We start from the raw sequence: 72,089 nt of genomic DNA on the forward strand, positions 1-72,089 counted from the left end.
TGGGTTTTGACTCTCTCTTTCTGTCATTAATGTCATGTTTAAGATTGGGTTTTTCAACGGTTGTCTTTATTGTGCCAGTTATGTGACCGTTAGGGGCATTGAATGTTCGGTTTTCCTGCAAATCCGCCTTTGATTGATGTGCATTGATCACCTCATTAATTGTCATGGAGACACTAGGTTTGGGATTGTCACCAGAGTTGCGGGGAGGTTTCTTGATGGAGCTGCTGGTGGTTGAGTTTTTGGGACCGATGGTGTGTCTCCAAAATGCTGGTCTGTCTTCTTTAAAGAACCTTTGCTTCGCAGCCAACGTTCACAGTCTCTGTCATCGTGGGAAACCAATCCACACCAGTAGCAGAAGTTAGGGAGGCGCTCATATTTCAGAATTGCACACCCAATGACTGACCCTTCGGACCATACTTTGCGTACCCTGTTCAAAGGTTTAGTAATATCAATTCTGACTCAAACTCGTAAATAATTTCCCTTACCTCCTTCGCTCTCTGTATCAGTCATGAGTAGTGGTGTGCCCAACGGGTTTCCTATTACTTCCCGAGTTTCTTGGTTTAGACAGTGGACTGGTAAATCATGGATTTGGATCCAAAATGAGGTAAACTGAAAGGAGAGCGATGATATAGGCAAATTTGCTATCACTTTTTCAAATACAACGAGGTGTTTGTCACAGGTCCACGGCTCATGTTCGAGTACTCTGTCCAGATCACATTCATCTTCAAAGTTAAAAAACAGGATGTTATCTCCCATGTCTTTAATCTAGAAATCCTTCACCGATCTCCAGAGAGGCCGGAAGGTGTGAGCTACTGATTCCACATTAACGAGTCTCTTTGTCAAGAATTTTGCAGCAAGAGTGAAGGTGTCGGGTTTCGCTTTCGTTGGGCATGCTATTCCAGTTTCTTCTTCGTCTAGTAGAGAGAGTTTTTTCCATAGACCCTCAAGGGACTCCATAGTGGTATAGTTGAAAAGTATGAGGATTGTGTTTAGGATGGTGTTTTAGAATGCCCTACCAGTCACAGAGAACTAGAGGGGACGGGAAACCTGTACTGGGACAGGGACAGGAAAGCTCCACTAGGTTGCAGGAATAGAGAGACTCGTCCTAGAACCTCAGAGAGCGACTCCGAACTTAATTGATACAACTAAAAGCTTGCAACTCACATAGGCTTTACACATATCTTTAAGAAAACTCTATATATTCCACTTTTTTGGATGCGTAAAATTATAGACTACTACACCATAATGATAGTGGTTAATTAATTAATTATATATATATATATATATATATTATTTTAGTGATCTCAGTTGTAACGCTTCTTACCATTATCATATATTTACGAACTGATGATTTGCATAACAAAGACGATAAATGAGAGGTGGCATTGTTCATTAGATTTTCAAAAGTAATAGTGTATGAAAATTATATATATATATTAAATAAGTTTAAATGAAATGTCAAAAAATGGATTTTTAAATTTTCTAACTTTATTTCTTATGTAATTTCTACTAGAACATCTCTTTTTTTAGTTATGATTAATATGGTTTCCATAGTTAGAGTTTGATTAGTTTTAAATTTAAATTTAGTACTATGATTGTATTTATTTGTTGATTGTTGATTTAATTTTTTAAGTGAATTTAATGGTTTATATTACTACATTGTAAAGTTTTTAATGTTCTCCACACGGTAATTTCTATTTTATTTTTTACTTCTCCTTACAACCTATTTGTTTTCCAATCAACGATTACTAATTGACGTTTTTTTTGTTTTATCTACTCGTTATTATTTTGTATTGGTTTTTTTCTATACCATCTTTCTCTCTCTATCTCTCTCTCTCTCCATTGACAACCTATCGTTTTCCAAAATTCGATGATGATTCTATGACATTAAATATGCATTATTAGTTTTTTTTTTAAATTTTAATTTAGTATTTCTAACTTGATTTGTTTTGTATTTCATTCTTCCTTTGATGCATTGGGTGTGAGAATGAGTGTTTCCCTAGCATTACTCCACTTAATGTGAACAATTTTATTTATTTAATTTAGGCAAAATATTATATTTTAAATTTTTTAAAATAAAAAGGAGTGGAAATATAAATAAAATGATACGAGAAAAAAAAAACAATAAACACTAACTTATCCACATAATTTCTATGTAATATAATAATAGTACATTCTTATATACTATTTTTAATTATTTATAATGCAACATGATGATATTTAACAATCAAAGTTATAAAAAAAAAAACCATAAAACACAAAACTAAATCACATCAACCAAAATAGAGTTCTAAAGAATACAAAACTTTATCAAGCTAAAATAGAGATGCAAGAAAAATAAAAATAAAAATCCACCAAAAAATTGAGGGAGAAAGAGTGGGAAATAACCACTTTTTTGTGAGAGAAAATTATGTAAAGAATGGAAGAGTGAATGACAAATTTATACTAAGATGATGATAATAAAAAGAAACAAAATAAAGGAAGATAAAAGGAAAGAGAAAGAGTGATATCAAGGTAGAATGTTTTGAGAAATGAAAAGGTAAAGAGAAGGAGAAAGGTTGGAGAGAGTGTAAATGTTAAAAAAATGAGTACAATTTGATGAGCACTATTTTCTTTTATTTGAATTTAAGTAAAATATTACATTTTTTATTTTTTAAAACAAAAAGAGAGAGAAAATATAAATAATTTAATGATAAGGAGGATGTGGTTGAATTTCAATATTGAGTAAAATAGAAAAGAAGAAAAAAAAAATTAAAAGATATAACAATAAGCATTAAATTATCCAAATTATGCTATGTAGTGGAATACTAATTTATTTTTATCTACTATCTTTAATTTTTTATAATGTAATTGGATAAAATTTAACAATCAAAGAGCAAAATAATAATAATAATAACTTAAAACACAAAACTAAATCGTATCAACCTAAATTAGAGTTCTTAAAAACACAAAAATTTATCAACCTAAAGCGGAGATGCAATAAAAAATAGGCAAAATGTACTTTTAGTCTCCACATTTGTCTTTTTTTCCATTTTGGTCCCTACATTTTCATTTTACCACTTTTAGTCCCTAAACCAATTAACGTGTGAGATTTAAGTACTTACCATTACCCAACTAACTGAAAAAACTGACGTGGTTGACGGCACATTAAAATAATAATTAAAAAATATATTTTGATATTAAAAAAATGCCATATCAGCATCTAAATTTAAAAAAAAAAAATTTATTAATTTTAACTAAATGAAAAAAATTTTAAAAAAAATCACATGAATTGAGATCTAAGAGTGCCTTGAACAAGAATAACAATAACACAAACTCAGAAATTTAAAAAAAAAAAAAAAAAAAACAACAACAACAACAACAAACAACCATTCAAGACCGAATTCTCCAGCAAATCACTAATCCACATAATTTTCACAAATCAAACCCATAAGCCCAGTAAACAAACCAATCTCCAACAAACCCATAAACCTATATTTTCTTAGGAAACAAACACAAAATAAACCCAACAAATTTAGCTTTCTTCCTCACCACCGCCAAGAATATCCCTCAAAGACCTGTACATAATCCCTAGCTGCTTCGAGCAGCTGAACATGGTGTGACTCTTGCCCGAACCCATTAGACCGTACATCATAATGGTGCATTTTTCTCCTAACTTCACGCTGTGGATTCTTGACTCCATGAACGTCTTGTAGAAGAGATCAAGGTCTTGGTCTTCGGAAAGAGAAACCCTATCTAGGCTAAAGTCTCGGTAGCCAAAATCGGCTCGAACCCGAATGGAATGGTTGTTTGAATTAACATTCAAAACCGAAGTGGGTTTTTGTTTTCGATCTGGGTAGTCTCGAATCCGAGTGATTACTTCGACCGGGTGTTCTTATGGGTGTGGGGTTTCTTTAGCTGGTGTGTTTGGATTCGAAGATGAGTTTGGTTTGTTTGCATTGTTGTAATGCCAACAAATCTTGGATTGTGGTGTTTTGATCTGTGTCAGGTGGTCTTGATTTACTTTTGAAGATGGCGTGGGAGCCATTAGAGTGAGAACCAAGAAGAAATTTCAAGATTGAGTTTAAAGAAGACTCCAAGAGCGACAAATGATATTGTTTGTGTGTTAGATCTGGATTTGTGTTCTTGTTCAAGACACACTTAGATCTTAATTCATGTGATTTTTTGTTTTTAATTTTTTTCATTTAGTTAAAATTAATAAATTAATTTTTTTAATTTAGATGCTGATGTGGCATTTTTTAATGCCAAAATAGAATTTTTAATTATTATTTTAATGTGCCATCAGCCACGTCAGCTTTTTCTGTTAATTGGGTGATGGTAAAGACTTAAATGTTACGCATTAATTGGTTTAGGGACTAAAAGTGGTAAAATGAAAATATAGGGACCAAAATGGAAAAAAGACAAAATGTTGGGACTAAAAGTGTATTTAAGCCTAAAAAATAAAAATCCACCAAAACATTGAGAGAGAGAGAGAGAGAGAGAGAGAGAGAGAGAGAGAGAGAAAACCATTTTGTGAGAGAAAACTATGCAAAGAATGGAAAAGAGTGACAAATTTATAGTAAGAGGGAAGGGATAAGAAGAGACATATAAAGGAATATGAAGAGAAAGATAAATAGTAATATTAAAGTAGAGGGTAGTAGGGAGATGAAAATGTAAAAGAAAAAGAAAAGTTGAAGAAAGTGTAAATATTTAAAAAATTATAGGAAAATTGGAAATAAAAAAGAAATATATATAGATCTTAAAATCGACAAAGATGAATATGTAAAGTCAATAATCTATTTATATATATATATATATATATATATATATATTTTAAAAAAAAAAGGAATAAATGATAAATAATAATTATGTGACGAATGACGTGGCGATGAGGTGGCACAACAAGAGCTCAGCAGCAATAAATGTCACGCTTTAGCTTTTAGTAATATATAGATAGATTGTGGTTCATTTTTCAATTTTATAAATTTTTCTTCAAATTTTATAAATTAAAAAAATTTAATTAATGATTGAAAAATATTTTTCAAAATTTTTTAATAAAAATTAACGGAAAGACCTTAATTGAATAAATCTGAAACTTAGAGAACTGAAATGAATGAAAACAAAGTTAGAGTACTGAAATGAAATCTAAAGAAAACTAGAGGGTCAGTTTTTCATTTTAATATAAAAGGTATTTGCCTCTCTTTTTTGCCCCTAACAAAAATGGTAGGGGCGTTCAGTCCGAGGAAGGATTTTTCTGTGATCATTACACCAATTGCCATTTATGTTTTTGAGTAAAGCATTAGGCAGAAGAGCCATTAGTAAAAGAAGAGAATCAATTGCTTTAATTGATGTCCTATTCTTAATCCTTTCATGGTTATTGAACAAAAAATCTCATCACTCAATTAAAATCAATCCAAATCTCTTTGGCCAAAACATTAATATAAACAACCAATTTCTTCACGGACTCACCACCACGCATTCTAGGTGAGATAGTAATTCTACAAGAAGCGACCTAATAGTAATTCTACAAGAAGCAAAGGTCATAATGGCTTGTTTGGATCACCATGATTTTGAGCGATATCACTCAGTTTTCATCAATGAGTTTTCAAAACGCGTGGGTCCTACCAAAAAAATCTTGTTTGGCTTGAGTTTTGGGTGATGTTTCCATCACTCAAAACTCAAAAATTTGAGTGATGGAAACTGAAAACAGAATTTTGGTGTTTTCAGTTTCTGAAATATGAGTTATGGTGGCAAAATGTGAATTATGTGACCAAACAAGAACTTTGGAGTTTTTGAGATAAAGTGAGGTTTGGGTTATGAGTTATGGGTTTTGAGTTTAAGTTATGAGTATTGGGTTATGAAAACTGAGTCATGGCCAAACTATACGAACTTAGTCTCTAGGAGAGAGTTTTGTACGTGTGTGTATATATACAAATACACACACATGTAGGGTTATGTTAAAGGGCATTGTTAACAACTAGTTTTATGTCATTTTTTAGCCAGCCTTATAGGTTGTGAGACCAATTTTATTTCTTTTTCTTCAATTTTTTATTAAGTGAGATCCGCATTAGTCCAACCTTAACAAGCACATATATATATATATATATATATATATATACACACACACACACACACACACTTAGGTTTTAAAAAAAAAAGCGTAAATGCACTTTTAGTCCCTACATTTTGGCCCGATTTCTATTTTAGTCCTTACATTTTATTTTTACCACTTTTAGTCCTTAAACCAATTAACGCGTGACATTTATGTCCTTACCGTCACCCAACTAACAGAAAATGCTAACGTGACTGATGGTACAGTAAAATAATAATTAAAAAATCTATTTTGGCATTAAAAAATTGCCACGTTAGAATTTAAATTAAAAAAAATTATTAATTTTAATTAAATGAAAAATTAAAAAAAAAACCCGGGAAGAACACGAAGAAGAAAAGAAGAACTCCAGCCCAGAATGAAAGAACTCAAGAACACAAATCACAACCACAAAGAACTCCAACCCGTGACTACCCTCAAATCACAACCACAAATCCACCGGAATCTGCCACAAAACCATCGACTATCCACCACCAATCCAAAACAATAAACCCATCCACTACCCACACAAACCCATCGGAGCAAACTTCCCCACCCAAATCTGATTAAAAAAAAAAGCTCAGCTAGTCCGGCGCCAATCCTCTTCGATCTGAGAACAAAACTTATCACCAAATTCCAGTCTGTGAACAAATCCCACCACCAAACTCCAATTTGTGCCATCACCGAAACCCACCACCAAACTCTAATCTCATCACTGAAACCTACCACCAAACTTCAATCCAGCCACCAAAACTCCACCACAGACGCCGATCACCACAAACCCACACCCTCCACCACGCCGATCCACAAACTCAGACCTCCACCACACCGATCCCCACAAACCCACACCCTCCACTTCACCACGGCAAGTCGGCAACACCATATGCATAGAAACCCACAAAAAAAATGCCAAAGAGAGAGACCCATTAATTTGAGAGAGGAGCTTGAGGCATACGGGTTTGGGTTTGGGTTTGAGCAAAATCAAAAGATAAAGAGAGTTTGACGCGATTTGGGGAAGAAAAACAAAAAGAAAGAAGAAAACAAAAAAGAAAAAGAAAAAGAAACGGAGAAACTGAGAGATGATCTGAGGAAGAAAAACAAAAAGAAAGAAGAAAACAAAAAAGAAAAAGAAACGGAGAAACTGAGAGACTTATTTGGGGAAGAAAAAGAAAAAGAAAGAAGAAAACAAAAAAGAAAAAGAAACTAAGTACAAACAAAATCACACACAAAACCTACTAGCACCGTTGAGACAGGAGAGTTTCAGAGAGTTGTGATCTGGGATTTTGGTGTTTTGATCGGGTGAGCTTGATTTTTTGTTTTTAATTTTTTTTATTTAATTAAAATTAATAATTTTTTTTAATTTAAATTCTGACGTGGTAATTTTTTAATGCCAAAATAGATTTTTTAATTATTATTTTACTGTGCCGTCAGCTACGTCAGCATTTTCTGTTAGTTGGGTGACAGTAAGGACTTAAATGTCATGCGTTAATTGGTTTAGGGACTAAAAGTAGTAAAAATAAAATGTAGGAACTAAAATAAAAATCGAATCAAAATATAGAGACTAAAAGTGCATTTACGGAGAAAAAGAAAAGAAAAGAAAAGAAATCCATGTACTTTTACTGACTTTGATTTTGGGAAGAGGCTTGTTTCTCTTCTCCCTGAGACCCCTTTTCTGTCGTATATGTTGGACGCTACTGAAGTGTAAAAGAGCGTCAGATTAATACACAATTCATTTCGTTTCACTCTCCAGTTCGCAACTTGGCATGGTAAAACAGTAACATGGATTGGGTACTCTAGAAAAACTACATTTTTACTCCATTTTTTAATTGAACAACAAGCAAGTCCAACAAATGAGACAAACATGACAAATGGACTTCAATATGAAAAATTGTAAACCACAAAAAAATCTTGATGACTCTGAAACCTCCCAAACCAGCTTCTTGATTTTAAGGCCTACTTTTTATATTTTATATATATATATATATATATATATATATATTTTAAGATCTACTTTACCTCTTTTTGGAAAAAAAAAAAAAAAAAGGTCTACTTTACTTGCTTTAAGTTGCTTAGGACTTTGTTTATTATTATTGGTTAATAGTAACTTGTCTCACATTGTGATACTATTGGACATGTCACATTAATGTATAAAGATGCTATGATTGATTTATCCTTGTGGTTCGACGTCTTCTCAGATTAAACTTAAAAGTATCCCAAAATCGTTAAATCTGCAACTATTGAAGTCCTGATGCAAGTGTATTCCAAGCTTCTTAAGGTAAAGTGCTTTTTTTTTTCTTTTTTCCTCCTTTGAGCTAAACTACAGTTATTTTGAGTTCATTCTCATGATCATACTCTACGGTTTCAATATCTTTGCAGAATTGATGTAGCATCAGCAAGAACTTAAAATAATAGATTTTTAGCTTTATCTTCTTTCCTAGCAAGAATAGGAAAATAACTGAAGTATAAATATTGGTTTTTTCCTTCGCATTCTTACTCAAATTTTACTTACTTTTGCATGATCAAACCCGTACATATTGTTCTATGTCACTGCTTATGTAAACCATTTTTTTTTCTTTTTTTTGTGGGAGAAATGCTTATGTAAACTTGTACTAAATCCTTCTACATGTGAACCATCAAACCCTTGATCCTTTCTGGATGATGTATCATCATGAACCTTAACTTCCTCAATGGAGCTCCCAATGGCCTAAAACAGCAATATATAATAAGGCCTAAAACAGCAACATATAATACGCTAGTTACATGTTCAAAATTTCAGTTTGATTTATGTAATATATTTCTTGCTTGATTAAAAGTCAGAGTGAACAAAGTAAGAGGATTCAATGCACCGGTTTAGTCTTTTCAGAGGGAAATTGGAAGGTCCTTGGTGCATAAATAATGGTGTAGGAGCAGCAGCAATTGGAGTTGTTTTGATTACTGCTTCATTACTTGTTGGTCCATCATGGGGTTGTCACATTCCAGCAATCTACAACTTTGGCGATTCAAACTCAGATACAGGCAGTGTCTCAGCAGCATTTAGTCGGCTACCCCCTCCCTATGGTGAGACTTTCTTTGGTAAACCTTCCGGTCGGTATTCTGATGGGCGTCTAATCATTGACTTTATAGGTAAGCATGCTCCTCTCGGCTAGTCATTTATCATCTAATCTAATCTAGCTAGTGGATATGGTAGTTATTTTTTTGGTCTATGGAATGTGATGGAATGACGAAAAAGAATATATGTAACATATCCTAAGTAGTCTGTTGATCCGTAATAAACCCAAAATTTTGGTATCAAGGCTTGATTTTTGTTGTTTTTGTCTATGGAATGTGATAGTTTGGGTGTTGCTATGATAGGATTATTTCTTGCTGGACTCGTAACCATGTCTTTGGGGGTGATCATAACTCGGGTGATGATTGTCTGTGCAAATTTTTGTACTGATATAATGTCATAACATAAAGAGTGTAATGTAAAACTTATTTGATGTTCTACATACAACCCCACGTCGATGACTTTGTTTGGTTAGGATCTTGTAACCTAGTGTCATGTGGGGAGAGCCTAGGTTTGAATCTGCAGTTTCATTGTCTTCTTAATGTGGCAAAAGGAAAAAGATGACTTTGTTTTCCATTTTCTACAGCTGAGAAGTTGGGGCTTCCCTTCTTGAGTGCATATCTTGATTCTATAAAACCAAACTTTAGACATGGAGCAAATTTTGGTGCAAGTGGGTCTACAATCCAGCCTGCTGATGCTAAGTTATTTGGGGCAGGTTTTAACCCCTTATCTCTCAATATACAGCTTTTGCAGTTTGAACAATTTAAAGACCGTACCAAGGAGGCATTCAACCAAGGTTAGAAAGATCTACTGCTGATTTCTCTAGGCAAAGCAATTTTTTTTTAACAATTTCTGCTGTCATTTACTGAGAAATGCTTTTGACCTTTTACTTTCTAGTAATGCCTGTATATGCTTTCAGATAAAAGTTCTTGGATTAAAAATAACCTCCCAAGGCCAGAGGAATTCTCAAAGGCCCTTTACACATTGGACAGTGGACAAAATGATCTTGGTTTTGGACTTGTACAAACTACAGAGGCGCAAGTGCGAGCATCCATCCCCAATATAATTGATATGTTTGCTGTGGCAGTAAAGGTAACTTAAATGTATTTGTTAGAATAACAGTAATTTATTAACTTTATAAATTCACTATTTTTAGCCACTTAAGTTTTCGGAGCAAATGGTAATTTCTCAAGACACCAACAAGTGGTCTGAGTTTGAACCTGTTTCTACTCTACCTACCATAAAATGTTCAAAATTTCAGGTGTTATGTCTCACTCTCACTTATTGAAGGGAAGTTTGGGTCCATACATGAGGAAAAGTTTTAAAATAATGGTTATGTGCTTAAATTCACCTTTTCCACTAGCTTAAACTTTTGGAACATGGTAATTTATCAGTATTCTATTTTCAGTGCTTTCTAATGAAGACCAATGTCATTTTAGGAATAAAAGAAGTAGCTTCTTGGAGCTTAACATGGCATAATCCTTGCAAGTCCCTAGAGCCATACTGTGGAAAATTGAGAATTAAACTTAAAACAGTTCAAACTTTGTTTTGACCTAAGCAATTATTATCATTATTATTATTATTATTTTCCAATTAAATTTGAGCCCATAAGAGAGAGCCTTTTCTAAATTTCTTACAAAAGTACGAGTTCTGTGCAATGACCCAAAAAAACAAGGGTTGGAAATAACTTTTAAGAATGACAACAATTCTGTTACTTATCTCTCTGTAGACAGTTTTTCACCCTGAATGCTCTAGGTAAAAGGGAAATGGTAAACTCTATTCTAAAGGATGTGCTTAGGGAAATCACATGAGATGCTCCATACATCACTGGTTTTAATCTTTTTCATTGGGGAAAAAAACATTAGTTAACCTTGAATATTAGACGAAGCTGTATGCATACTTTTTCCAGATTCTAATTATATAAAATTGGCTTTATATCAAATTGGTAAAACTTCTCAACATAAAATCCTATTCACAGAATAAAAGGCAAAAGGTGAGGTAGACATTTTCTATATCAGAATTTTCAAGCGTATAATTAAAGTCCAGTACTTGTTTATTTGATGTATTTTTTTTTTTTGGTCTATGAAACTATTTTAGAAACTCTACCAAGAAGGAGCAAGAACATTTTGGATACATAATACCGGTCCCATTGGCTGCTTGCCTTTTCATGCTGTATGGAATCGTCCAAAACATTTTGAGTCTGATCAAAACGGCTGCATAAAGTCTTACAATCAGTTGGCTCAAGAGTTCAACAAGCAGCTTAAGGACAAAGTCTTCCAACTGAGGACCCAACTCCACCATGCTGTGCTCATCTATGTTGATATCTACACAGCTAAGTACGCTCTAATCAGTGAGGCAGAGAAACAAGGTAATCATTTGAGTTATAATCATTCTTTTTATTTTATGAAGAGGAATCCATGACCCTAAGACCTTGGTAAACCTCAGATGTCCGACCTCACCCACAAGAATCGTGCATCAATTGAGTTCTGAACTTAAAAACCTCATGGTTCTTGAGCATGTGTTCCACAATTTGAGCTACTAGATGGGTATTTTGAGTTTATAAGTTCCTTCAATAGTTATATCACAAATGGCCTTACAATTCCTAATTACACTGATGTACAACTCATTTGTCTTCCATGCAATAGCAAGCTGTTTGATTCTTCTTCTATGGGGTACTAGCTAGAAAGAAGAAACATTGCTACTCGTTTGGTGTGCCTATACCGAACACCATCCTCACTCAGAATTTCTGTATTAATTGCAGGTTTTGTTAGTCCTCTTAGGTATTGTTGTGGGCATTTAGGTGTTGCTGAATGTTGGCAAACATCAATAGTGAATGGAACTGAGGTTTTTGCGGCTTCTTGCAGTGATCCTTCAAAACACATAAGCTGGGATGGCGCACATTATACTGAAGCTGCAAACAAATGGGTAGCTAACCACATTGTGAACGGCTCACTCTCAGATCCCCCAATTTCCCTTACAAAATCATGTCACAGTGCTGATCTCCCTAGCTGAAGTATGTCACATCCCATGAGGAAAAATCCATGCGGCAAAATATTAAAAAAAGAACCTCAGGAACAACACTTAAGTACTGTACCTAAACCCTATATATATATATAATTCTAATTAGACTAGCTTGTAACTCTATGCATATGCATAAATATACTTAAGATATACAATAAGATGCATAGTATAATTCTAAATACTATTGATAATCATTTTTATATTTTGTTAATTCTTTAAAAAACGAAGTTCTAGCATGTGTTAGAGCTCAAAGATGGTGTCATTTCTTTTTTCTTGGTGGGAATCAAGGGTTGCTGATAGTAGAACTGCAACCTCTCAAATGTTTTTAGAGTCAAGACTCAGTCAACAAAGAACGAGAATGCATGTAAGAGAGCCAGGCTGATTACTGAGAGTAATTTTGTGCCACTTTTGATTAACAGCATGAACAAATGATTTATACCGAAATGAGAAGGTTAACATGGATAAATGGAAATATAATATTCAAATGAGTAAGTTTGCTTGAAGAGGGGTGTAAGATGAGGAAAAGTTGCTTGAGATGAATTAATTATGTTCAAAGGAGAGTGATTAATGCACCAATAAGAATATTTATGGGGGTGTGGGGATGGCCCCCAAATCATTTTAAATTTATTTATTTATGATAGTAATATAAATATATTTACAAGCATAGTTATTAAACCCGGATTGAACGTTGACCCGGTTTATGAATTGGGTCACTGGTTAAACTAATAAGTCATCGGTCGAACCGCAAGGTCAAATAAAAAATTTAAAAAATTATATATATATATATATATATATAAATTAAGTTTGAGAAATCATAACTTGAATATGTAAATTAAAAAATAAGGCATATGCCTAAATTAAACTCGCCATTATAATTCAAAATCATTCATAAGCGATAGCATTAGAAATTCTATAAAATTTACAAGGAAAATAAACAAATATCATAAGATTGCAACAAAGTCTTTGCTAATGAAAATCTTGTTACATGTCTAAAAATTATGTATATTAAATAAATAAAAAAGAAAATCTCAAACTTTAATGCGTACTTCTCTCAATCTCTCACTGGTTGGTCCAATTACTCCAATCCCATGAATTATGACTTGGGCTTAAACTTGAAGCTCTATTTTCATTGAAAACTCCAACATTAGCCTTATTATAAGATTCTTTGTTTCCATTAGGCTTCTCACTCCTAGCTTCATATTGGTAACTAAGATCTCCATCATCATTTATCTTCAACCAACTCTTCTAAGTTCAAGTTATCTACATACGTTTAAACTCTTGTATAAGGCCACAAATGAAATAAAAAGAAAATACATCTGTTCAGGCTTCAAAGCATAAAAAAATTTATGCACAGTAGCAACCCGTAGCAGTAAGTTTTGAGAATTGTGAAAATTGAAAAGTGATGGTACACATACAAACTACAAAGTGTGAATCATCAAGGCGCAGGGAAAAATGCTCTTTTTGGATTTTTTAGGTTTTCTTTTGTTTAAATTATCATATTATTACACATTTAAATAATAAAAGAGTCAATAAAGTTGATTTATTAATGTAATTTTACACAATTCACAAACCTGTAGGGTTAATAAAACCTAACTGGGTCACACGAGTTGCTTAAAACTTGCCGGGTTGCACCAGTTTTGACCGGGTCACACACTTTCCGATCCAATTGATCACTTGGCCTGGTCAATGCATTGGGTCACCAATTTGACCAGCTAGGCCGGATTGGGTTTAATAACACTGTTTACAAGTTATTTTTATGAAAAATAACACTTAATCCCCCTCAAAAGTTTTTCGATATTTATATCCTTGTTCGTATAAGCATAATATACTAACAAATTAAGGCAATCCTCTCAAAATATTGTCAAGTGATGATATATATATATATATATATATATATATATATATATATATATATATATATTTGGTATAAAGTATTTTTGTATAAAATGTAATAACGTCTCTCCAAATTTTATCCCTTTCTTATTTTGTCATTTAGTAATTGTTTTGATAAAATCTCTACAAATCAGGATTGATTTAATCAAAGTATTTTTCCAATATGTTGTCAATAAATTATTAAAAAAGTGTTTTATATAAGAGCATTCACATCCGAAAATTGCATCCCATCCTATTTTACCATCCCAAAAAGCTACTTTATCAATTATATCATACCAATTTACAATACACCCAACATCCCAAAACTCTATTTTTCCCATTTTATTTAAATATTATTTTTTATTACTTTTTTATTTTAATACTATTTCTCCTTTTCTCTTCCTTTTCCTCTCTTTCTCCTTCAACCTCCAGCACTGACCACAACAAAGAAAACCAAAACAGTTCAACAAATAGTCACCCCCATAGCCACCATGCCACCACCAACACGCAGTCACCCCCATATCCCAGCACCAACCACTGGAACATCAAACCAAAACCAAAACCAAAACCAAAACCAAATTTAAAAAAAAAAAAACCATTAAAGCATTAGTTCAAACCAAGCCAAAACCCCACCATTGGAGCCACCATCAAACCAAGCCAAAAAAAAAAAAATCACCATGATCTCCGATCTCCATTGATCCATGCCGATCCTAAATCCAAAACCCAACTCCGATCTAAACCCACCGGCCACAACCGATCCAAACCCACGCCGATCCCAAACCCAAAATCCAAAATCCACCAATCTTCATGATCCAAACCCATCAGCCATAACTGATCCAACCCACGCCACCACCTAACCCATGATACACCGATCCACCTATCCAAACCCATCACCAGACCCACAGAACCCAGAAACAACAACCACAGCACCACAACAAAATCTGCCAAACACTGATCACAAACCATAAGAACCCGGATCGCAACCCACGACATCTACTTCTTACCGGCATGGAGGCCCAACCACCAACACAAAGTGAGAGAGTGAGAGACGACGGAGCAGGTCACAAAGAGAGAGGGAGATGAAATTCTGAGATGAGGAAAAAGAGTTGAGAAAGAAAGTGATTCTGACACAAAGGAGAGAGAAAGAATAAAAGGGATTAAAAAAACCAATACAATAGTCTACAGTACTGTCTTAAAAGTAAGACGGTACTGTAGCAATATTGGAAAATTTTTTGCAATTCTAAGCGTTTACAAGTCCAGGTGTTGGGGGGTTTTTGGGGCTTTAATGCTAAATCTGGCATACATTTGGCATTTGGCATTTTGCAATCCGGATGTGAATGCTCTAATATTTACATGGCTTATAAATGATTGAGCACATGATAATCCCAAAGGATTGGCCTAATGGTTCCTAAGGCCTCATGAGATCTATAAACTCTTAGGTTCGAAATCTCTAATCAACTTCTTGAGACCTCCCTAAAGGATTCTTCCTTGTAATTACATAGTGTGTGGAACAAGAGACTACACACAATGATAATAATCCAAGAATAATGACAAAAGTGATATTTTTAAAACAATCTATATCACATGACTTTGATTAAAACAATATTAAAATGCATGAGATTTTATTAGAAAATAGTAAAAATTTGAAGAATGGATGTAGTTTATTATAACCATTTAAATATTATACAAAGAGATTATTTTCTAAAAATAAGAATATACATTGTAATGTAAGGTTGAAATGGATAAGTAACTGCACATCAAACAAGCTTTGGAAGACCTGCAACTTCCAAGTATAAAGTTACTCAAAGCTTAGAGACCCTCTTATATTATTATTAGCCTACACTACTCCCTTTCAAACCTCTTAAGCATTAATTACAGAAGCTGAAGTCACATTCCATGGTATGTGCAACAAGGATTGATTTTCCTACGAGGATAATGGTTGCTACATACTTGCTATTGTACACTCACCACACACATGGCCACATGGATTAAAATTGTATTTTGAAAACACAATTTTAAAAGGACTGTATACAAAATGTGTAATAGAGAGTGTATAACAAGATTTTCCCTCTCTACAATATACAATTGAACAAAAAGCCACCCATTTATTTTAAGGGGCAGTTTAGGTCTAGTGTCCAGTGACATTAGGTCCATCGAAATGGTGACACGTGTCCATTTTTAAATACGTGTCACCATCTGACCGGGTCACATCTAGACCCTTTATTTTATTGGCAAGGACCACGGTTATCGAGGACTCTATTAACAAGATGATGTTATATATTTTATATTCCCTGCGTTGGTCCACTCAACACGTGGTGTAAGAAGTAAAAACATATATAATTATATACTGAACACTAGAGCAGAATTTAATTTCATATATTTTCTTCGTAGGTAATGTTTGGATACGGATGATTCAGCTGGTGTTTGCGTTTTCCTTCTTTTTTTTTTTTCTTTTTTTTTAATTCTTTTTTAAATTTTTTTCCTTTTGCACGCGTTTCAGCTTTAGGGGACAAAGTTACTGTTTACATACTGTTCACGCACTTTTTAGCCATTTTTTATTAAAAATGGGTCTCACGGTACTATTCACATATTTAAAAATTATTTTGTTACAGTGCTTTCAATTTTCAACTGTATCCAAACGAAGCCGTAGTGGATTTATTCTTTTCGCTAGCAGTTTGAATAAAAAGGAATTAACTCACAAGGTATCCAAAAAAATGGGATCAGACATGCACATGCTATTGTATTTTCAAAGTTGAATATTTTATTAAGGTTGTAAATAGACCGAGTTGCCTGTTTATGAATAGTTCAGGTTCAATTCATATAAAAACTTGTTTATGTTGACTTAAATAATAAATAAGTCAAACTCAAGCCCATATTAAGCTAGACTATTAAACAATTCAAACTCAAATATAATATTACGTCCATGAACAAACTTGAGTATAAAACTTGATAAATAAATAAATATGTATAGAGTTATATACAATTAAAATTCGATTAAGTTTTATAAATAAGCTTGAAAGAGACCAAAATATTATTTGTAATTTATTACTAATATAAATAATCCATTTTGTAGTAAAATTCATATATAATTTTTAATAAGACAAGGCTAGTAAGACTAATTTGTATAAGTTCTTATATAAAATCATATTTAACAAACACAAATAATATAATTTTAAATATAATCTAGTTATTAATTACTAGCATATATTATTATAGGGTAAAATATTCCGAACATAATGTCTATTCACTATAAAAGGGGAATATAGAAACTAATCTAGTAGCATGTGAATAAACTCAAATTCATTTGACAAGAAAATAAACCAAATTTGAACATGCAATCTAGCTCAAAATTGACGAGTTCAACTCATTTTGTAATAAAATTAATTGAACCATTCATGAACACGTGCACAAGTCGAGTATTAAAAGTGTGTGTGCGGCGCACATTAGTGGCAACCATTGGGTTGTTGAATATCAACCTGATATCATACAAGTTTACACAAAAAATATTTATTATACAGGGACAGCCAATATAGATCATTGATCAATTCATCTCCAAAAATAAGTTTCTAATAGTAGAAACTTCTAACCCACCCTCCTGAATTTGAGCCAACCATAACCTGATCAACTTTGATGCTGAAGTACTTCCGATCTTCATCTCTCACCGCCGAAGGTTTGCACGAAGTGAAAGCACCCACGGCATTTTATGGTAGTAGAACTTTGGCATCGCAAAACTCGCCTCATGTCGAGGGTCTAGAAATTGGAGGATACCGCTGTACAAACATTTTCTTCCTCAATAATCAAATCTTTGCCTATCTCTTGCCAGATGGTTCATCAATATCCATGAATTCACCAGTTACCCTGCAGATGTGAATGAATGATACATCTTTTAACAATTTTTTCACTAACATGCCCAAATTTAGATTATTATGACTATGAGAGGGAGAGAATTGTAGAGCTCAATATAACAAGAAAACATTAGATGAGTGAATTGAAGAATGTGGCAACTATGATTATGCATGACAACTTGCACCAGTTTGTATCTCTTGCTCTATTCTTTTTTCTGAGTCAAAATGACAAGAAAATTTGCTGAATGATTTCCTAAACATTATTGATGGACTCCTCTTAGAGAGCGGATACCAGTTGCTTCCTTTTTTTTTTGCCACCTTTTCTGAGAAAGAATTGAACAATCTTTGACCATCTTCAAAGAGCAAGTTCAGCTAATTTACAATTGAAGATATTTTTTCTACCCAAAATATTTCACTGAGCAGCTATTTCTTGCAAGTACTCTCTTCTCTAATCCTTGCTCTTTCAAATAAAAACACAAATATCTTGTTACATAGGAAAATAGTTAATCCCAAGGTCAAGCAGAAGTTACTGGTGATAATTTATAAAAGTAAATTGTGACAACATATTCCCTAATTTGCCATAAGAATTTAGTAGCCAGTAAAAGTCAATTCATTAGATCCACAAGACTCTAACAGTGAAGCTTAAAAGCATACCTATTGTACAACAAGAAGGCATCGCCTATGGTTCCAGCAACCTTATTCCGAACCTTCCGAACACAAACCTGCAATTACAACTTAAGTTTACAAATATATTCCCTTGTATAATAACAGTGGCGAAGACAAAAAGAATACTCACTTGTACTTGATCGACTGGCCCAGCTGCTGGATCCCGATTACGATGAATAACAATCCCATTGTCACATTTGTTTATAAAGTGCGCACTTCCACTTATATCATACATATTAGGAGGACCGCCAACCCAATGGTGCAACTGTAAAATAAGGGAAGAATTTAGAAAGTAAGAGACTCTGGAACAAACCAGAGGTTATGGTACCCAACCTGTCTAGGATGTGCCACAAACCAAACATGACAAGAGTGATGTTGAGCAAAACGTTTGACTTTGGTAAGCATCTGACTCACATACTCCGTCTCAGTCCTGTCACATATGAAACGATTATGCGCTGGTAATGAACTGTAAATTATGACACGCAACATAATGCAAATGTTCAGAGCAGAATAGCAAGTGAGAAGAGATTTCACTATAAAACTGAAGTTCACTAGAAAAACTTTTGAAGGACACTGTTTTGGTTTCTTATCCAAAACACTGCTTAGTGGTTAAGAACAAAAAAAAGAAGTAAACAACACAACTGCTATCAAGAACAGCAACAAGGCCAGAAAGAGGAGACCTACGATTCTGAAAAAGTTAAAAAACATTCGGCTAGTTACAGGAATGATGAGAACCTGGGATAAAACTGGACGACCAAGCATAAGGGGAGGCGATTTCATTGAGTAAGAGGGGCACAATGAGACCTGTAAGCAATTTCAGGTATTTCTATAGGACCATGATCACTAGTTTCTTCCCATGACAAGCTACAAATCTTAGTTGTCATGTTTCCATACAATAAGTGTAGTCCAAAGAAATAAAGGCTTCAGCTCCACCTGAATTCTGGAGGATGAAAGCCACAAATTGATTTGGAGTAGGGCTCAAATGAGATGAACTGATGATCTGAGTAAAGAACTCTCAGGCTCAGCTCATGGAAAATAGGGACTTGAAGATTGTCAGGTACCTATTTTGGAGGAGGGCTCAAAAAAGATGATTTGTTCAAGCTTTGCATGATTGCAGCTTGGATGGCTCATGACCTGCACCTGCTCAGGTTGATAATGGAGATTGAATGGTTAACTCTTTACAACATGAGTCAGATAACTTAAAGCTGAGGTTCAAAGTCACACCTGACTACAATTTTTTTTTTTTACCAACAAGTAATCTATTTCATTATCTGCCTAAAAATATATTAAAATATATTAAGGCATAATGCTGTCAAAATGTAATAAGAAGTCTTCAGCATCTGGCACTACATATTAGACAAGTTCAATCTTTATCACCTTTTATGTATCTTATGACAAATAAACCATCTTTTCTACTGAAAGCACACAAAAGATGCACAATGGAAGGCAATGAGTCGCAGACCCCTCATGTAGTCTATCAAATTATTATAGACTTGAGAGTCCATTTATTTCTACAAATAATGTTTTCAAAAAATTTACTTTTTTTTTTTTGGGTCTTAGACCCAGTGTATCCCAAAAACTTTCAACCAAGGGATTAATTACTATCGTGACGGGTGGGCAGAGGTAAATCGCTGGCTCGGTGAGTTTTTCTAGTGTTGGGGCTCGAACTCAAGCTCTTTCACCTCCACTCAAGACAGCCACTTCGAAACTGAGTGTCCAACCACTCAGCCAATCCCAATGGGTTAGAAAATGACTTATTTTCTAGAAAACTGCATCATTTCCTGTGTTTGGTTGTGGCTTTCAAAGCTGAAAATAAGTGTTTGTTTTGCAAAATTATTTTTGTCAACTTATTTTACTATTCAGCTTATTTTTGTTACTATTCATGAGTCTCACTGCATTTTTTAGTACTATTTATGGGTCCCATTATACTATTTCAGCTAATTTTTACCCTTATTTATAATACTTTCAGCAAAAAGTTTTCAGTTTCAGCAAAATAAGTGGATTCCAAACAGATCCTAAATCTTTTTTTTTTCGCCTCACACAGAAAATCATTATATTTATTGTAATTCCAAAAAATTATTTGAACAAAAACTTCATTTCCACCCTATTAGATTTGATCATTGTACTCTTCGACTTTAAGCTTGATGTACCCATAGTATACACCGTGTACTTGGGATATACTTTCTGAATTATAAATTTTATTACTTATTAAAAATTAATTAATTATACAAACAAAAAACTTTATTTACTAAAATAGAACCCAAATGGGATTTTTGTTTTCTATTTTTTAGGCCATTTGAAAGCCATAAATGGGAAAACAAACCCCAAATTCGGAATCTAAGCAAAAAATTGAGGAAGCAACGGATTTAAGCAAAACAAGGTGTTTTGGAGAAGTCATTGCTCGGTCAACATTGGTCCACAATCAATCAACGGCAGTCCATGATTGGTCTGTGGAGAAAGAGAGGGTGAAGAGAGAAAAGTTACTATTGTAATTTTGTATTGTTTGTGTGTGTGTTCGGTGTGGAGTTTATTAGTGGTGGTCTATTGAGTATGTAACATTTTGGAAAATGCTCTTCGGTGAATTGGCTAGTTTTCCATTGGCCATAGAAAACATTTTCCTTTAAATTGGCCAGTTTTCCATTGCCCATAGAAAGCGTTTTCCATTAACTTGTGTTTTCCCTTGTACCAAAGTTTTCCAGAAAAACTAAGAAGCACGTACCTGGACACAACACAAGACAGGTTTACTCATAAAATAAAACACAGCAGATTGAGGACACAACACTCAATACATAAATATTTCTATGTATAATTTATATATCTCTACATATTTTGTGTTTATTTTAGTTTTAAAAATATGTAATAGCCATTAAAATATTTGAAAACATTATCTAAAATTAACTTAAAATCAATAATAGATAGCAAAGAAGTACATTAATACCCATGTTTAAAGTACAATTCAAGAGTAAAAATTAAACTATAATAAACATCAAAACTAGTGTTCAACTCTAGTATAATAACAACTGAGTCATAATAATTAAAAATATAATTTTTTTTTTTTTTTAAAGTAAGAGTAATTCATTAGAATGAAGGATCGCTCAATTGTGAGCGCCCCTAGAGAATAACAAACGGAGACTCATGAGGTCAAAAAATCAACTATGGAACTACACGGCACCACCCAGTTGAAGTACTAGATTCAAATAAAGATCTCAAAAACCTATTCTTAATATCTTGCATAAATTATTACTAAAAACATTAAGTGTTTAACACTATTCACACAATTTGACATTTCGTGATTAAAAGTTAAAACCATAAGCAAAAAATGTATACATTGTTCACAATTAAAAATTCAGCCCCCCTCTAAAAAAAACGTGAGTAAATAAAAATAAATAAATAAATAAATGTAAAACCAGAGTAGAAGCCCCATCAACTTTGTTAGAATTGTGTAGTTAAATGATTAAATTTTTCATATCCCATGGCTTAAACTTTTGGAACAATCGGTAATTTAACATGGTATCAGAGCATCCAACCTACTACCGTTAACACTCCGACCACCACCCACGGTTATCACTGCCGTCGGCCGCCATAATAGTCAACCCATAGCTCCGACGACCCTAAATTAGCTCCAACGACTTCGATTTAGCGGCTGGAGGAGTTACCCAATGCTAGTGATCTCTCTCGGGTCTCACGACACCAGATCAACGTCGCCTAACCGTAAGAGAGGCACGGTTTTACTCGCTCTCCTCCGGCGACCCACTCTAGCCCACTCGCCGACCATCATGCCGCCACTTCTGTGCCCTAGCACCGCTACCGGAGTTTTCGAAATAGGGTTTCGGCCATGGATTGATTTGGTTTGATTTTATTATTTTTCTTCCCTACATTTTGATTCTCTGTTTAGGCAGTCTTGGGTTGATTTGTTGGACTCGAATTTTGTTGGTTGATATTTAGCGGTGGATTGGACATGTTATTGTTGGTATGGATTGATTGCTGCTTTGATTGGAATTGTGTATTGCTATTGGATTCTCTGACTGGTAGTAGCATATTGGTGTTAAATTTGTCAGTGTGGTTGTTTCTTTCTTTTTTCCCCAGGTTCACTAGCATATTTATTTAGTGTTAGTTTGTTCTTCAGATTGCTATTATGGAGACCAAAGATAGTGTTCAGCCCCCTAATTATTTCTTATTTCCTGATATGTTATCTATTACTTCCATTCGTCTTAATGGAAGTCTAATGCTCATGGAAGTAATTATGCTTAGTGGGCCTAGGCAGTTGAAGTGTTTCTTCTTGGTAGAAAGAAGTTTGATTACATGATTAGTGAACCCCCTGTATCTACGGACTCTAAATGTGCTAATTGGAGAGCTGAAGATGCACAAATTAGGAGTTGCTTGTGGAATAGCATGGAGTCTAAGATCATTAGTAGTTTGGTTTTCTTACCAACTGCTAAACTTGTTTGGGAACAGGCCAAGGAACTTTACTCTTGTTAACAATTTGAAGCAGATTTATGATCTTCATCAAAATTATTTCTCCTTGAGTCTAATAAGTGATTTGTCTTTGGACGACTATTATAACAAGTTTAAGGGTGTATGTGAAGAACTCAATATTTATCAGCCCATCTGCTCTGATGTTAAAACAATGAAGAAACAACGAGATTCTATGCATGTTGCTCACTTCCTCTCTGGATTACCTAAAAGTTCGAATCTGGTAGCTAATCCAGACCTTCCTTCATTGCGTGAAGTTTTTGGTAAGCTTAGATAGGCCACATTATTTGACTCAAGTACTGCCCCTTCCCCAGCACTATTTTCTACCTTCTGGTGATAAATCTACATTTGCCACTTATATGGGGAGTAATAGAGGTGGCCGTGGGGGCCGAGGCCGTGGAGGTCGTGACCAAGGGGGCCGTGGTAGTGAACAAAGGGATCGTGGTAGAGGACGTGGGCTTCGTAAGTGCACTTATTGTCACAGTGAGAATCATACAGTTGAATTATGTAAGGAGTTGTATGGAAAACCCTTGGCTCACCAAGCTAGTTTTCAAGTTGAAGAACCGCCTTCACAGTCACTTCCACCAACATCCAGAGTAGTTTCTATACTAGAGGAAGAGTACAACACCTCCTGTCTTTGCAGTCTAACTCCGTTGGGTCTGGTTCTACTACTACTTTGGCTCACCACGGTACTTCCAATGCTTGTCTTGCCACTCAAGATCCTTGGGTCATTGACTCAAGTGCTACTAATCATATGACAGGTACCTCAAGCTTACTCTCTAACCTTGAGCACTCTAGTAGTCTTCCCAATGTTACATTGGCAAATGGCTCAGCCACCATAGTTTCTGGTTTGGGCACTGCTAATCTCAGTCCTAATCTTTCTCTCTCTTTTGTCTTATATATTCCTAATTTTCTTTTTAATCTTTTGTCCATTAGTAAGCTTACTAAACTTTTGAATTGTGCTGCCATTTTTTTATCCATTCATTGTATCTTTCAGGATCTTAAGACAAGGAAGATTATTGGTGGAGGGCATGAAGCTGGTGGACTTTATTTACCTGGATTGGCGTGGTTCTTCCAGTTTAGTGGCTTCTCATTTGTCTATCTTGCCTCTTCAACATCATTGTAGCCTTGGTCATCCATCTCTCCAAAATTTGAAGTCTTGTTAGTCCCATCATATCGTCAAATTGAGTCTTTACAATGTGAAGCATGTCAATTAGGTAAACACCATAGGGTTCAAATAAACACTCCCTCAAATTGAGTCCTTACAATTTGAAGCATGTCAATTAGGTAAACATCATAGGGTTCCAATAAGCACCATTTTTAGTCCCATCGTGTTAGTAGTGCTTTTCATTTAGTTCATTCTAATATTTGGGTTCCAATAAACACTCCCTAATTGTTGGGATTTAGATATTTGAAAAGTTTTTTTTTTTTTTTTTGAGAAATAATTACATCACGCTACTAACCTCGCAGCTCAAACCCTTTCCTCTCTAGATCCCAAGCACTTTGAGCATGAGGAGGTGCCAATTCAGAGTAGAAGATACTAAATTTGATCCTTGTCTCCTCCACTCTACTTCCCATTTAAATTCTCACATGTCAGGCCTCACCTATTAAAAATGTAGTTTCGGCTCACACGTGAGGGAGGTGTTAGAAGTCAGTAGTTAAATTATTAAATTTATCATATCCTAGTAGTTTAATTTTTTGGGACAATCGGTAATTTAACAAAAATGATATAGTCATGTGCAATTCTCATAAAAGTCACAATTAGCATATGATTCTAGTTGAAAGTTCTACAAGGATTGGAAAGGTAAAAAACATACACTGAATCTGTGAATTTCCACCCTATAATTTACTTAAAATATCTGCCCAAAAGCTGAGGGCAAGAGAAGGATTTAAAGGTATTGAAAAGACTCACTGGCTTGCAGGACGCTGATGATCAAGCTCGTTGTAAGGATCAATTACAAGTCCACGCACCCCATGCCTCAAAACTGCTGCTTTTGCAAGATCAAGAACCCATTTAATACTTGGAAGGGAATCATCCTCACACCTATAGAGCTCACAAAGAAAACCAACACAAAAATCTCATAAGCAATAAAATAACAGCATATGATTCACCTAAAGGCAAGCCATATGATGAAACATTAGCATACTAAAGCATCAAACATCAAAAAGTTTTGCTCAAGGACTTTTGAAGTATTCAATATGATTACACTTACAATATTCGCTGCGTTGTGTGATCATTCGATTATGCAAGTTTATCAATGCAAACGAAGATCTGTAAGACATTCTTTTAAGTGATTCAGAGACTGATTAAGAATGTTTTATAATTTGTAGCACCAAGATAGTCACGTAGAGAATCCTCAAAAGACCAACCCAGTCAAAAGTAGCATGTTATATTTTTTAATCTCTGTTTTTTCTCCCTTGCCAAGTCATTCTGTCGGCCAATCTCCATTTCATTTTGATAAGAAAACATTTTTCTTGGTTTAGAGATGCATTTAATTTTGAAACACCATATATCATGATTGTTAGTATAACCTTTCCATGCAAAATCAGCTTTCAAGCAGACAGATCACCTTCATATCAATACTGTAATGACGAACTGATAATGAATATTTGGAAGGGCGTGTCTTGCTAATCTACGACTGAAAATGAGGCCAAGCACAATAGAAATATTGACTGTGAAAATCAGGTCAATCAAGTCTAGACTAAAACTGGTTGAAGTGCAGTCTCCCACTGCATAATTAATCATAATAACATATAATTACGGGTTACCTTCCCCTACAGCCTTAACAGTGGTCTTGAACACTTTAGTTACCTTATGAGATGAAATGTATCACTCAACCATTTCTTCCCTTGCTGCAACTCCTCCACAGTCATACGCTCAGCAGATCCACCATAACTATGGTTAGCCAAGAGAGCAAGTAAACAAAGTCATCAATCATTAGATTCATTACATGCCAAATAAATATATATGACTAAAAATACTCAAATATTGATAAACTAGTTATTTCCAACAATCATTTGTTCTATAAATGGGAGGATAGAAAATAGAGTTTGTATAAATTTACACATATGTCCTTATTTAAAATGATACCCAATTAAAAAACAAAGGCAAACAACCAACCAAAAAAATAAATCACCCAAGTTTATTAAGAAATAAAATTCATGCCTAGTTAAAAAAAAAAAACGAAAAAAGAAAAAGAAAAAAGAACATCTAAAAAAGGGGGCAGCGTATGGTGTATGTGTATCACGCTAATCATGCAGTTAAACCAAAAAAAAAGAGGCAGGCAGCACATTTACGCCCAGTTAGAAAAAAAAATTAAAAATGAAATGTAGGCAATTTTGTCCAAATATTTTTGGACACTTTTCTCTCCTATTTTCTCCCCAATTTGGGAAGATTGTGTTTTCATGGGGTAGGAGAGAAAACTTGTGGGCCCCACCAAAATATCTCCCATTTTCCACCCTCAACCAAATAACCACAAACACCATTTTCTCCCCTCTTTTCTCTCCTTCATTTTCTATCCTCCCTATAATCACTCCAACCAAACGAAGCCTAAATATTTATTATCAAGAGATACAAGATGTAAAGTACAAGCCAGTTAGTAATTTTTACTAACAGAGACCTAAGTCAGTAAGTCTAAAGAACATATGAGCATGGAATGTCACATATCATTGACATTGAGCCTCCACTACAACCAGGAGAAAGACAAAAAAGCAAGGGCAAATTACGTTTTAAGCCCCATAATTTAGATGTGATTTTAAATTAAACCCACTTTCAAAAGTTTCAAATGAAGACCCACACTTTCAAAAATGTTTCAATTCAAATCAAAAACCCATCACATGTTAAGCCATTAATGGGAAAGACTTAAACAAAATGACACCATGTGACTTGAAGTGAAATATTGTTCATACATAATAGGCATGTGTTGAAATAACCATATGGCGTAATTTTGTTTAAGTACTTTCCATCAATGACATCGCCCTATAAGATTCCCACATACTTCCTGTGAATCCCACATCCTTGACTAACTGCAAGAGCCACACAGAAAAAAGAAAAATGTTCTTGTTCTTTTTTGCTTATCTTGATTGGGAAGGTGATAGGTTCACATGCAATATATATATTTGTAATGGGAATCTTACTAGAATTAGTACAGAAATTGATTTTACAAGGCTTTTCCTAATAGAGAAATACAGAATGCTTTTAACTCAAACTCACCTTGCATCAAAGAAAGGCTTCTTTATGTGTTTCTCCAAAAGTTTCCTTGCATGCTCCCGAACCTATAGATCAGAAAATGGAGATGGTTTGAGATTAAGGATAGAAAGATTACCAAAGTGCAACAGTGGGACATGTACAACAGTTATATATATAAAAATTAGTCAATTAATTAATGCCTCAATAGTTTATTTATGTGGCCATCTCAAAGGAAAACCACAGGGTCACAATTAAAAAAAAGGTTTTGTTTTATGAGTACTGCTCCCAGAGATCGAGGCATAGCCAAGAAGCTCTGTCACAGGAAATAGGAGCAGTAGAAAGACAGTCACTGAGTCACAATGATCTAGATTTACTTAGTATAATCTTTATTTCTTCAAGTATGTATGATTCTTGCACATTCAACATATTTAAAACTATAGAATAGCATAACAGATGAACTTGAATAAGTGACTGTCATAATGCATTATGTGCTTATGATACCACAAAGAAGGGGACCGGGGGGGAGACAGCACAAATTGATCACAAACAATGTCTATGTCAATGGTAGCTTCAATCAAAAAAATAAAAAACCATGCATCAATCAGCATCTCAAGACATTTCAGGCATCTGGACGACATCTCCCTTCAGAAAAAACTTTAATTAATGCCAGCAAAAAAAAAAAAGAGGGGACTGGGGATGTTTAACACCTTGTATCTGTTGGCTTGAGAGAATTTCCTAGAGTAATAAATCGAAGGCACCATACCAAAAGAAAAAAAAAAATACAGAAAAATACAGTGAAGAAATGTGATGTCATTTTGCTTAAGTAACCAGGATGTGAGGGTAGTATAGGCTACTATTAGTTGTTACAGAGTATAAACGCAGAATTCCATTACCAATAACAGTGCATAAGCTCAGTTATCTCTGATTTCTTGACAAGCTATTCTTCTCTAAGCCCTATCTCTCACTCTTTCTTCTTGAATCAGAAAGTTTAAAGCATCATCAAATTCTTTCAAATATTTTAGATGATAAATTCAACAAGATGTATAACGAGTTCAAACATTTCCTTCTGACCGTCTATGTCATACTGTCTCTACAAGTCATTGAGTAAAACCCCAGCTGAGAACAGTTTCCACTTCCCACAGATTGATAGACCATAAACCAAGATCACAAGAGACCATATAGTAAACAAGTATGAAGTCAAATTTGACCATGAATTGGCTTACCCTGTTCTCCATAGAGCAAAGTGCAAATTTCCAACCAGCAGTCTCATTAAGATTGCACAAGAGAGCATCAATCCACTCACTCTTGCCTGAATTGGGAACCCCAGTTACTATAGTCAACTCTCCTGGCACCACCTGATTAAAATATTCAAATTTAGAACAAGAACAGACCACTCACTAACACAAACAGTCATGCATTTCTCCCAGTTGTTTGTACTGATCTATAAATAAAATACAAGGGAACAACTCCCTTGATAGACATAAAATGATGAGCAATGACACTTGTTCCAAAGCTGAAATACTTGGTATGTTCTAATTTACTCATCTAACTGATCATCAATCAAATAAATCTTACCAATATTCTTCATCATCAGACAAGAAGAAAAGTAATAGAGAATTAGAACAATAGACCTATTTCTTCATATGTTATTACCATACAATCTGTATATTGAAAATCATAATCCAGACACTATAACACTAACCCTTCCAAACCCTACCTATAGAAAATCATTAACCATTTATACTGTAAAATCTATATTTTCAAAATCATTATCCAGACCCTATAACACTAATTTTTTTGAAACCTTAACAATAAAAAATCACTAGACCAACCAAAGTTTAGAAACTTGTGCCAGACTAGGGGTTTAGAAACATAGAACTGGCACTCTAAGGTTGCACAAGACCGGTTCAGTTTACACACAAACTACTACAAATAAAAGTATGACACATATATTTCACTTACTCTTCAATTTAACAAATTTAAGTAATTATATAAATCAAATCCACGTTTATTTTACTTAATTTCAATTGTAGGATGACATTCTATTTCTTCTGTTTTCAATTTGATGGATGCTTGTAATACAAGTACTTGATTGTTCAGTCCCCAGGTGTATACTTCCTGTATACTTGGGTGACTCTTTTTATAGCTTGACTAAAATTAACATTACTGATCAAAAATTTCAACTAATTTCCCAGCTATAAAATGTGACCACTGGATTGCTGAATATCAAGAATACCACCAGCTACAATGAACTAGGCCATTTTTGGACAAGATTACCAGTTCATGAACAGACAATAAAAAATTTATGGTCTAATTCAGATACACATGGCACAATATATACCATTGGTAGCAACTACATAGACAAAAGCAAATTTTAAAGAAAGCTAAATAAACAGAATCTTGCAAAAGATAAAATTCAAGCACGGGGGTCGCAAGACTAAAAAAAAGAGGAAAAGCATAACACAACTACACCACCTAAGAATTCTTGGAATCATGAACAAACTTGGGAGAAAATTCTCAATTCAATATTCTTCATCAAATTCAATATACCAATAATGTTTCCTTTGGGGCCCATAAATAGGGTCCCAAATTCAGATCATAATTAAAATAGCAATAAAATTCCTTCAGGACTCAAAATAAGATAAAATCCAAATCAATCCAAATCCCATAATCTAGACCAATGGAATCAAGTAACATTAATATGACGTCTGCATCAAATCTGTCAAAGTCGGAGAGACTTGACCCCTAGGTATAGCTCTAGGCAGTACTCTAGCAGGTCAGGGTCTAGACTCTTGCTGTTGCAATTCACTTCTAGCAATCTACGTGCAAAAAGAACTTGTTGCCCCTTTCAGTGTACTAGGTGGCGCTGAAATTTGTTGCTCCTTCCAACGTACTAGGTAATGCTGAACTCCTAAGCTCTTAATGTGTCAGTAGAGGTTAGGGTTTTCAACCGGGTCATCAGAAGGCTCTTTAAAAGGGGCATCTAGAATGATTGTTGGACCTTTATAAGATGAAGTATCAATGAAATATGTGTTTAGTCTGACTTAATTAAACACATTGAACAGCCTAAAAGAAAATCGCTCGGGCCCAATATGCATTGACTTTGGAATAAGATCAATAGGTTTCCTAGGTTTGTAATCAAGCAATTCAAATGCACATGCCTATGAATATATTGACAGAACTATAGAATGTACACTGGAATGCAGGGAGAATGGGTTCTTTGTCTGATGCCTTTTTAAACTCTTTTAAGCTTATGGTGTTAGGTCATCTTCTTTTACCACCTATTTAGGTTGTGCTAACGCACATTTAACTTCCCTCACCTTAGATATCTCCACTTCTTTACACATCTCATTCTTCATGTTCACTATTACCCATTCATCAAAGTTTCTAGGTTTTGTAGGGTTAACTGATTTGGATAGTCTAAACTGTGTCCTAAACCTGGATCCCTAAATGGGCTTGATACTTGATAGTTTTTATTAGGAGGTAGCATGCCCTCAACATCAAAGTTATCACCTCATGTGTGGGAAGTTCGACATGATCTACCATAGATCATCCCATTGAAAGAAGCTGCTACTTTATGTAATTGGTCATTAATCCTAACAATTTCTAAGGATTTGTTCTATGTAGAGGGGAAGAGGAGAAATCACAAATGGGCTGTGTTATTTCTGACATGGATAACGATTGGAACTGGCTCAGGGTGTAGGCCTATGCTATTCTAAGAACAAACCTGGTTGAGAGCTGCTAAGGTTGCTATCTAGTGGACCTAGACTAAAGGGCCACAGGCAATCCTTTTAACTTTTAATGTGGCCTATTTGCTAGGCTTGGGGTTATCCCATTGTGTCTCATGTAAACTATTTGGAGACAGTAGAACCATCATAACTTTGAGGGGGAGGAAAATTCCATGTTAAAACTGAAGCAGGTTTTGTTATTTTCATTTTATATTGGATGACCGCAATGAGTGGTATTTCCTTCTCTTCCCTTGTAGAGTTCTTAGATTTATGTACTTTTTGTTGATAATCCAGCCTTCCTTAGTACATTGCCTATGTCCACAGAGGTTGGCCTGTATACTTTTCCTAGATTTTTAATAAAATACTTCATTGCCGATTAAAAACAAAATGTGGCCTGTTGCTTTAAGAGCTTGTCCCTTTTTTCTTGGAAGATTAAAATCACATTACATGGGCAACACTACAACCAACATGTCAAGACCTAGTTGACCAAGCGGTGTATCGTGCAATGGGAGTCAATTCGTGGACACAATTGAGGCAGTGGCCAAAGCTAATCTGAAGACAATCCTGGATGCCGTCACAACAGGTCTCAAATGAACTAGCAACCTATGGGTTGCTAGGCTTGGTCACTAAATGGCACTACCAAGTTCATATTGTCGACACACTACCGGCATTAAACAATTGGAATCAGGGATTGGGGTACTCTGGTTTAATGACACATTTGGGGGGTCGTGGTGCTCAATGTCAAATTTGGGGACAAAGAGTGAGTCAACGACAAGATGCCTCTGGTGAAGCTGTGGTAGCAAGGCAATCAATGTTGTTGTCATAAGATCAAGGACACGACAAACTGATGTCCTGTCAAATGTCGTTTCAAGTTTGAGTTGACGATCATGTGTGACCTAGGCTTGATCTTTGAGTGATGTCAGTGGGACATAGGAACTATGTTCATTTGAATTGTCAGTGATTGGGCTTTCATATGAGTATGGCTGCTTTGATGCTAGATCAATGTTGGTAAAAGCATCAAGTGCGCAAGCCTCTTGGAGCCTAGGCGCAAAGCACAAGAGCGCGCCTTAAGCGCCCATTTTTCAAATTAAATATATAATAATTTCTAATAAAAAGATACATAACATATAATTAACCAAAATTTTTAATAAACTCAAATTGTAATGTATTTTGCTAAGAAGCCAAAATGGATAGTGCATATGGACAATTTCCTAAAAAATTTATATAGTAAAATTGAAAATAAAAATAAAAATTAATGGACAACAATATGATAATAATCTACTTAGAAATTTTAAACATAACATTTTGTATAATTCTCTTGTACTTTATAAAAATACATGACCAGGATAACTATGATCAAATGAAGTATATGGTTCAATGAAAACAAATCCAAAAGGCAAAGATCAAAAACCACAAGAATAGTGTAAATTATCCTTGTTCATGTATTTCGATATGTAAACAAAAAATTGTTGGTGTAATACAACACTTTAAGAACAATGTTTAATTAATCAATGTCCACGTCAATTCCTTCAAGATCAAGCAAGCAATTAAAATTAATGACTCATTTTTTTAGCCAAAAAAAAAAAGCACACCTAAGCATGCATTTTGCTTCTTCAAAAATTTCCATCTAAAGCATGCCTGAGGAACGCTTGAGCTTTGCTCGACCAAGTGAGGCACTCAGACCTTGGGCTTTGAACTTTGAGCTTTAAATGCGCTTTTAACAACATTGTGCTAGATGGGGTAGCAACATGTAAGAATTGAAGGTGAAAGCGAACATGGCGACTTCCAAGGGTCTGTGGCAATGGTGATGAGGGAGATATCCTGGCTATGTTTCATGATATTAGCTTGGGTAGCTTTATTTTATTTTATTTTAATTTTGGTGTATTCTTTTTACGTCTTTGTGAGGGTGGTAGTGCAGTTTTGTGTGGAGATGGGGAACTTGACAGATTGAACTGGGGTTGGGGTATTGTTTGTGGCTTCTGATGGTTTAGTTGGTTTAGCAATGGAGTTTGGCAGATTGTGAGTGGGGTTTGTGATGAGGGGCTTTCTGTGGAGTGGTTTTATGCCGGAAAATGTATTGGAGGCTTAGATCTGGTGATCGATTTGTGGGATTTGAGGGTTTTGGTTGTTGCTCTCAGATAGGGGAGTTGATGGAGTTAGGTAGCAGTTGGTTTCCGGTATAGGCAACAGTGACAGATCGATGTTTGCTCTAATACCAAGTTGAGGCAGCACAAGGATTGCAAGGTAATAAAAAAGGGAAAACATAACCACCCTAGGCTTAACCATATAGGATGGCTTGGAATCATTGCTAGTGAGTAATATCTCATTTCAATATTCATCATGAAATTCAACATTACTTAATGTTTCCTTCAAGACCTATAAATAGGGTCCCAAATTACATCAAATAAGGAAGAAAAATCAAATCATATTTAAAATAGAAATTAAATCCCTTAAACTCCTCCAAATCAAATAAATTTCAAACTAATTCACATCCTATAATCTAGATCAATGGCCTCAATCAGCATTCATTGTTCTTAACATTGATTGAGGTTAATAAGGGTTGAGAGTTGAGACTAATTCTTAATACTATTTGATGTTAATAACGGTTGAGAGTTGAAACTAATAGGATTTAATTCACTTTTCTTTTGCACTTTATCATTTTAATGTAATCAATTACAAGTTATTTCCTTGTTAGATTAGATTTATTTCATTTTCTTCCATGATCTAATTTGGAAATCCTATTTAAAGACCCCAAAAAGTAGTATTGTAGACATTGCAGATGGTTGATTATGGATCAATGAAACTTGGATTGGAAATTTCTTTTAGTGCTTGGTGGTGATTCCAAGTTAAGCCTAGGTGGTGATTCTTGGGCTCCTATCTTTATCTCATACTTGATGGTGACTCTAAGCATCCCTAAACTGTGATTACTAGGTTCTACACTTCTATTTTCATAGCTTGGTGAGCAAACCCTAAGTGGTGATTCCTAGGACCTTTCTGTTCTTTTTTCCCTCAAACACCAAGTCACCTTTTGAGAGTTCATTCTGTTGCATCACTATGTGAAGAACCCAGACATAACAACAACTCTGTAAGCCTTTTAAGTTGTAAATCAGTAGGAATCATGACATTAAATTGTAAGAACTAGTGACAATGTGTCAACAAAAGACCTTAAATCGGAGTATTTTAACAAATCATACCAAGAAATAAAGTTATATAAGTCAACAACACCTGATTGCTTCGGAATTATGGTCTATGGTGTTTGGGTTGTTCGGAGTGTATTGGGTCATGCTGAAATCTGTTATTGATTTGCTTCTTGCTTGGCAAGGGCGCTTTGGAAAGCATAGAAACGATATTATTTGGAAAGCCGGTCCGCATTGTGTTATGTGGTGTATTTGGAGGGAGAGGAGTGCTTGAAGTTTTTAAGACATCAAAAGAAACATACCAGATTTAAAAAATGTTAGTTTTAAGAACTCTGTTGGATTGGATGTCCACTAGGGGATGTATTTCCTTATCTCTATTTGTGATTTGACAAATTTTTGTAATTTGAGGCTTTGATTGTATTGTTCTCACTTGTGTACATCCTGTATACTTTGGGTGACTCCTTTCTTTGGGGTTTTAATAAAATCTTATTACTTATATATATAAGTCAACACCACCTCAAATTACTGACATAAGTACATCCTGTATACTTTGGGTGACTCCTTTCTTTGGGGCTTTAATAAAATCTTATTACTTATATATATATATATATATATATATATATATATATATATATATATATATATATAAGTCAACACCTCCTCAAATTACTGACAGACATAACGTATTAAAAATGAAGGTTTTTACTTACATTATAGAACTCATTTAAAGCCCTCCACCCAGTTGGGAGACCAAACTCATATCCATAAGTACGATTATAATACGCATCAATTTCTTCAAAGTAGTTTTTAAAGTTGAACAATCCACGTATGGGGAATAATTCTGCGTTGTCAATTACTTCCTTCAGTACATCAGCGCCAAGAAACATAAGAACCTGTGAGAAAATTACAAGAGATAAGAATTAATTCAATGATTTGAGCAAATAAACCTAGACACTTAACTGGCTATTCGGAATAAAATTTCTGTGAATGCAACCACAAATCACACAACATGATGCATAGGCAACGGTTATTGTGTTTGTGTGCAAATATTAATTGCTCATCAACTTGGTAAACAATATTGCAGTTTACGCATGGAAAAACAGATTTGACAACCAGACAAACCACGGAAACATGTTATCACCTTTTATTGTCAGATATGCCACAACATGCAGCATGAGAAACTTGCTGGTTTTTGGATTTTTTTTTTTTTTTTTTTGGGGTAGGTAAGTAAGAATTTTATTGCAAACTAAGAATATGTACAAGTACATGAGAAGTGTACAGGTGTATTAATGGCAAAAAGTCAACTAAAAGAGCAACAATCTAGAAACTTGAGTGAAGTAGAGACAGGATGGCCACTTAGCAGAGTCAACCAATCATACAAAGTGCATAAGCAAAAATTAACTTAAGCTCTAACATAGTTTGTTCAACTTTTTCAAACATCGACTTATTCTGTCTTTCTAGATATTTTACATTAAGCACAAAGGAAGTGCAACCCAAATAACAACATTTCGATGTCTAGCAAATCACCCCTTTGAACAAGCCAACATATCAACTACCCTTCTAAGCATGAATCACTGCAACCCAAAAAGGCATAACACAAATCCATAACTCTCTGTCCATAGCACATTGTAAAAGCAAGCAGTCCAGTAATTTCCCATCTTTCTAACACACGCAACACCATTCCACAACGACAATATTTCCTCTACCCTAATTTGCTAAAGTCAAAATTTTCCTTAAGGTCGTGGTCCAAGAAAAAATAATAATAATAATTAAATTTAAAATAAAACAAACAAACAAACAACTAGTGAGAACCTTGACCCTCCAAATACCTTTCCAAGGTAACAAGTGCATACCACCTGCATAAAGCTCTCTATAATAAGATTTTTCCTCAAACAAATTGCTCATTGTTGGTTGCCAACGAATATGATCTTCAGCATCTCTGTTAATTTTAAACAGAGTAATACGATTGAGGAACTTTGTTAAAATACCCATCTCCCAGTCCTGGAAATCTCTAATGTGAGTTACATTTTCAATGAAGATTACCATCATTCGTACACATATAATCTGCCAAAACAGCCTCTTTATTCTGAGCCATCCTATATAAAACTAGGAAGGTATCTTTCAACTTCCATTCCCACACCAACCGTCATGGTAAAAGTGAATATTCAGACCATTACCAACCTCAAAAAATGAATTTAGAAAACTTACCCTAACCCCATCGACATGCTTCCAAAAACAAATACCAAAAGGGCTCCTGCTTGCCATGGAACACTACTCTGCTATAGTGGTTCACAAAATTTTTTCCACGAACAAGATTAGATTTAAATTCATCTCCCCAACCACCCTATGGAAAATCTCTTTGCAACTTCTCAATCCGTTTAGCAACAAAAGTAGGGACACGAACCCAGAGGCAAATAAGTAGGCAGGCTAGACAGGGTACTCTTTATTAAAGTGAGCCTAGTGCCTCTTGACAGGTACATCTTCTTCCACCATGCCAACCTTTGCTCCATCTTCTGCAATATTGGGTTCATGACCTCCCCAGATTTAAATCAAGAACCCAGAGGCAACCCCAGACTGGAATTTGAGCCAAAGCTGCCACCTCGGGAACTGTACCAACTGGCATCAATTCAGATTTTCCAAATTTTAATACTAACCCAAAAATTGCCTCAAAACATAATAGCACGCACTTTAAATTGTGGATTTGCTCAGGATCGCTATCACAGAAAATCAAAGCATCATCACAAACAAAAGATGAGATACCATAAGCTGACTAGAAGAGCTACTACCCACCTAAACCAGATAAATACTAGGGTTTGCTTTTTTCTAATAAATTTTTTCGTTACTTATCAAAACAAAAACCAGATAAATACTGCCCCTCCACTGCTCTATCCAGCAGTTTGCTTAGCACCTCCATCACCATCACTTTTTTTTTTTTTTTTTGAAAATCACCATTATGAATAATAATGGTAACAAAGGATCACCTTGACATAAGCCCTGGAACTATTAAAGAACCCACTAGAACTACCATTCCAAAATTGAAAATCTTACTATGGATATACAGAACCGTATCCAGCTTTTCCATTTCTCCCCAAACCCACATATGCTCAACAAATGGATCAAAAAGCTCCAGTTCACATGGTCATAGGCTTTCTCCAAATCTAGTTTGCATAAGGCTCCTAGCAAACTCGATTTCACTCTACTATCAAGACACCCTTTCACAATTAGAACTGAATCAAGGCTTTGCCTACCTTTAATGAATGCATTTTGAAAATCAGAGAGTAGCTTCCCAAAAGCTGCCTTCAATCTATTAGCCAACACCTGGGCCAGAGTCATGTAAACACTACCAATTAGACTGATAGGTCTAAACTCCTTCACATCTACGGCCCCTATCTTCTTTGGGATGCATGCAACAAAAGTAGCATTAAGGCTTCTCTTAAAATGTTCAAAAAAGTCCCTAGGAAAGCGCATTACATCATCTCTCACAATCTCCCGACAAAATTGAAAGAAAGCAATGGAAAAGCTGTCAAGAACTAGCACTTTCAGAAAATTCTCTCAAACTAATTAACTCAAATCTTATTTTAGTAAGCATAGCTGAGTTTTTTATATATCAATGCATTTATTTATATATAATGTCCATACTCATCATGTGTAATACATGCATCACAATTATTTTCAAATGTTGTTCTGTCTATCATCAAGGCAACTTATAATGATCTAAAGATAAAATTCAAAACATAAGATTAAATGAATTTCCATCACTAGTGATGTACATAAATGCAGATTATTACTGACCTCATTCGCATCTTTGCAATGGTCCACTTTATTTTTCTTTGGCCATTTGACTCGCCAGCATCTGCATCCGCACAGAGAACAAAAGGTTAACTTCATAAGCCTTCAAAGTTTGTTTTGGATTGGGAGACAATCATGTAAACCTTTCCCTTCCAAGGCGGCGTGCAAGCTCTTCAGCTAAAGCTTGACCGGCTGTATCCCCATCGGTGGCAAGTACAATGCGTGATGCCTATGAATATCAATAAAGTATAAGAGCCAAAGAAGTCTACAATTACAAGTTCTAATTAAAAGCAGCAGAAATATATCAACCAACCTTCTGTAAATACTCTTTGCAGTTCCACAGATATTGATACTTAATGTCCTAATTCACAAAATAGAAAGAGCATCAGATAAAAATTTAAAAAGGGCCTGATATTACAACCATCAATGACAGTAGTGCAACACTGCTTGTTAATATAAATTTAGTATATCTTCCCATGTGAGTGAAGCTTAATTTATACTTCTCGTTCATAATTGAACACAAGCAGCAAAAGTGAAACTTAAGGTACTGGAAATAAAACTAATAAAAATATGTACATGTCAAAGTCTATGTTTGAATCAAACAAGTAAGATATATCCTTCCATGTGTGTGAAGATTACTTTATACATGTTATGAGTATGTTTGTCATAAGGGTACTATTGTAATAATTTGATATTAGTGTGATTACCCTCATAAAAATACTATTAATGTGTGTTAGGCTAAATTATTTAACACTAAACACATCCTGAGAACCTAGTATCATAGCAATAAAAACCATAACTGCCGCCAGTGTCTGCATTCCACCATCAACTCTGGCATGAATCCTCTTCAATGACCACATCAACTAGACCCTTCAACTTTAATAACCTAACTTTAACCCATAAACCTGAGTCTTAGCCCTCAATCTGCACTAGCAACAAGCCCGATCATCATCCCTGACCGCTGATTGTGTCATCAGACCTAGGTGACATCATTCTCAGCTCAACTCCGTAGTCAAGTTTCCATGTGATTGCACCTACACCAAGTGCATTGTGACCTGTACTGACCAAATGGAATCTTTGTAGGCCTCTGGAATCTCATTGGATATCCACTTAGCAACAATGATCTGCTCCTTTAAGATCGACTTTAAAATCAAAAACTCTTGGCTAGAATTGGTACACAACTAACCCAACTGTTGTTGGCCCGATCCATTCTAGAATATATTTTTGAGGAATTATTGGACTAGTATACCATTTGAATTAGTTACCGGACTATAAACTTATGTGCCGTTTGATACGGGGTAATGTTTTAGGATTCCCAGGAATGTTTAAAGATTCCCATGTTTGGTTGCAAATCACACCAAGGAATTAGATGCCAGGGGAATTTGGATTCCTCCTTTAAATCCCTCTCAGTAGGAATGTGGATTCTCTTTAAAACAAGTGGGTATCCAGATTCCCAAGCTTAAAGGAAATTGTATTTTTTATAAATTGACAATTTTAACCATTTTTCCTTATAATTAAGATAAAATATAAAGCAAATCATCAATATCTTTTCCTTTGTCTTTATCTTTTCTCACCAAAAAAAACATAAATAGGATAGACAACTTTGTTGATATATTCTTTAACAAAGTTCTATTGAAATTTCACGAGTGGAAAAAAAAAAATTTGAAGGGGACCCTCCATTATTGCTAGGTATTCACTTTTGCTATTGTATGTGTGTTGCTCAACAAATTATTAACAGTTTATATTTTGTTTTTCATTATTTATTTAGAGGAATATTTTTTTTAAAGGATTTGATAGTTTACATTCAAATCTAAGGATAGAATGGGAAAAATAAATAATTCATTTAAGATTCTTGGAAATAAACCAAACATTATCATCTCACATGCTTAGGAATCTTAAGAAATTCCCAATATAACCGAACATAGGAATAGCTACATTCCTAGGCATCCAAATTGTAAGGAATCACATTCTTAGGAATCTAAATGCCTGGAGTAATGTTGATTCCTCTATACCAAACGCCACATTTTTTTTGATAGGTAAAAATATGTGCATTCAAAAAAACACTACCTTATGCAAAAGACATAAGGCAGAGAGATAAGTACACAGGGAAGAGAAAAAGAAAAAAGAAAAAAGAGGAGAAAAAACTAAGAACACATAAGAGAACTAAGAAACGTAGGGAGAGATTCACTAGAGGTGAGTCCCCAAGCCCTAGACCAATCAAACAGAGTGCCACTAAGAGAGGCCAAAAGCTGGTCGTCTGAGCTTTCCATGTCCTCAAACGTCCTCCTATTGCGTTCCCTCCAGAGACACCACATCAAGCATAAAGGAGCTAAATTCCAAATGCTAGATGAATGCTTTCCAAGCCAATTCCACCAACTGAATAGAGTATCCGCAATCGATCTAGGCAAGACCCAGGACAACCCAAAAGATCTAAGAACCAAACTCCACAGTCTAGAAGCCTTTCCACAATGTAATAACAAATGATCCGCCGTCTCCCCATTACAGCGGCACATGATACACCAATCGACAAAATCCAACCCTCTTCCCCTCAAATTATCCCCTGTAAGGATCCTATCCCAAACAGCAGTCCACACAAAGAAAGAGACACGCCGAGGAGCCTTAACCTTCCAAACCCCTTTCCAAGGGAAGATAATAGGCGCGGAGCTTCTCAACTTATTGTAAAACGAACGAATATCAAAGACCCCGTTCTTTGTCAACTTCCATCGCATACGATCTACATTTTCGGTGTGTGGAAGATTGGAGCCCAATGTTTGAAGAAAATCATCCACTTCACGCATCTCCCAATCATTAGGACTCCGAATAAAACGAACATTCCAGCTTCTCCGCTCCTCAATCCCCAACCGTTCAAGAGAAGAGGCCACCGATGCCTCTTTATTGGATGCAATCCCATACACGCTCGGAAAAGACAACTGAAGAGGAGACTCCCCACACCAATGGTCAGTCCAAAGCTTCACTCTATCCCCCACCCCTACCTCAAAGTAAGTATTCTTGCTGAAATCCTCCCATCCCATTCGGATACTTCTCCACAAGCCACACCCATGCGCCCCTCTACCTAGCTTGGACTTCCATCCCCCCCAATCTTCCCCAAACTTAAGGGCTATGACTCTTCTCCAAAGCCTTGTCTCCTCAATCCCAAACCTCCATAACCACTTCCCTAGTAAAGCTTTATTAAAGGTAGTTAATTTCCTTACCCCTAACCCACCATTTTTCAAAGGTGCACACACCTTATCCCATCCCACCAAATGAAGCTTGGATTCCCCCCACAAGAAATCCCTTTGCAACCTCTCAATTTTATTGGCCACATGCGTAGGGATGGTAAAAAGAGACAAATAATAAGTGGGAAGACTAGACAAAGTGCTTTTAAGCAACGTTAGTCTTCCACCTTTTGACAGATACAACTTCTTCCAACCGGCCAACTTACGCTCAAAATTCTCCAAGATAGGATTCCAAACAGTAGGGGACTTGAAGGACGCCCCCAAAGGCATACCAAGATAGGTCATAGGCAAAGATCCAATCCGGCATCCCAAAAGCTCTGCTAAGACATGGATATTAGGAACCTCCCCAATTCATAGGTAACCCCATTCACTTCATTAAGGACTCCAATTCAAAAGCTCTGCTAAGACATGAAAGTCATTAAGGACTCCAATTCATAATCTTGAATGGCCCATACAAAGTGTAGATCCTAGTGAAGTATGTTTCAGTTTTTTTTACGTGGGAAAAAAAAAATTATGTTTTAAGTTTTTTTTTTACACGGGAAAAAAATTATAGATCATACCGAGTTGACCCAGCCCATCAAAGACTGGTAAGTGTAATAGGAAGCGTAACCCGTTTCTGACTCATACCCGATTTGACACGTTCCTAACTGGGTCAAACATAAACCTACCTAACCTAGCCCATCTAATGGTCATTTATGCGTGGAAAATTTTTCAAATTGGACAAGATCACCCCCATTTAACATATCTAATACTAGATATTGCACTTCTCTAAGAGCGCCTTGATCATTTGGAGGTAAGAAAAAAAGTGTCGTATCCTTATCTAGTGCAAAAGCAGAATGCACGACCATTGCACATAAATCTTGTGAACTTGAATAGAATAAGCATATTTTTTTATGAATAAAAATTGAGGTCAAGTTACCTATGACTGCATTGCGACGATGAAGCAGCAATTCATATTAATTCTAATAATGTGTTTCATGAGTGTATCAAGCACTTAGAGGTAGAACATCACCTTATACGAAAAACAATGGAAAGATGATAATTAGAGGTAGAACATCACCTTATTTGATAAAGAGTGGAAAGATGTGTAATTGCTACTCCATATGTCTCCAAACAAGCTCAAATTGCAATTATGTTGACTAAACCTTTGTGCAAGGCTCACTTGGATTTTTTTATGTAACAAGATGGTGATGTATGCCCAGCTTGAAGGGGAGTGTTACCAGTATGTTTATGATAGGGGTAAAATTATAAGTTCACATGTATCATGTGAAGTTATGTGGATTAACCACCTCTTTGAAGAATAAAAATTTGAGGTCAAGCAATAGTTCATATTAATTACAATACAATGTTTCACAAGTGTATCAAGTACGTGAGGGTGGAAGATCACCGTATTTGGGAAAGAGTGGTATTTTTGCACGAAATCACCCTAGGTGAGTGTTACACACTCACCCCAATGAGTCTTGAACCCATGACCTCACTCTCCAACCAATTATTATAGGAGAAGACGTGCCAGTTGAGGTATAGCTCATTGGCAAAATTATATTTTTGTGCTATTAGTGAAATTAGCCTCATATGAGTAATATTCATGTGTGTGTTATGTCCCTAGGCCACATGGAAGATAATTAGGCAGCAGTTTATGAAGTTTGAATTTGATTGAGTGTGCGTTTGAGATGGCTGAAATTTTCAATTTTTTTTACTATTTAGCTTATTTTTGCTATTATTCATAGGTCCCATTGAACTTTTTGATACTATTCATCGGTCCCATTGTACTATTTCAACTACCTTTTAGCTTTATCTACAGTAGTTTCAGCAAAAATTTTCAGTTTCAGCTAAATAAGTTGTTCCAAACGGACACTGAATTTGAATAATAAAAAAGTAGTAGTAGATTAAGTTGTTATTGTTTCAAATTTTTCTTTGATAGAGTAAGTTCCTATTTGTTAGGATAGTTATCTCATTATGAGTATTATTTTTGTACTGTGAAGAAAGGAGTGAAACTTAAGCAGAAAATTAACCAAAAAAGTCTATTTCCTCTTTCAAGTTCAGGAGATTGGTTATCTCGAATTGACTAACTTTTTTGATAAGTAAAAAACTTCATTGAAAAAAGAAGAGAAAATATAAAGGGTATGAAAAGCACACAAGCTGTGTGCTAGAAGCAACAAGGGAAAAAACTAAGTAACCATGAAAGTACAAAAATCAAGCATATCAAGAAAAGAAATTATAGTTAAAACACCCATAGCATTTGCCCAATCAAACAAAGTCTGAAAAAAGAAAAGCTTCAACTCATGAATCTATCTTTCATTCCCGTCAAAGGTACATGTATTCATTTCCCTCCAACTGACCCACATAAGACAATGAGGAATCATTCTCCACAGCACCTTAGATCTGAGTCTGTTGAACTTGTTTAACCAACTTGCCAAAAGTTCCACAACACTACACGGCATGACCCAATGAACCCCAAATAGTGAACACACCATATTCCACTACTCTTGAGAAGCAATGTAGGAGTAAGTGGACAGGGGTCTCCCCATTCCTCTTGCACATACAACACCAATCCACCACCACCACTTTTTGCCTCCTTAAATTTTCAATGGCTAAAATTTTTCCCAAAGCTGCTGTCCAAATAAAGAAACTAACCTTCGGAGGAACTTATGGTTTCAACAATGGTTTCCATGGAAAAAAAAAAAAACTGGACTTGGGGGGTTTTAAGGCCCTATAATAAGAACAAACATCAAAACACCCCTAGTAGAGAGTTTCCAACAAATTTTATCCAACCCATTCCTTCTCCAATATCCAAAATAAATAACGTCCATAAATGATGCAACCAACTCCAATTCCCAATCTTGAACCGGTCGAGTAAATCTGATATTCCAATGGTAGTTTTCCTTTGAGGACAACAACGACTCAGCCACTGATGCATCCTTGTTACTCGCAATATTGTAAAGTTCTAGGAAGATATTTTTCAAAGGAAGCCCCTCACACCATGGATCACACCAAAATTTAATACAAGAACCATCCCCCACCTAAAAGATGATAAAAAGGATAAAAGTCATCCCACCCCTTTCTCATATAATTCCATAAACCAACCCCGTAAGGCCCCTGCACACTACAAGAACACCACTCCCCCACCCACCCCACCCCCACATGCTACCATATTTTGTTTCTATCAGCCTTCTCCACAAGGCAGTCCTTTTCATAGCATATCTCCACAACCATTTTGCATTCAGTAATTTATCCCGTTCACAACAGTGTGTTAGGGTAAATTAATTAACTATAAACACACTTCCCAAGAACTATATACTTCTATTCATAATTGAACACAAGCAGCAAAAGAGAAGCTTATAGAGTCTATGTTTGGTAACTTATGCATGCAACCCATGGGTTTTGACCCTTGACCTCACCCTCCAGCTTGCTTTTACAAGGAGAGAATGTGTCATTTGAGCTAGAACTAATGGGCTCTCCCCATGAACAAAGCCCCCTTCATTGACAGAAGATCCCTCTTTATGGGAGTATATCCGACATTTTTTGGACACCTTAAAGTCAAGTTCTAAGGATATCCAAGGACACTTCTAAAACAAAAACATAACTCCAATGACATAATTCAGAGTTTTGAGGATGAAAAAGACCTTTTCTTCAGGTGGCAACTCTTTTGTGGAAACTACTGCAGGGGCACCATCTGGCACACTCACACAATTGCGGAACCCAGCTTCTTCCATTGCAAGCTTGTCCATTTCACCTTCAACCTATAATAATTAAGTGAAATAATAAATATGAAGGGAAATGATGATGATATCACTGAGTATCATAGAAGAATGGAAGACGTACAATAATAATATCACTTTTATCCTTAATATCATCGAGCCCGTAAAAAATCTTTTCAGTATTTGCTTCCTGAAATAAAAGAAGAGAATTAAGAAAATCAAGATGACAGTATTATTTATTTCTAAAAGCATCAAAAGCAGAAATCCATGTTCTGAGGTCACCATCAATGTAATTCTGCAATGGGCAAGGAAAAATATCAAAAGACATTAGAATAAGCCCGTGTTCAGTAGAAGGCAGAAGGTCCAATTGCAATATTGTTACAAGGCTACACGTATAAGGGAACATAAGGTAACCTTCAATTAATTAATGGAATCCCTTTTTCACAAAAGACTCCTGATTTTACCATCATAGCAAACAGAGGGCCTTCACAGATATTTGGCACCAACCAGAAGATTTCATCAGCCAATCAGCTGGCTTCTAAGTAAATGATATTTCATTTCCTTAAGGTCATGTATGGATGAAGAATTAAAATTTAGTATCTTAGAATTTTCAAAATGATGGATTCTACATCGATGGGAATTTCAATCCCATCAATTTAAATTTCCAGTTTCTAGATGAGTATATTTAAAAATTAAGAAATTATAATATTATAGTAGTTTCAAAGGCAATATGAAGAGTAATGGTGTTAGTATGGGAATAATAATGCCAGTTGAATTTGAATAATGATACCTTCTCCCATGGAATTCGAAGTTGAGATTTAAAAGCTTAAAATGTCAAGTCCAAAATTCCATAGAATTTGTGTTGGCCCAAGCTCCTCCACCCCCCCCCCCCCAACAAACCACAACACACACCAAAAATAAAAAATCTTAGATTTCAACTTAAAGTAAAATCCCAGTTCAAGATCCTTAATCTGAACACACTGTAAAAGTAGGTCATCCATGGGAAGATTCACCCAAGGGGCTAAAAGACATTTATGCTAAACACTAGCTCAGGTAACAATTATTGCTCGAACCTGCCAAAACCTTCTTGTCCACAGGAGAATAGACCCAAGGGGCTAAAAGACATTTATACTAAATACCAGCTTGGGTAGCAATTATTGCTCAAACCTGCCAAAACTTCTTGTTGCTGTCCCGGTACTTGCAACTAACAAGCTTTCCATGTTTCCAATAAGTAAATGCAATTACAAGCTGCCAATAGAATTTCAGAAGCCATCAGAGAAAACAGAATTGTTGTCACATTTAAACTAAAGCAACCAGAATCATATATTTTCCATGTGAATAGAAATGCTTTTTTTCCCCACCATTACATTTAAAACTGAACTGGGTTTGATGTTGCTGTATCCATAGTATACTCTGTGTGCTTGGGTTATACATTTTTCATCTTAATAAAATCTGTTAATTAGCCCCACCCCCCCCCCCCCCCCAAAAAAAAAAGAAGAAGAAGAAGAAGAAAGAATTTCATGTTATCAGTTTCACGTAATAAAACTATACTCTGTTTTCTTACTTCACAGTTGGAAAGAATCTAACTTAAATTTTCTCTCAAATGGACAGTTAAATTTATTTTCATTTTATTCTTTCTCTTTTTAATTTTACTCGCCATAATATCAACATCAACTCTATATTCAGAAAATATATGTATATATATATATATATATAGATGATAATTTAATTATTACAATAAGTGGGAGAGGGACATTTTGAACCATGATTCTCCTTATAAAGGAGACTAGACAATGCCACTCAGTTACAAGGCTCTTGGCCAATGTTCATAAAAAATATCATTTTAATATATGCCACTAGGAAGTTGGCAACCAAAGAAATGAAACACATCCAAACCATCCGCATATTCATCAAATGGAATAAATTCTTCAATATATATATATATATATATATATATGATCCTAAATAATAGTTATGCCTTCATGCATCTTCTATCTCCAAGGTGAAGCCAACAATCTTCTACACTTTTGTTTATCATCTTTTTGATAAGTTAAACTTCAAAGGACTAGTGATCCAATTTATTACAATACTCATTTTTTATTGGATTTTATGCACCAAATGGGCCTTGAACCCATGGCCTCACCCTCCATCTAGCACTTATAAGGGGAGGAGGTGCCAGTTGTGCTTGAGCTCACTGGCAAATCATTATAATATTCATATTTATATCTTGTTCTAATCCAAACACAACTAAGGGCTAAGGCCATCAATATGATAAAAAGTTATCAGGTTTATTGTCAATTCAGTAGTGCCATTCACCTGATCACCAGCATAACTCTTCTGCATGACAGAATTTCTCTGCAGTGTTTCCCTTGATATTAACCGCTCGGCAAAATAACCAATTATCTGAAATTAGACAATAAAATTATATTTAGTACCTTGCATAAGGCAAAAACAATAAATTTACCGAGAAAGTAGCAGGCAAGAGCATCACAATCCAGCTAACCAATACTCAGACTTACAAGAAAACAGGAGTGTAGCACACCAAAGATTTTTTTTTTTTTTTTGACAAGTAAATAAATTTATTAAGAAAAAGGTGCTGACCAAGAACACAGGAAGTACACAAAAGAAAGCACAAAAATAAAAACACAGAAAGAGAAAAAAGAGAACAATTATCTAAAGCCCAGGGAGTCCAGAAAGTCTACGAACAGTCAGCATAGCCTTTCCCTCCCATATGACAGATCTTCCTTAGGCTTTTTTTTTATAGGTAACAGATCTTCCTTAGGCTTATAACATGCAGTAAGCATAAACATAACAGGAAACTAACAGATATTTAGCAATCAAATTTTACTACTAAATTAATCAATTAGGCAAAATTCATTAGTTCTATAAATTCATTATAGAACTAAGAATATCTCCTTTAAAAATGAAAAGAAAAAGGAAGAAAACATGCAACAGGTAGTTAAAATGGTAAACGGCAAAACCAAAATGCCAAGTGAAATTGAACAATTGCTTGCATTTATATTTTGAAATCCCTGTCCTCAGGATCACATTCTAGTTAGTAATCCGTTGTACAAAACCAGAGTAACAAAATCATAATAAGAAATGATTCTTATAGACAGGTTGCATATTTTCCTTTAAGTAAGTAAAGAAAATTTTATTAATGAAAAAACATAGGGAGTGACTTAGTTATAAATGCTATATACAATACATAAAATGAATCTGAAAAACCCAGAATATTCAATGGACTTCTTGATCCAGTGATATCAAAAAAAAAAAAAAAAGGATCAGCCAAATCCAAACTTAATTCTGTCAAGAGAAAGCTCCTGCCCTTCAAAAGTGTGTCTATTTCTTTTCCACCATACAAGTTCCGCACAAAGTAGGCTTTCTATGCCAACATTTAAGTCTTACACACTGATTTTGGCATAACTAATCTACACCAAGTACCATAAAGATAAAGACCCACAACTCCATAAACTGTGCAATGAAGCTATGGTTGTGGCACTTTGGAAAGAAGGGTAATCATCTTTACAGATGGGTTATTGGCATACAGTATGGATGCATGGGACCAATGGACAATGAAATTAGTAAGAAATATAAATCAGTGATCTTTGGAGAAGTATTAAGGCAGATTTAGATAGGTTTGCAGACTACACTAGTTTTGTGGTTGGGAATGGTAGAATAGTGTTTTTTTGCATGATAGGAGATATGCAAAAAACAGGTAGCCATGAGAGACATGCCTGTTTGAAAATAAGCAGCCGTACTTGTGCATCATGTGCTCAAGGTCCTCGTCACTGGTGGCAGAGATCGAGGAACAAATCGAGAGGTTTAAACTAGGATTTTGGATTTTTTTTTATTTTTTATTTTTTATTTTTTTACTTTAAGAAACTCAAAATACCAGAAAGAGGTCATTTTTAGGACACCTTACAGCACAATGTGATGGAATTAGATGGTGCATTGAATAAAAGCATAGGTTATAGACTTATAGGACAGAAATGATTCAAATGAATAAACTAGAAGTTACATGAAACTGATTTTTGGACAAATTAGAGGGTGCAATTTGTAAGTTAGCCAATAATAAAAATAATTGCTGAAACTTAACAAACCTGGTCACAAAGTGGTTCTAATTGCAGGTTCTCCACTGTAATTTCTCTTTGAGTCTTAACTTTGGTTATTGGGTTCAAAGATCCAGAAAGCGACCGGCTATCTGCTAAGGCCTGCCATCAAAGGGACAACATTGAACCAGTCACTTTGGCATTTAACTATTTTTAAAGGTTTCAACTAGGAATAGATATAAGTCACACACAGATGAAAACTATGTTACCCTTGTACTGCCTCTCCAGCCACATTTTCCGCGGAAACACATCCATAAAGCAGCATCCCTAAACACTCAGAAATTTGCATCATAAAAATAGTTGCAAGTAGTTTAATATTAAATAGAAAAATGACTTAAATGAAAAAGAACAAAAAGTATACCCATCTTCTGTAACAAAAAGAGAGAGGCTCTTCTCCTCTGAATCCCCACCTTTGCACTGACATACCAAAGTTAGCAAGTAAATACAAATTTAGCACTAGAAACAAAACTTTTCCTCACTCAAAAGAAAATGCATGCCCAAAGGCATATCTAAGTTAGGATTGAATCAGTTTGCAAACTTTGTAATACAAAAGTACACACAAATGCCCAAGATCTATAATACAAAACATGATTTCTTAAATGTTGAAACATAAAACCATGTTATGGGTGCAGCTATTTCTTTTAGATTTTAAGTTTCTTTGCTTCTATACAACTTTCTAAAGCCTCACTTTTTCTAAGTACAACTATACCACAACCAAATTTTAGCAAACAAGCAAATAAGATTTCAGTAAAAGGTCACATCCAAATTGACACCAAATTACTTATTTAACATTGTTTCCAATTAATGAAACTGCCTCCCCAAGAAAAATCGATCTATCTGCTTCCAAATCTCACACGCTATATATTACCTCATAAACTGATTTCAAGATAGGCAACTCATTAAGGAGAATATACAATGCACTAATGATCCCAAGCTATTTTGACAACGTAGGAACAGTTGATTCATGGTTTCTCATCATGTTTATAGAAATAACACCAAAGAAAGAAAATATTTTCTCTTTAAAACAGTATTGGACAAAATCTTATAAAGCATAGCACTCCAAGCATGAAAAACTGCTTTAGAAGACCCCAAGACCACCAAATCTCATTCCAAGGAATACTCTATGTCTATTGGCCCTCAAAGCAGATCATAACACTTAGTCAACATGACTAGTCCTAGATACAATCCTCCCCACCTTATCTACCATAGCCAAGTCTCATATAGTAACAAAAGTTTTTTTTTTTTTTTTTCTCTCTTTTTTTTTTTTTTTTTTTTTTTTTGGGGGGGGGGGGGGGGGGGGTTGCGGAACCAATGTAAGAAACTCACCAACTTAACCAAGCTGACAATATAAAAGTCCCTATGGAAAATAAGGTTCTATTGGAAATGTTATGGAGAGACTCAAATTCAACATATTTTATTACTTCCATCTTACACTAGACTATCTGTTTCAGTTTGTAGGAGATGTAGCCCCAAATTGACTCAAGTGCATATATTAACTGTCTAGTGATAATGAAGTTGGTACTTGTTTTCCTCCAATTTCTTTGATTCACATTTGCTACTTATTTTCTTACGTTATTTATCAAAAAAAACAAAAAAAAGTTTCCTTTAATTCAGATTAAATTCTTTTTTATATAACAAGTTATGGCCCAAGGGGATGGAAGGGGATATTTAAACCAGTGACCTTTGCTTCATGAGTAATAGTCCCCAACCAATTGTGCTATCCCTTGGCATTTGAAAAACTTGAACTGCATGGCATATTTCGCTTATTATTAGAAATGAGGTCCGTATGGGGGCCATATTAATAAGTAAGATTTGAAAAAGTTGTACCTAAAAGACTAAAGCTTAAAACAGTTAAAACTAATAGGGGGAATGACACTTGACCACCCCTAAACTATACCTTCCTTTACACTTACCCCCCTTACAACCCCTAAACTAAACCTTCCTTTACACTTACCCCCCCCCCCCACCCCCAAAAAAACTATGAGAATGTAAACTTACCCACTTACCCCCCCTAAACCATAGCCCATTTTACACTTACCCCCCCTAAACTATACCTCTTTTTACTCTTTCCTCCCTAAACTATGAGAATATAAACTTACTTCCCTAAACAATTTCCTATGGGATGGGGTGCAAAGTGTTACACAGGTAATAGTTTGCTATTGAAAATTGTAGAAATTGAACAATTAGAAATTTGTTTGTGCAATTATATTGCTTTTTATTCCAAAAATAAAAATTGGAGGTAAAGTTGTCTACCATGACCTCTCCCACACTCCCGCAAAAGTGGGAATTTTGGGTAGTGGGTACAACATTTTAACTATATTGCTTTTTATATGTATATGGAATAGAGCTATGCGAGTAAAATCAAATATTAAAATATAATATGTATATGTATGTATGTATATATATATATATAGGGAACCTAGCACCTTATTATTGATAAAAAAAAATAAAAAGCATTCAGTAAGAATTCATAAACAAACTTACATTCAGACTAATTAGTTTTCAATAGAAGTTTCAGCATGAACACAATTTTTTAAGAGAATGCATTCCACTAATAGATTTACCAAACGCTGGCTAAATGTAGTAGGGCTAGCATAACAAATGGTTTTTTTCGTTGACTTTTTTTCCCCTCTTCCTCCTTTTTGTTTTCTTTCTCAAACTTCTTCCCCCTTCTCAAACCACCCCACATCAACACCCACACTAGACACTGTTCAATGACGAGTTCCCAAATTCAATTTCGTTCAACAATATTACTTTTTGATAAAAGTTTTGTTACAATACCAAACCCATTTTCTCGTAAAAATGTAATGCACTATACTTCATGATGTCAAAATTCTCTTCTTCTTCTTTTTTTATCAGAAGAATAAGATTTATTGATATCAAAAAATGGTCACCCTAGTCTTAGCAAAATTCATTGATGTCAAAATTCATTCTACTTACTATCATTCAAATTCTATCTGCATTAGTCTTAGCAAACGACCCCTAAAACATACAATGATATAGTAACATAGCTAAAATTAAAAGGAAATACCATTGGACAAAGCAAGTGGTTGTATTGTCCCGGTACACATATTTCGGTGTCCATTCCAAGCTCCTCCAATTTCCGCTTCAGGATTTTCAACTGTGTTGTTTCAAGCCTATATTCTGTTGGGCTCTCCAAAATATCTTATTAAAAAAATAAAAACCATCAATCAAACAAATATATGTCCCTACAAGCCTTCATGTACCTAAACATTCCCCCTCATAAGTACACAAATTAATTTTGATTCTCTACTAAACTTAGCAAACAAAAACATCATCTTCAAGCCTTCAAATACAAAGATAACGTGTATATAAGTTCTCACAAACATCGTTTTATGAATTATCCAACAATCTTTGCAAAGAATAATAGCATCAACAAGTCCTCCAACACATATATAATCAATAAGGACATACACATAAAGAGTTTAAGGGGAAAATACCTGGTCCGGGAACATTGGCATGAGAGATGGAAGAGAAGCCATTAGTCTGGAGGGGTAAAGAATGAATTTTAGAGATGGGTTTTGAAGAAAAGGCAGAGAAGAGGGGTGTATGAGTGTTAAAGGAGTGTCTATGTGAAGAATTAGCAAATGGGATTGCAAAAGAATTGGTCTTGAACATGTTCTTGGAGCCCATCATCCAACTCTGGCTTTTGGTGTGCCCTGACAAAAATTATACTCAATAAAAAAAATTTTGAATTTAGACAAAAGCAATAAAACCCAGAATTCTCACTACTCTTTACAACTTTATACATACACAGTCCAATACATATAAAAAAGCAACACAACATAGAAGATAAGATGCTAATGAAATAGAGTTTGGGGCACAAATGCTTTGTTTTCAATTGTTGTGGTGGGCAAGAAAAATACCTGGTGTAGTGGGGAGCTTGAAAGAGCGAAGGGTGGTGGCACTGACACTGACATGAGATAGAGAACGTTGGGACCAAACACGGCCCAATCTGCTGGGTGAGGTAGTACTAGTTCTAGTGGTAGAAGAAGAAGAGAATAAGAGGGTAGAGTGGAGAGGACGACGCAGACACACTCGCATTTTGAGCGGGTTTCGTGGATGGGTTGCGGTGGTCGAGTTGTAGCGGTGGCTTGCGATGAGAAGGTAGAGGTGTGGCTGCTGCTTTTCTGGGTTTGAGGAGAAAGAGACGGAGAGGAACACAGAGAGGAAGAAGAAGAAGAAGAAGAAGAGAGACAGACTGAAAAACTAATAAATAGTCGAATAGAAATAGATATGGGAGCGGCTCCTCTCCTGTTTCAAAGTCTCCAGTTCTCTCTTTTTTTTTTTCTTTTTCTTTTTTAAAGATTAAAGACACGTGGAACATAGACTGGTCAAATACAATTTTCATTTAATTATTTTATTTTCTGTGTCTTCTTCGCCCCTCCCTCCGTTCTCTTCCTCTGTCTCTCTTACATGAGTCACCAAACTACTGTACAAACGAAGGCAAAAGAAGAAGACGAAGGAGAGGAAGAAGAACTGAGATCAATGGGCCTCTCTTCTGTGTGGTTTTGATCTTCTCCACCATAATTGGGACTCTTGCTAGCTAGCTAGCTAGCTAGCTAAAGTTTTGATTTAGGCTTCTTTTTTTTCTTTTCTTTTTTTTATTGTTCTCTTTTTTAAGGAAAAACAAAATCTAATTCTAGGGTTAGTGGGGGATTTAGAGCAAAATTTGCAGAAATTCCATAGATTCTCTCCACACTTGCTAGTGCCAAGGAGTTTTCCTTTAACATCCTCCTTCTTCTTTGTTTGCACAGTAACTTGGTGAATCAAGCTTAGTTTGGGAGTTTACAACCAAATGAAATGGATTCATCACAAGAGAATGGAAAATAAATGAATGAAAAGTAAGTAATTTTGTTTGGAAGTAATATGGAGATAATGGAATAGAATCATTTTATAATAATATTATTATTAGACCTTTATTTTAAAATAAATAGTTGAATATATAGGGGGTATTTTGGAAGTTTTAGTAAAAAAATTATTAAATCTAATTCTATTTCCTCACATTTCTCCTAATTTTCGAGAAATAAAAATTTGAGATTTTAGGTTTTGTTTAGGAGTTTATAAGATAATGGAATGGAATAGAATGATTATAAGGGAATAGAATGAAATAGAATGTATTTAAGTAAGGAAAAGGAATGGAAAAGAATGGAATGGAATTAAGTAACTTTAATTGAATGTTTTAAAGTAACGGAATGGAAATGAATGAAAATGAATGAAATATAAGTAATCTTATTTGGGAGTAATATGGAGAGAATAGAATGGAATCATTTTATGACAATATTACTATTATATCCTTATTTTAAAATAAAGGGTTAAATATATAGGGATATTTTAGGAGTTTTAGTAAAAAATTCATTAAATCTAATTTCGAGAGGAATGAAAATTTGAGGTTTTAAGGGAATAAAGAGGAATGAGTATTCCCTCCTACCCATTACATTCCCTCCTACCCATTTAAACTCTCAAAAAAGGGAATGAACTTTCTATTTCCTTCATTAAAACTTCCAAACAAGGGAATGGAAGAATATTCTAAAATTATTATTTTCATTCATTTCCATTCCCTCCTCCCAAACGGGGCCTTAAGGGAATAGAGAGGAATGATTGTTCCTTCTTATCCATTTCATTCCCTTTCACTTAAACTCCCAAATAAGGGAAGGGAAGAATATTTTAAAATTATTCTTTTCATTCATTTTCATTCCATTCCATTCCATTTCCTTTTCCCAAACAAGGCCTCAGTGAGAGAAACAGAGGAAGAGAGAGGGCCAAAGAAGAGAAAGAAATAAAATTGGATAAATTACAAAATTACTCTCCATTATTTATACCATATCTCAATTTGATCACTATCCTTTCAATTGTGTCAATTTGGTCCATAATCTTTCAATACATTTCAATACCATTTAATTTAGTCCCTACCTTTAAACTTGGATAGAAATTGCTTATGTGGCAAACGGCCCAACTAAAAAAAAAATTTGCCACATCAACAGACACCTATACAGCCAAATCTTTAAAAAATAGACCAAGTTAAATTTGAAATACTATCAAAATCCCTAAAATCCAAAATCTCTAACTCATCTCTGTCTCTTCTCCCCCTTTCTCTTCTTAGTCACCAGACTCACCATCCAAAATCCCTAAGATTATTACTTTTATGGTCTCTCAATTTTGCATGCCCATATGCTAAATCTAAAAAGTCACACTACTTCCACATTCAAAACAGATGCTTTGTCGATTTGACCTTGTTGCACACACATTTGTCTCACGGCCTTATCACTTTACAGATGCTAACAATAAACTCCTTGGTGTGCAGGGAATGATGTGGGGACACAGTATAGATATGGTACATACTTCTATACACCTAAGCAAGAAAATGCAACGAGAGTCTTTGGAATGACAACAGAAGCTCTTGAACAGGAAGATTGTAACTGAGATATACCTGCCAAGAAATTCTACCAAGCAGAGGAATACCATCAGTAATACCTTGAGAAAGGCGTGGGTTGTTTCAGCTTTAAACAATCTGCTTTTAAAGGCCCCAATAACCAGATCCGGTGCTACAGCTAAAGTTAGTATTAAGAGGGAGCACTAGTCAATGCATATTCTTGTTGCGTCTTGAGGTTGTGCTTGTCTATAGGTTTGTGCTTTTGCCAAAATTGAGAGACCTGGTGCCACCAGAAGATAGAAGTGTCGCCATCCTCACTGCTGTCTACAACTTCAGATCTTGAGGATGAGGGAGAAGAGATGGAGATGGGTGGTGAGTTTGACTAATGAGAGAGAGAGAGAGGAAGAAGTATATCACAAAAAACCACCAGTGTAGCAAATTGCTAATTTTGTAATATAACTTGGTTGCTTTCTATTAAACTTCTAAACTAGAAATAGTGTAATAAGTTTTTCATAAATTATCATTTATTCCAAAAACTTGATTTCAAAATTTTAATTTTAAAAGGTTTGACAACTTCAAGGGATAACACAATCGGTTAGAAACCACACCTTATGAGGCAACTCTAAGTCAAAAGTGAATTTAATCACTTAATCAATATTTGAATATGTTCATGCTGCAATTTAACCCAACAATGAGCATTTTAAGGTTCATGTAATAAGTTGTAATGGGACTTTTTCAAAGCCATCTCATAAGTTAGGGGTAGCAACAAAGGCTAGACGCTAAACAGGCTGCCTCAATTGCAAATTTGGAGTAGAGCAATTCAGGGAGTGCTAAAGTTAAATGTATAATATGGATGTTGACTAATGCTCTAGGGATAGGACAATAAATGAGCCGAGCTTTGTCGAGTAGTAATTGTTCAAGCATGGCTCGATAGCAAAAGTAGAATGTTCAAGCTTGGTTTGAGCTTGATACAAGCCTACACATAATGCTCAAGCTTGAGCTCATTATAAAGTATAAAAGCTTGAGTTCGACTTGGCTTGACTTAATTCATTAGTCAAGCCAAGTTCAAGTTCAATATCAAGCCCAAAATCAAGCTCAATATTATGCTTTTGAGTTTGAGATCCAACACAAGCATATTATCAAGCTCATATCAAGTTTATTATTATCTAATCTATCTGGTTTGGATGAGTGGTCTCAACTTATAATTAATTAAAATTTTAGAAGAATATGAGTTAACTTATCAAGCTCATATCAATTTTATTATCAAACTCATAAAGAAGCCTAGGCTTAACTTGTTTTGTTACTTTTGTATTGAACCTTGGTGTTCACGAGCTTGTTTATGAACAATATTTTTTACTTGAGCTTAGCTTGTTTATTAAACAAGCATAAAACTAAAGTTTAAGCTTGGTTTGTTTACAAACAAACAAAAATGAATGAACTTTTTATCAAGTCCAGCCTGAATTGTTTATGAACGACTTAATTCATTTACAGTCCAATTTAGGCATTCAATGGGATTTCCAATTGGACTAGAGTTTATAGAAATTAGTATAAATAAAAAAAGGGTAAATTCCACAAACCACCCTGAAGTTTGTGATAATATCCAAGTAAGTCCATAAGATTTTAAAACCTACCAATTTCATCCTAAAAAGACAATTTTTTCCCTGAAGGCATTTTAATTCCTAACCCATTAACTCACCTCTCATCCCTTTCTCTAACTCACTAACTACACCGTTTCTCTCTCTCTCTCTCTCTCTCTCTCTCTCTCTCTCTCTCTCTCTCTCTCTCTCTCTCTCTCTCTCTCTCTCTTTTGTTTCTCAGTAAACAAACAACAACAAAAATGCTTGAATGAAACCAACAATCAAAACTCACTTTCTTTGAATGAGGAGGAAAACACAACAAATTTAAACCCAAACCACAGAACATGCAATCAAGAATCAAGAACCGTAACAAAAAATCACCCAATCAACCATCCAACATCAAACCTCAAACATACCCAAATAAAAAATATTTCAAAACAAAACTCAGACCCACAACAAAGACCATCGTGTGGCCCAGTAACCGCCATCCATCACACCACCACCTATCACTACCCACTCATCTTCCTCAAACCCAAACAATTCCAACTATCCAACATCATATGATTCATACCCACACCCAAACAAACCCATATCAAAATTAAACTCATACCCACGACAGTGAGCTCCACCAAACTATGATCTCGCAATCGCCGGCCACCACCAACCACCATCACAAAAAACCCACCACCGCCAATCGAAACCTAACCATCCCTAACCCACACCACGACACCACCACAAACACCATGAGAGAGAAAACCCACCCAAATCCTTCAATGTTGATCCACACCAAAACCCACGAATCACCACTTACCCACACCACGGCGTCGCCGCAAAGACCACAAGAGAGAGAGAAGGGAAAGACTCCAATGCCAATCCAGGCCAAAATCCACACGTCGTCTAGGGCCCTCTGGCTTATAGATTGAAGAGTGGGTTTGGCGTTTTGAGGGAGTGAGAATCAGATAGGGAAGAGAGTGATTTTCAGTGAGTGGGTTTGGGGTTTGTGGTTTTATGGTGGTGTTGGTTGAGGTTCACCATGGAGGAGCATGGAGGCTCTACTCCGTTTAGATCGGTGAGATCGAAGAGGGAAGAGAGTGATATTCAGTGAGGGAAGAGAGTGATTTTCATGGTTGATTGGCCATGGTTGGTTTTGGTTTCTGGAGAAAGCTCCAGATCGGAAAGACAGAGAGGAGAGAGCTCGGCACGGGTGAGATGAAGAAAAGAAAAACTATTTAATAATGGTGCACAGACAGTGTTAGTGACCTTTAGGGACAAAATAGTCTTTACAGACTAAATTGGTCAATTTTGGAATATCTTAGACCTAGTTGGTATTAATCCAATCCTCATTGGTGGATTGTGGAATTTACCCATAAAAAAAGATCAAAGGATATTCTCAATCCTTGAAAATAACTCCCATGAGGATATTCTCACACAAATATTTTTAATCCTTCAATTTTTTTTAAAATTTTTTTTATTCAAGCACCTACACATGAATATATGATGGAAATGCTGACACTTTATCTCGATCTGTAATAAAGAGGACAAGGACAAAGATAGCACATCCAAGAATAAAATTAAATAAATACCGACAAAAGTGTCCAATGATGAACCCCACATGGGTCCCTCCTAAACACTCATCTCCACTCTCTCTTACTCAATATCTCTATCCGTCAAACTCAGAAACCGCCCTCTTATTCATCTCTTCCTCTCTGTGTTTGAAACACAAATTGAAGTTTTAATTCACACTATACATACCATTTCATTGCCATCCAAAGAGATGGGTGGAGAAAGCATTGAAGAAGGAGAGCTATCAACTCCTCTAGTTGCCAAAGAAGAATACCATCAACTATATGGCAGTGGTACTAGTAGTGGTGACCATGCTTGTGCCAACACTACTGGTTGTGATGATGGTGGTGAGAGTCAGAGTGGATCTTCCTCAGCCACAGTGTGGTTGTGCTTAGCACTTTGGTTGCTGTCTCTGGTTCCTATGTTTTTGGCACAACTGTAAGTGAAATTTTACTTCAGCATAGAATGGTCCACACTCTCTTTAGTGCACATGGTCCTTGGTCCAGGGATATTGTCTGCAAAGATTTTGATGTGTTTATGATGAGTGCCAAATTTTGCAAATCTATAGGGAATTCAAATTCTATGAAGAATTATTAATTTCTGAATCTTCACTACAGTTTGAAGAGTCACAATGTTTTCTATGCTACTGGGCCATGATAGAAAATATATTAGTTAAACGCCAAATTATTGTAGGGATTTTACATACAAATGCATCTAAATGATTGAGGTATAGATTTGTCAATGGATTGCAGAGAGTGTTTTTGTAACATTGGAGAGAATAACTGAATGAGACAATAAATGGGATGGGTATCTCTATGTGGGATGCCTAGATGTTTGATATGCTGACTATTGAACTGAAAGTGGTGTATAATTGATTTTGTAGGTGGGATATTCATAACCGGCTCAATCTGGAATCATGGATGACCTGGGTCTTACTGTGGCAGAGGTGGGTGTAAAACTATCTTGAACTGTCTTGCTCTGGAAACATCTTCTGCTATGAATATAACATTTGTATTATTTTAACCATTTTCCATTTCTATATTAATTTCATTGAAATTTTGTATAATTTCAGTATTTCTGCTTCTATTGTCTGGGATTGTGGTGATTTATGACAACAAATCTTCATGTGAAGATACCAATATTTGAGCTCTACTACATGGAAAAAGAAGAAAGGTTGTGTTTGGAAAATCATGTCCGCAAGGCAAGATAACAGACATAGTTCATCACCTAGCCTGTGTTTTTTCTAATCAGAGAATTTGAATAAAGTTCAACTATGATTTAGAGAAATGTTAAATACAATTAAAAGGCATAGAACATTTAGGATTAATGACATTTCAAAGTTTGAATGTAGAGAATATTTTAGTTGGTAGTAAGGACTATATGACTTGGAGATACTGATCTGATCTTCATATAGAAGTCACTGTTTTAGCTTTCAAAATGAAGTGAAATGTTGTATTGTATTGCTTTATTCAAAATTCATTTTGTTGCATTGCTTTGTAAACTATCTTTTCCTTTCCTTGTACATTTTTGTATATGTTTTTCTCAAAATTTTTTGGCTATACTGCAGTACTCACTTTTTGGTTCAATATTGACAATTGGAGCAATGATAGGTGCAATAGTGAGTAGCCAAATAGCAGGTTACATAGGTAGAAGAGGTGTAAGTACTTCACCCTGGAATCATCGCTGGTGGTATTATTAAGGTTCAAACTCCACAGCTCACTAGTTTTTCAATTTGTTGGTTGTTTTGCAAGGTAGACAATGGGCTTTTCAAAGATATTCTGCTTGGTAGGGTGGTTAGCCATAGCATTCTCAAAGGTTTTGAATCCCATCTCTCTGTTTTATGCAGTTCCAAACATTAATGTTAATGTTACATACATGAAAACCCTACATTTTATCTGAAAATATGTTTACACAAGGATAATGGAAAGCATTGAGGCAGCATCATAATTTTGTAGTTGCTCTTACATAAAACTAAAGTTTAGATGATTATACATGATTAGAAACAACTACATCACAAAATTGTTTCAGGAATTAATTTGTAGTAAGTAGATATGTTATCTTAGCTACATAATGTCAAATGTTTGGTGCTTGTTGAAAGGGTGCTTGGTGGCTTGACCTTGGGAGACTGTTGGTAGGTTGTGGGATGGGACTCCTTTCCTATGTGGTAAGTTGTTAGATTGCAATTTGAATGATTTATCTTTCATGTAAACAGTAAAATTAATTGTGTTCCCGATACCAATCAGGTACCTATATATATAGCAGAAATAACACCTAAGAATCTTCGAGGAGGGTTTACAACTGTTCATCAGGTAAGGCAAAAGTCTCATGCATATGGAAACCATGTAAGTCATTGCCTTGTTCACCTACTAATAGCCACTCATACAGTTGATTATTTGTTATGGGGTATCGTTAACATATCTAATTGGAGCTTTTGTGAACTGGCGAACTTTGGCTCTGATTGGTAAGCTTCCCTGCTCTTGTCCTGTATTCTTGTCATTTGAAGGTAGGTTCATAATAAGGCTTCTTCTTCTTTTTCTTTAATTCAAGAACTATACCATGTCCAGTACAACTTCTTGGTCTATTCTTCATTCCAAAATCTCCAAGATGGTTGGTGAGTTATTCAAAATTTTATTAGAAGATTTTTTTGGAAGGTGTTGGGGAGATAACAAATTGGGAAGACTCCAATTGAGGAGTTAATATAACATATCACGACACCACTTAACCCAAAAGCTTGAGGAAATGAGTTTATGTTATATTTAATTACTCACTTTTGTAATTATTATCCAATGTGGAACTTCACTACTTTTAACTAAACAACTTACAACTAACCACACCACTCACACGTAAATATTCTAACAAAAGGTGCTCTTTGGATAATGCATTTGAAAACTAGAAAAAAAAAAAAAAAAAAACGAAGAGTTAAAGTTTTGCTAATCATTGCCTTTTCCTTTATTAGCCAAGTACATGTGATTTGACTAAGATGTCTAAATGCTATAAAGTGGCAAAGTAAATTCAAGCATTGACTGACATGCTCATATGATTTTTTTTTAAGGCAAAAATTGGTCAAAAGAAAGAGTGTGAAGCTGCTCTACAGCACCTTAGGGGGCAGAATGCTGATATCACTCCAAAAGCTACCGAGATTAGAGTAAATTTTGGACTTCAAATGTCAATGAGAATATAACTCTTTGTTTCCTCTTTAACTAGAAAAATTACATACTTCAACATAGTCTTGAATATTTTCCAACAATTTTGCTTAGAAACAAGTATTGACATGGTTTTTGAATCATTTTGTAGAAGTACACAGAAACCCTTCAACGGCTTTTTGAAGCGAGAATTCTTAACTTATTTCAATGGAAATATGTTCATTCACTTATTGTAAGCTTTTGTATCATAATCTTTGTAGCACATTTTTTTTAACTTTTTAGACAGGTTTGATCTATTTGGCTAAAATAAAAGTGGGTTAGGTTGGAGTTGGCCTGATGGTCCTACAACAATTTGGAGGAGTCATTGGAATTGCATTTTATGCAAGTGCTATATTCGTAACAGCTGGTAGAAAAAGGATTGTCTTTTTTCTTTCTCTTATTTTTTTCCCTTATTTAATGCTACTTATAGTTAACAAGAAATGGAAGTTGAATAGAGGAATACTTTGTCAATGACAGGGTTTTTGGGTAGTATTGGGACCATAGCAATGGTCATTGTTCAGGTTCTTAACTATCTTTGCTAAATTCCGACATTTGCTTCTGCTTAATGCTTTTTAAGTGATTTACATGATTTTGTACAGATTCCAATGACGGCATTAGGGGTAATTTTGATGGATAAATCTGGAAGGCGGCCACTACTATTGGTAAGAAGGTTAAGAGATCTTTACTATGTAATGGAGTTGAATGAAAATAATTTTGAATCCAACTATATTCACAGGTTTCTACGGTAGGAACATGCATAGGTTGCTTGCTTGTGGGATTGTCATTCTTCTTGCAGGTATTTTCTACAGAAAAAATATATTTTTCTTGAAAATTAGTTTCATTAGTTTTGTTGAATATTTTTTAATAGAATAAAGATTCAATTATGTAGGATCTTCAAACATGGACCAAGACAACGCCAATTTTAGCACTTGTTGGTGTACTGGTATTGCAATTATCCCAATGACAGTTTTTTTTTTCCTTATAAAACATCCAAAGAAAGAACAACTTTTATCTCCAACTTTCATCATATTATCCATGGTCTTTGAGTACTTTTGAGTGTGGAAATCCTATTAAGTTTAAAAGCTCATAAAATGAATGTTGTTTAATACCATTACCATTGGTTGTATTTAACCAATTAGTAGCAATCTAGAAATAGTTTTTGCTGCTTTGAAAGCATGAGCATTTCAGAAGGTCTTGCATAAAATTGTGGATTTTTATGATCTGATTTTGGTCATCTATTACAACTTTGAATCTATATTCATGGTACAATTGGCTTGAGGGTCACAATTCCAACATTGTACACCAGTTGATGTTAACTTTTGGTTAGAGCCAAATTCTTAGTGGTATAAAGATTGGTTAAGTTGAATTTATCTGTTTGGTTCTGCAATCAGGTGTACACAGGATCGTTCTCATTAGGCATGGGAGGAATTCCTTGGGTTATAATGTCAAAGGTAGATTTACCTTATCATACTTGAAACACCATCTTTTATTATCAAAATAATTGCCATGAAGGCCTATGGTTCGCTGAAATAGAGTTGATTCTGTCTCGGATATTTCCCATAAACATGAAGGGTTTAGCTGGAAGCCTTGTTACATTAATTAGCTGGTTAGGTTCTTGGATTGTATCATTTGCTTTTAACTTTCTAATGGATTGGAGCTTAGTAGGTAATGCCAAGCTAGTCTTATCTCTCAATATTGTTGTTATATTGGATGCAAATAGCAATATGATCACTTTAGCTTTTAATTTATGTTTACCTTTTGTCAGGAACATTCTTCACATTCTCAAGCATATGTGGCTCAACTATTTTGTTTGTAGCAAAGTTGGTACAAGAGACCAAGGGGCGAACACTTGAAGAATTTAAGGTATCATTGAATCCATTTTTAGCAAAAAAATGAATTTTGTATGCCTGTACGATAGCACCAATCCATGTTCGAATAAGCAAAATAATTTCTAAAACATCAACTCCATAAAATTTTGGCACTGAGCGCTAGACTAATTGGTGACTGGTTGTCACAATAAGCAAGGTTTTTTCCAAAAGTCAAGATATCTTTGCAGCTTAGATCATCCAAGAAGTATTTTCTAAAACTGATGTGGGATTGATAACCATAGCTTGAAACTTTGCTTTGTACTTGGAGAGAAACTACCTATTCACCTCCTAATTTAGGGAATGTGAAAGGCAAATCTTGAATTTTTAAACATTTAGAAACCATTTGGCTTGTGGAATCTTTCACTCCTGAAATCATATCCATGGAAATATAGAATTATCAAGTTTGGTTTGTTAGATGCATTCCTATCAAATTCATGAGAATATAATATTTATGTTTCTAGTTAAATCATAATTTTGCGTCAAGAATTTTATAGTTCAATTGACACTAGCTGGTGTTTCCAACAAAAATGTTCAGAGTTTAATGCATATTAAAAGCATAAAAAACATGTAATCTAATACTCGTATTTTCAAAATTTTAATTTTATTAAGTGGTATAGCATTACTTAGAGTTACAATAGGTATTAATAAACTAGAATATAAAGGACTAAGTGATATATTATGCTTATTAGAGGTACCAGATATTAATGGCAACGTTTGACAGGATTAAGTCACAGTAAAGATAACATTCAAGTTTGGAATCATCAATACGTTTGACATGATTAAGTTGCACTAAAGATGACATTCAAGATTGAAATCATCAATATTTTAAAATGATTGAGTAGAATTTATGCAAAGATAAAGAAGTGAAAGTTTCACAAGATATAGCATTCTAAGTTTTGAATAATCAATTTTTTAAAATGATTGAGTAGAATCAAAGTAAAGATAAAGAAGTTCATTTTTTTAAAGTATTTTTGTCTTTATTTTTATTTTTTATTTTTTCAATCTTCTTTCTTTTTCTCTTTTACGTCAATCTAATGTTTGTGTTTTTCTTTTTTGACCTCAATGTTTATGTTTTTCAAAGACAAAGAAAATGGAAAGAGGAAACACACACAAAAAGGAAAAAAATCTGTTACACTTTAGCGTTGTACTAGAACCCAAGTTACATATTTATTACAGTTACTAATCTACTTATCTAAAAGAAATCAATTATACATTAATTAATATAAAAGATAACAAAATAAATTCAATTAGTTAAGTCGTATGAATAAAGCTAGGCACACAATATATTCACAATAGGTGGTAAACTGTTAATAGTTGGTAAATAAATGATGTCTTTGATGGTCCAGATTAGAACCACTAACAGATTGTCATCTATGTTTTAATATAGTTACACATATAATTAATAAAATATAATACAATATATGATGCTTCTTTTGGGTGTTGAATATATGACATAATTAGGATTGATTTATCATCATCAAATTACTATCTTATCACCAAAAGGTGTGCATCTCAACTAGCACATCTTGATGTTTTTAAAGAATATATCTAATGAACAAAAAGATAGAGTTTCATGCATGCGTGTATAATCTAAATACAGATGCATAAAGAAATATAATAAATGAATGAGAAATAAATTGATTGTATGGACATGTTTACAAAAAAAAAAAAAAAAAAAGAAAGAGGAAATGTTAGTATGAAGTCTAGATATGATAATAATAATAATAATAAATGATTAGAGAATATGAGAAAAATAAGTATAAACATCTAAACAAATAAGCATCAAATTCCTTGCCCAATTTCTTCTTGTGTTCTTTCTTTTGTGTTGGAGGGTGTTTTTATGTGCCCAAAGCATAATAAGCCTATAAATAGAAGAAGTTATGAATGACCTCCACATGAACATATATTTGTCAAAATTGATATTGATACTAATTTGGAAGCTTTCCTAGGTGCGTTTTAAAGTCAATATTGGATTATTCTTACAATAGGTAATGATGGTTGTTTTTGCAAATTTATTTATATGCATGTGTGTTTTTCTATTACTTTTCATAAATAATATGTTGGTTTGATTGCTTAAATTTTGTTGTATAGATGTTAAATAAAGTATAATTTTGGCTTATTTAGTACTTGAATTAACATTATATTTTGTGAGACATATATCCTTGCTAAATGGGTTGGGTTCATGCTACATTTGACTTTGCTTTCATAAAAATTACATCAATTAGTTACTTTTTTTAAATTCCTATTTTCTTGAATTCACATTCTTATTAAATATCTATTATAGGTTAATCACATGCAAGAAATCACAACAATCAGTTGCGATCTACTATTAAATCTATATGGTTATTTGTTTAATATATTTAATAATTCAAAAAACTATAACATCTCCTTATAAATTAATGAGTTTCTAATGCCTAATTGCTACGATTTTCAGAAAGAATGATAGATCAAAATACTATTTGGTAAACCTGATAGTTTGGAAAGAAATTCATTCCAACTATGAGTTAAGTAGAAATTTTTTTAATATTCCAAAAGTAACCCTCCTCTCATATAAATGTAGATCCTCACAAAGAATTTAATTAGTGTGACCTACTATTATGTGGAAGGAAGGAACATTAACCATAGTGTAAAGAATTGGACATGAGGACCCTAATGAAAATTCATTCCTTTTGTAATGTATAGAATAACTTATACATTTTATTAAAAAAAAAATCTTATACATAGTGCTTATTAAATATTCATTTTATCTATTATTAATAATCTTAGTTGAAAATTTATAACTTTTTTGTACTCATTTTAAAGAACTTTTTTCTAACTCAATATTTAAAACTTTTCAATATTGTGTTCCACATTTTACATTGGAAAAAAAAACAATAAACATTTACTTTAGGGAACTAAATCGCTAGCTCTATTTAATATTTATTAACAGGTGACAAGATAGTGAAAATACACCTCCACTAGGTCCACCCCCAATTTGACAAACCATGAGTTTTATTTTTAATTAATCACTTCTTCCAAATCCAACAACTTTATTTTTACAGAACTCCAACCAAGCCCAGAGACTGAGCATCCACCTCCAAATGAATCCAAATGCCTCCCATCTTACTTATGGAAAGAAATTTATTTTAACATTAGATTTGATGAAAAATATTGAATACTTATGGAGCAATAATCCTTTCCCTCAAAAATGGTGGGTTCCTACCATGAATTTAAATAGTAGTACCCTCTATTATATAAGAGGAAAGAGCATTACTCTCAACATGTAGAATATTTACTTAGGCTTAGAAAACTATTATTATAAAATAAAGTTATTTAGTAGAGCAACTTTTGTAAAATTAACCAAGTCTAACTTTTTTAATTATAATGAATATTTATTGACATTTTTTTGGAGGGGAAATATTTATTGACATGAACAAAAGAAACTGAAACCAATTCCACTTCTCTAATTGTGGTATCAATTAATGACATGATTGGAACTTGTATTGTGCAAGAATAATGTCTCATTTTTTTTTTCCTTAGAATTAATGTCTTATTATTTATCCCTACCCTATAGGCACCTTTTCTTTAATTCCATTATTTTATATTGGAGTGTGAGACCACCAAAATTAGGGAATATTTGGTTTAGAACTTTTAGATGGAGACCAAATCAAATCCAAATTCTTTCGTAAAGGTTTACTTAAACCTATTATGCTTATCAAATATTCATCTTATACTTTTATTTTTTTTAATGGAAATATTCATGTTATACTTTACCTTTTGTCATATGTATTGCGTGTGATTCCCTTGATTGTTTGGATTAATTAAGTTATATGCATTGCACGTCACTAGCTTTATTTAATATTTAATTGTTTCTTAACGGTCTTTTATTTGCAATTAATTTTTTTATAAACTTTATTTTTAATTAATCACTTCTTCCAAATCCAACAACTTTTCTTTCACACGACCTAAATCAAACACTTGATGTGCGTGCAAGTGCAACACTCACTTGAACCCAAATGCTGAGAGCATCCACTTCCGAATGAACCCAAATGTCTCCTATCTTTCTTTAAGGGTGAGTTTGGTTCAGCTTTTGAAATTGGAATTTTTGAAAAAGTGGAGTTTTCAAAAAGTGTGATATAAAACTGGACTTTTTGTAAAAGCTGAGTATTTAGTAAAAACCGTTAAAAAATGTTTTTTGAAAAAACTGAGTGTTTGGCTAGCATTTATAAAAGTGGCAATTTGAGAGGTAAATTACCAAAAAGGACAATGTATATATAAAGAAAATTCTTTGTTTTAATTACCTTTTTTAATGCAAGTTATAGACACAATATTTTCACAAAAATTTCACAACAAAGTCTATATGACAAGTTGTTAATGGTAGGAAAAAAAATGTCACTAGTAGGTTTAGATGAGAACTAATAACAATTTATTATGTAAACTTTATTATGAAGTTGTTATAAAAATATTTTGTCAAAAGTTCTATTTTTTTTCTAAAGAAAAATAGTACTAGTTTAAAAAATTTAGAGATATAATAAATGTCACAATATTTTCACAATACTAATTTAAAATTAATCTTTGTAAAATAAAATTTTATTAACACTTATCTTTTAAATGAGTTGTTCTAGGATTATATATGTACCCACAATTTTTTCTCCATCACATGCTCTATAACATTACAGTTGTCAAAAAAAAAGTTGTGAAATAATCTGTGTTCATACTCTCTATATTTTCTTCCACGTTACTTTACCCAAACCCAAAAACTCTTTTTATTTTTTTTCCTTTCACTTTTTTCTCATCCACTCGTTGACTTCTTCCTTTTCTTCTTATTTTCCTTTTCTTTTACTTTCCTCCACACAAAGCCCCACATACTCTCTTCCATAGACTTTCTCCACCATATACTCATTTCCACGTTCCTACTATCGTCTTCTTCTCTCGCTCCCTCTCTCTACTCCATATTTTCCATTTATCAAAAACTCTACCGAATTCAAAAGGTTTTTTGAGATTAGATATGTAAGATGTAAATCAAAAAAAAAAAAAAAAAAAAAAAAGAGAAGAGAAGAAGAAGAAGAAGAAGAAGAAGCAGCATAGAAAAAGACGAAGAAGAAGAAGACAAGATGCCGCAGCATAGCAACATAGAGGAGCAGAAAATACTATGGGCAATTTAGGAAAAAGAGAAACCCATCAACAGTAATATTTTTTTTTTGTTGAGAAAAAGTGTTTGTGCGTTTTGCAACTGTAGCTCAAAGCTGCCGTGCCAAAACGTAGAAATCCTTTGTGCTAGAAAACACACTTTGTATAACGCACTTTTGAAAAAATTTACCAAACACGTGTTTTGAATTTTGGGTTAGAAAACACACGTTTTGGCCTCCTTAAAGTTGAAACAAACGGGCACTAAATCCCAGAATCCTCACACCTTTAATCTCACAAGTTGACATTAAAAATTGGATTTCCAAATCAAATTTGAGCAAGCCCAGCCAGCGAGAGCATTAGTGTCTAAGCTTAGTGGAGAAGTGCGAGATTGTCTATTGGGTATTGGTCTTTACTCTTTTTACAAAACTTTACTAATTGTTCCATGGGACTTGATGATAGTTAGTCAGAAAAAAAAAATGCTACCAGACTTCAATCAAGCATCTCATGTGCTTTTCTCTCTTTCTCAGTTTGTTTTGCATTGTCATTATTTTCTAACCAAATTTGATGTTGTCCAGACAATGGAGCTTCAACATTGGTGGCATTGGAAGCATCCGTTGGTCTTTAATGAAGACGAAAGAAGTGGACGACCTTGTAATGGGTGCTTCGAACCAGTATTTGGTCCTAGCTACAGTTGTAAAGAATGCAGAGGGCAGTACATTCATCATAAATCATGTGCAGAACTACCCCTTGGGTTGCACCATCCCTCACACCCAAATCATCCTCTTATTCTCTTTGGCATAAATACATATCGTCACAATGAAGAAGAATTTGACAAATTCAGCAAATGCGATGTCTGCGGAGAAAAGAGTAGTGAATACAGTTATTGTTGTTACCGTTGCAACTTCAACATTCACATCAGATGTTCTTCTTTATCACTCACCATCCAAACTGAAGTCCATGACCACCAATTGACCCGCAGCATTTGGAAGCTGATGAAGTTCACTTGTGACTTCTGTGGCAAAGGAGGCAATCTGCCCTATTGTTGTGTCCAATGCGATTTCGGTATACATTCACGTTGTGCTGCTTGCCCACGCATACTGAAAGTTTATCGTCACAACCACCCTCTCCACCTCACCCCTTCTCTTCAAGTCCATCAATCCGACTCTCCAATTTGTCTACTCTGTGTTCGAAAAGTGGATACACTCTACCTTTACTATTGCTCAAGATGCAATTTTGCTGCCCACCTCTATTGTGCTATGCTCTCCTGGAACTGGGAGCACATAAATTTGCAGAAACTTAAAGAGGAGCAGTCCACCGAGTCAAAATCTGAAGATCTAGAGCTCCATCAAACCTTTGTCTTAGAAATTTGCAAAGTCAAAAAAACCACTATGGGGGAGGATGGAACTGAAATAGCCACAAAAATCAAACACTTGAGTCACGAGCATGATTTGAAGCTTACTGAGGAGATTTCGAATAACACAAAATGCAACGGGTGCGTACAATCCATTCTTTCTCCATTTTATAGTTGTACACTGTGTAGCTTCTTTCTTCATAAATCTTGTTCCAAATTACCCAAAATAAAACGACACCCTATTCATACTCACCCTCTCACCCTCAATTATCAGCAAGATTCTTTTTTTTGTATTACCTGTGCCCAGTGGTGCAATGGCTTAAAATACAACTGTCAAATATGCGAGTATAATTACAATGTTCAATGTATTTTATTATCAGACACCCTTACTCATGCCTGTCATGAGCATCGTCTTTACCTCTCCAGCACAAGCATTAGACAAAAGTGTAGTAGTTGTAGTTCTGAAATGTATAAAGTATTTCGTTGTGCCACTTGTGATTTTGTTCTTGACTTCAAATGTGCTACACTACCACTAACCACATGGTACAGCCAACATGAACATCCATTCACTCTCTGTTATACTCCTGAAGATGACTCCGGTGAATATTATTGTGATATCTGTGAAGAAGAACGAGATCCCAAGCAATGGTTTTACTATTGTGCAGAGTGCAGCTTTCCTGCTCATCGTGACTGTGTTCTTGGGAAAAATCCAAATGTCAAGCAACACATATAATGGCCACCAGTTGGGAGGTGCTACACAATAATGTAAAAAGTGATCTATCAATGTGCCTAGTGTAATTTCAACATTCACAATAATTGTTTATAGAAGGACCACTGTTGTTTTAATTTTTATGTATATTTTTCATTTAGGTTGAGCCTTTAATTCTTTATTTTTGAATCTATTGTATTATTATGGTTGTCTATTAGCGTAGTTTTGGGGAACTTTGTTTTTTAGATGAACCTTATTGGGCTGTTTATTGGTTTGTGGCTAATTTGTGTGTAATTTGAGTTGGTTGGGGGTTGGGACATTGGTCGATTGCTGATGATGTGACCATTTTGGGTCTATGGGTGGTGTTTGGGCTATATCCTACCTATTTAACAAAAGATCTTAGTAACCTCAAGACTCAAGTTGCATCGATTACATGATAACAAGCAGGTAAGGCTCAAAATTTTAAAAATTCAATGTTTTTTTTTTCTTTTTTGGGTGAATTTGCATATTATTTGCTACAACCATAGTTATTAGGTATATCTAAATTACAAATTCTCTTAAGATATATGAAATTTCTTTGAAGTAATTGTTAATTAAAATGTGAAGTTGGACTTTTCTTCTAGAGTCTACTATTTTACTTAAATAATACCTAAATACAAAAAATATCAACTTTACTGCATTCTAAGTACAGAAAAATCATCTTAAACGAGGGGGAAAGTTGTGGTCATCAAAATAGCCCCTGAAAGAAGAAAATAATTTTCAAAGTTACTTGTGAATTGGACAGCTGTTTATGGTGATATGATGTACTATTTCATTCATTCATTGTCTCTATATGATTTTTATTCTGCTGAAGTATATTTAAATGGGCACAAAAAGGCCATTCCAAAAGGCATGTTTTGGAGGTATTCTCTTAATATCATTGATATTCTCCACCTTGAAGCTTAAAACTTGCTCACTGTTCTTGTTCACCTACCAGATCGTCATGGGAGAAAACCTCCTAGGGGGTGAGGGGAGGTGAATGTTTTTAGCTTAATCCAAAATCTATACAATTTATATATTTTATTTCAGATTTACAATTATAATTTTGGATCCCATGCAAGTGGAATGATTGGAAAACCTGTAGTCTAACAATAATTTGTTTTTATGGTAGATTGGAAAAGATGTTGCCACACAATACGTTCAAGGTGGGGGTTTGGGATGGCTCCTATAAGGTGACCATGTTACCTTTGGATCTTATTATTATTATTACTTTTTGCCCATAATGATACTGTTTCCTATAGATGCATATTGATAAAAACAGAAAATTCTTGCAACAACCAAGTAGACAACCATAAGAACAGAAAATTCCTGTAACAACCAAGCAGACAACCAAAACGAGACAAGTAATTGTCTGTGGGTGCTTGAAACATTTTTTAGTGAATAGTATTAGTGTGTTAATTCATTGAGCGATATGCATA

At 34.6% G+C, this 72,089-nt stretch overlaps 3 protein-coding genes and 1 pseudogene across 6 annotated transcripts; 3 read left to right on the forward strand and 1 right to left on the reverse strand.

Annotated features, from left to right (window-relative positions):
* The first annotated feature begins 8,079 nt into the window (after positions 1 to 8,079).
* LOC142627037 (GDSL esterase/lipase At5g14450-like) lies at positions 8,080 to 12,328 on the forward strand. 3 transcript variants are annotated; one of them, XM_075800816.1, is made up of 6 exons: positions 8,080 to 8,342; positions 8,885 to 9,190; positions 9,700 to 9,909; positions 10,033 to 10,205; positions 11,211 to 11,481; positions 11,875 to 12,328. In XM_075800816.1, exons 2-6 carry the CDS (start codon positions 8,908 to 8,910, stop codon positions 12,123 to 12,125), a joined length of 1,188 nt encoding a protein of 395 aa, XP_075656931.1. In that variant the 5' UTR covers positions 8,080 to 8,342; positions 8,885 to 8,907; the 3' UTR covers positions 12,126 to 12,328. The 3 variants fall into 3 exon arrangements, with proteins under 3 accessions (XP_075656931.1, XP_075656930.1, XP_075656932.1); XM_075800815.1 differs by having other exon boundaries at positions 8,213 to 8,342; positions 8,881 to 9,190; XM_075800817.1 differs by having other exon boundaries at positions 8,213 to 8,342; positions 8,881 to 9,190; positions 11,978 to 12,240.
* A 5,028-nt stretch (positions 12,329 to 17,356) lies between these two features.
* On the reverse strand, positions 17,357 to 53,140 carry LOC142629646 (twinkle homolog protein, chloroplastic/mitochondrial). Of its 2 annotated transcripts, none has more exons than XM_075803669.1 (22): positions 52,767 to 53,140; positions 52,341 to 52,559; positions 51,911 to 52,044; positions 49,241 to 49,296; positions 49,089 to 49,146; positions 48,871 to 48,981; positions 47,084 to 47,170; positions 45,935 to 46,015; positions 44,892 to 44,957; positions 44,693 to 44,809; positions 38,147 to 38,194; positions 37,977 to 38,062; positions 37,837 to 37,897; positions 34,755 to 34,937; positions 28,403 to 28,534; positions 27,204 to 27,265; positions 25,803 to 25,886; positions 24,903 to 25,034; positions 18,851 to 18,947; positions 18,648 to 18,782; positions 18,506 to 18,573; positions 17,357 to 17,864 (listed from the first exon to the last, which is right to left on the reverse strand). In XM_075803669.1, the coding sequence occupies exons 1-22, from the start codon at positions 52,942 to 52,944 to the stop codon at positions 17,816 to 17,818; spliced, it is 2,244 nt and encodes a 747-aa protein (XP_075659784.1). In that variant the 5' UTR covers positions 52,945 to 53,140; the 3' UTR covers positions 17,357 to 17,815. The 2 variants fall into 2 exon arrangements, with proteins under 2 accessions (XP_075659784.1, XP_075659785.1); XM_075803670.1 differs by having other exon boundaries at positions 52,341 to 52,574; positions 52,767 to 52,871.
* Positions 53,141 to 58,623: 5,483 nt separating this feature from the next.
* Positions 58,624 to 63,491, forward strand: LOC142629688 (sugar transporter ERD6-like 5; annotated as a pseudogene).
* A 5,659-nt stretch (positions 63,492 to 69,150) lies between these two features.
* LOC142626695 (uncharacterized) lies at positions 69,151 to 70,682 on the forward strand. The gene has a single exon (XM_075800403.1). The coding sequence runs from the start codon at positions 69,151 to 69,153 to the stop codon at positions 70,654 to 70,656; it is 1,506 nt and encodes a 501-aa protein (XP_075656518.1). The 3' UTR covers positions 70,657 to 70,682.
* The last annotated feature ends 1,407 nt before the right edge of the window (positions 70,683 to 72,089 follow it).

Source organism: Castanea sativa, chromosome 3, assembly GCF_040712315.1.
Source record: "Castanea sativa cultivar Marrone di Chiusa Pesio chromosome 3, ASM4071231v1".
Taxonomy (NCBI): Eukaryota; Viridiplantae; Streptophyta; class Magnoliopsida; order Fagales; family Fagaceae; genus Castanea; species Castanea sativa.

Excerpts from the sequence above, each read along its gene's own strand:
- LOC142627037 (XM_075800816.1), top strand. The coding sequence starts at position 8,908 with ATGCACCGGTTTAGTCTTTTCAGAGGGAAATTGGAAGGTCCTTGGTGC. Across the intron at positions 9,191-9,699 it reads TCTAATCATTGACTTTATAG|CTGAGAAGTTGGGGCTTCCC; the intron begins GTAAGCATGCTC and ends CATTTTCTACAG. Across the intron at positions 10,206-11,210 it reads TGTTTGCTGTGGCAGTAAAG|AAACTCTACCAAGAAGGAGC; the intron begins GTAACTTAAATG and ends AAACTATTTTAG.
- LOC142629646 (XM_075803669.1), bottom strand. The coding sequence starts at position 52,944 with ATGCGAGTGTGTCTGCGTCGTCCTCTCCACTCTACCCTCTTATTCTCT. Across the intron at positions 44,958-45,934 it reads GCAACAAGAAGTTTTGGCAG|GAAGCAAATACTGAAAAGAT; the intron begins GTTTGAGCAATA and ends CTTTTATTTCAG. Across the intron at positions 18,948-24,902 it reads CATCAGCGTCCTGCAAGCCA|GACTGAGACGGAGTATGTGA; the intron begins GTGAGTCTTTTC and ends CATATGTGACAG.
- LOC142626695 (XM_075800403.1), top strand. The coding sequence starts at position 69,151 with ATGGAGCTTCAACATTGGTGGCATTGGAAGCATCCGTTGGTCTTTAAT.